The sequence below is a fragment of the Eumetopias jubatus genome, unplaced genomic scaffold, assembly GCF_037043125.1.
Source record: "Eumetopias jubatus isolate StellerSeaLion01/CBP00866 unplaced genomic scaffold, mEumJub1_p1.0 scaffold_13, whole genome shotgun sequence".
Classification (NCBI taxonomy): domain Eukaryota; kingdom Metazoa; phylum Chordata; class Mammalia; order Carnivora; family Otariidae; genus Eumetopias; species Eumetopias jubatus.
In genome coordinates this window covers 43,501,568-43,573,656 of record NW_028274819.1, presented here as the reverse complement: position 1 = coordinate 43,573,656, position 72,089 = coordinate 43,501,568, and the positions used below count along the sequence as shown (strand labels likewise).

The window sequence follows — 72,089 nt, the reverse complement described above, 5'->3', positions numbered from 1 at the left end:
TATTCTGTTCTATTCAGTTGTTTAGGTATTCTTCTTTAGGAATTTATACTCATCAACATACACACCATTTTGCTGATGTTCTGTATCACATTCTCTTAAATCTTTTTTAATTTTTCATATTTTTTAAATTAAAATTTTTCTCCTTTCCTTTTCCGTTTCTTTTTATGTCCTAACCATGGTATTTACTAACATATTACTTCTAGTTTAGTCTTCATTTCCAAAATATTGTTTCTTTTATTTCTAATATATTTCTTAGTTTTGTAAGCTCCATTTTCAAATCTTCCTGTTCTTTTTGTTTCTCCAATAATATTTCTGAATTATTTTGATTCTAATTTAAGTTGTTTTTTAAAATAACTTCTTATTATTTTTAAAATTTCTTTTGGCTTATTTCTTTAAAATATTAGAATATAGTTTTCCGTTATTTTGTGGGCATGTCTTTCTGGCTTGTTTTCATTGCTTGAAAGAATGTTATTCTGCTCCTAATTTCCTTTTTTTCTGATAATAATTTTGAATGGATTTGATGCTTTTCTTCCCTATTGCTTATATTTCAGTGAGATGAATTTGCCTGTAGTAGAAGGGAGGACAGCCAGCATAGTTGTTATAGCTTCAGAGTTCAAATGCTCAGTTTTCTGTCATTTATTTGAAATGTAAAAAAGAAAACGACAACAAAAAACAAAAAACAAAACTGGGATTTATGAGATGTGCTGTCTCCTTTACCCTTTTCTTTCCTTTGATTCTGTTGTTCCTGCTCAATATGGGGACTCTGTCCTAGAAGTGAGACTTGGGTCCAGATCACCCCAGTACTCTCATGACTTAATGAGGGGCCCCTTGCACTCACCTGCAGACTGTAGTCTACAAAGCTCCTCCCAGTCTGAACTGACGTTCTGTGGGAGACTATTTCTGCAATGCATATAAAGACAAAAGATTTCTAGTCATATCCAAATCATACATAATGAATAATGAAAAGAAATTTACCCAATAGAAAATGTGCAAAGGTTACAAATAGGCAATCTATAGAGGAGGAAACCTGAATGTCAACTAAACCTATGAAAAGGTGCTTCGTCTCACCAGTAATTGGGAATGCTAATTAAAACATGAAAATGAAGTTTCATCTGATTCAGCACCAAGGACAAGACAATAAGCTACTATGATGATTACTGAAAAAAAAAAAAAGAATCAAATCTTGGTTTCTGCTAAAGAACAACCATCACCTCATAAGTATTCTGGGGGGAAGAAAAGCCAGAAAAAAGATCTGGTGAGAAGAGATCTTAGTGCTCTCTCTCTGGCCTTTGCTTACACTATTTCCACATTCCAGAATATTCTCTATCCAATTCTTTATCTAGGTAATTACTATTCATCCTCCAGGTCTTATATTAATTGTCATCTTTTTCAGGAAATACCAGACTCCTCTTAGACTAAGATAGATGCCTCTAAGATGTAAGTCCTTGGCACTTTATACTTTCACTATTATAGCATTTTCCAAACGTTACTGTGATGGTCAGTTTTATGTGTCACCTCGGCTAGGCTATAGTACCAAGTTATTCAATCAAAGAGTAATCTAGGTGTTATTTATGAAGATATTTTGTAGATCTGATCAACATCTACAATCTAAGCCAACTCCTTGTACTAAATCTCTTTGTGTATATGTGTAAATATATATATCTACTGGTTTTGTTTCTCTGGTGGAATTTTTCCTGATAAAATTTCTTTGCCAAATTATATAATTATCTATATCTTTTCATATTAAAGACACAATGGTGCCTATCTTTTGTTTACCTTTGTATTTTCTAGTGCCTGGAATATAGTATATGCTGAAAAGAAAGCTGTTGAAGAAACTAAAGAATTCTTATCAAGATTGAAGAATGTAAAAGACCCAATATGGAAATCTTCAATACAGCTGTAGGGAACCCAGGTTAGTGTACTATGAGGTTGGAAAAGGAAGAGGCTAAAAGCCTTGTAGATGCTTATATGAAGTTATTTATTTATTCATTCATTCATTCATTTATTTATTCATTTATTCATTTATTTATTGCTTGCTTGCTTGCTTATGTGAAGTTCTGACAAACACCAAAAAGTAACCTTTCACTCCTTGGAGAAATTATCCTTTTGGTAAGTCACTGGAGTGTCCCTCCAGTTTTCAAAGTTGTTAGCAAACACTGAAAGAAAGAAAGCTGACCTAGGAGGCAGTCATTTCTGTACTAAAAGGAAAGAGTTTACCAAATACTACTGATCTAGTTAAGTGGAAAAACTGATTTTTGTTTAAATGTAAATATTAATATATCAAGTAGCCCATAATCACATACTCTAGGAATCTTACCCATTTTCATTCCAGTGAAAACGTGAAAATAGAGCTTCATCTGATTCAGCACAAAAGATATTTCAATAACCTAGTATGATAATTGCAAAAGGATGAACAAGAATCTTGGCTTCTAATACAGAACAGACAATTACCTTGTAGGCGTTTCAAAATAAAAAATGAAAAGAAGCCAGGAAAATATCAGATGACAAAGAAAGACATCATTACTTTTAAAAAATGCTAAAGATTGAAATTAGAAACAAACAAAAAACCTCCCGTGTCCTAAACTTATGCTTTCCCAAACAAGTCTGAAGGCTTACTATATTGCAAAAATTTGGGTTTTGATAAATACATGTAATCCCAGGCCCCACCCTATCCCAACTGCGCCTGAATCTCCAGGGGTCTGGTCTGAGTATTGAATAGTTACTCTTCTCCTCGGGTGATTCTGATGCACACCTAAGTCTAGACTGTCAGTCTTCACAACATATCTTTGTTTTCCTTCATCTCACTGGTCAAGGTCATCTTCCTTCAGGAAGCCTTCTGTGATTTCTTTTATCTACAAGCAAGATTTCTGTGCTTCCTTTTATCTACTAACTCCTTATCTTAATATGGTATTAATCAGGGTGTGTCATTTTATACAACCATGAAGTTGAATTGGTAGAAGAATGGAGAAGAAAATGACACAATGTTTTAGTTCTCTCCATATTTGATCTTTAGCTCCTGCTTTGTTTTATTAGTTCAAGTATTCTCTCACAGAAAAACAGACACAGTAATACTCAAAAGCAAATCTATATGTAACCTGCATCCCTGGCAAGAAAAGTCCTGGGATACAGTTTCTGGGAGGGTATCACAGCTCAAATTGGAATGAGCCATTACTAAAGATTTTTTTTTACTGATAAGCTTTGCATAACAAAACCCTTGACCCAAAATTTTAGAGAGTTAATTAATAACAAGAATTTAGGCTTAGAACAAAGCCCTAGGTTCTAATCGAGCTGCAGCCCTAAAGTGATTTTTGAAAAGTTGCTTTACCTTTCCACTCTTGATTTCATCATCAGTAAGTGAAAATACAATATCTTGTGTGGAATAATAACAACAATTATAATTATTATAGTTGTTATTGTGATCATTAGGTGCTATGCTTGCAACTACCACAGCTTTTAGTCATAGTAAGGACCAGCATGAATATTACATCTCCAGAAAGAAGACAAACTTGTGGTTCTAGCAAAATATTTTTTCAGAATCAGATCAAAGAAAAATGATAAAAGTTTGGTGTCCTGTTTCAAAAATCAACATACCATAATATTTTGAACTATTTATCTGTCTAGAGTTGAAGAAGGTATATTTTGACTGTGTAGATTATATTTTCCAGTAGTGGCTGCAATATTTTCCATCCCACCTGCTTTTTTTTAAAACCTGCTGCCATTTCCATCAAAGAGATGAGTTTATGTCCCTTCCTTTTAGATCTGGAAGGAACTTTGTGACTAGCTCAATGAATACACTACAGCAGATGGCACATGATGAGACTACTGAGACTAGGTCATAATAAGCAGTACAGCTTCCAACTTGCTCTGTCCCTTGCACTTAGAATCCAAGTATTGTATCACAAGGAAGCCCAGGCCACAAAGAGTAATCCGTGTAGGCAAAATTAAGGATTCCCAACCATCATGCTGAGCTGAGCTTTCAACTGAAAGCCAGCGCCAACCAGTTGAGTGATCCATCTTGGAAATGGGTCCTTGAGCCCTCAGTCAAGCCATGGCCATATGATGCTGTGTGAAGCAGACATAAGCTTTCTTTGCCTAACCCTGAACTAATTTCAGATTTCTGAGCTAAATTAATGACTTTGTTTGTTTTAAACCATTTAAGTTTTGGAGTATTTTGTTCTGTAGCAATAGATTACTGGAACAATACCTAATTCTAAAGAACATGTTATGTCAGTAGCACATGTCATCATTTCTTAAGTTACCCTGTGTGGTGTTAGGATGAAGTATTTGAGCATTTAATTCAGCTGAAGGATGTTATTCAAAGAAATGTAGGGTTTTCACTTGGAATTTATATAATGGGTATATTTGCTTAAGTTTGAAAAGAATGTGTGTTGGAAGATGTACATTACCATGCTATTTCTTTTTTTAAAATTTTTTTATTGTTACGTTAATCACCATACATTACATCATTAGTTTTGGATGTAGTGTTCCATGATTCATTGTTTGTGCATAACACCCAGTGCTCCACACAGAACGTGCCCTCTTTAATACCCATCACCAGGCTAACCCATCCCCCCACCTCCCTCCCCTCTAGAACCCTCAGTTTGTTTTTCAGAGTCCATCATCTCTCATGGTTGGTCTCCCCCTCCGATTTCCCCCCCTTTATTCTTCCCCTCCTGCTATCTTCTTCTTCTTTTTTTTCTTAACATATATTGCATTATTTGTTTCAGAGGTACAGAACTGTGATTCAACAGTCTTGCACAATTCACAGCACTCGCCATAGCACATACCCTCCCCAATGTCTATCACCCAGCCACCCCATCCCTCCCACCCCCCACCACTCCAGCAACCCTCAGTTTGTTTCCTGAGATTAAGAATTCCTCATATCAGTGAGATCATATGATACATGTCTTTCTCTGATTGACTTATTTCACTCAGCATAACACCCTCCAGTTCCATCCATGTCGTTGCAAATGGCAAGATCTCATTCCTTTTGATGGCTGTATAATATTCCATTGTGTATATATACCACATCTTCTTTATCCATTCATCTGTCAATGGACATCTTGGCTCTTTCCACAGTTTGGCTATTGTGGACATTGCTGCTTTAAACATTGGTACCATGCTATTTCTAATAGCAAGAAAAAGGAAACAATGTGATAATTATTAATAGGTAAAATATGGTACATCAACACATGTAATGGGAACTAAAAACAAGATACGGATCTAAATTATAAGTGAAAAAATGATCCTATTTGTATTAAAATGTGTAAATATTTACCTAGTTGTGCAAAGAGAAGCATTTCTGAAAGGAGACTAAAAATCCCTCTGAGGTATGGGACTGTGGAAATGAATCGGGAAATAACTTCTATTTCCTTTTCTACATTCTCCGTACTTTTAAATTCTTACTTTGAATTTGGGTTTTATAATAAAAATACTTTCAATTGCATAAAAATAGTACAGTTTTACTATAGAGTATTAGAATTACTTTTCAAGTTTTCTTTAAAACAGAATTTCTTAACTGAAGGACATCGATAGGGATTCAAAATACATTTGTCTTACTTGGGTGATCATATTGGTACACAACAGCTGTCGCACATGGAGCCGCTGACTCCAGTGTGCTGAGGACAGGCAGCCAGGGCTTTCCTCTGGAATAGTAAAACTCTCTGAGAAAAACCAAGCAATTTGACCAAGTTCAATTCCATCATAGGAATCTGAAGAACCATAAACAGAACTAAAACAGCTTTTGCCTTTAACTTTCCCACAATAATCCTTATTCCCACAGCCAACATGATTTACTTATATCAGAAATAAAAAACTCTAACCATATATGCATAGCATGAAGAACTACACATGTTAATAGAGGGAACAGTGTTAGTTATGACCCCACCATCACTTAAACATTAAGAATTTTCTTACCAGTTCCCTGATGTATTGCTCAGGCTAAGGATAACATTACTCTGATTTTCTAGACACACATCAGCTAGGAGTTAGGGTAGGTAGCCAGGGTGCAGGTATGTGGGGGGAAAGGCAACAATAGAGAATGAAATTGACCTCATATCATCTGTGATTCAGATGGAAATACCATAGATAATTAAGAATTTAATATTGTCAAACTAAATAATATTTCAGATAGTATAAGTTCTATGAATAAGAATAAAGCTGAATAAAGTGGACAGAGAATGAACAAAGAAGGGATACCATTTTGTATATAGTGGTCAAGGAAGCCTTCACCAAGAAAGTGACATTTCAGCACAGTTCTGAAGGAAAGGAGGGAGATAGTCATACAGTCATTGAGAGGACAGGATTCTAGGCAAAATAAAAAATAAAAAAATTAGTAAGTGCTAAGACCCCAAGAAAGCCCATAGTGGAACCAGCAGTGGATTAATTAGCAGAAAGGGAGATGAGAGGAATGATGTGCGGTCAGATCATGTAGTACCTCTTAGGCTACCATAAAGACTTTAACTTTTATTCTGAGTGGATGGGAAGCCTGTGAAAGGTTTTGAGCAGAGGCTAGATAAGACTTATGTTTTACAAGGATCGCTCCAGAATTGTCTATATAGCGAAAAAGGTTGAAACAGGGAGATCAGGCGGGAGATTGTAATAATCCAGGGAAAGCACGGTGGAGACTTGGATCAGGATGGAATCAGTGGAGATGGGAGAGAAGTGGTTAAACACAAGTAATCAAGAAAAAGGGAATATAAGTTATTTGATTTAATAATTAAACTCAGGGGTACCTGGGTGGCTCAGTTGGTTAAGCATCTATGCCTTCAGCTCAGGTCATGATCCCAGGGTCCTGGAATCAAGCCCCACGTCAGGCTCCCTGCTCAGGGGGGAGCCTGCTTTTCCCTCTCCCTCTGCCCGCACCCCCAACTTGTGCACTCTCTCTCACTCTCTCTCAAATAAATAAAGGTAAAAAAATAATTCAACTCAAATCAAAAGACACCAGCTAACCAAACTTTTCAATCATCTGAGTAAAGGGGGATTAAGTAGGCAGGAAAGAAATGAGTAAATTAGAAACCAAAAAGATATATAGTGAAAGATATACATAGAAATAAAAAATAAATACTAAATCATGTTCTTTGAAAAGTCCAATCAAAGAAATTTTTGGTAAAGTGAGTAAGGAAAAGGAATAGGGAAAATACAGATGCATAAATTCAGAATGGAAAAGAAGATATAAACAAATATGAATACCTTAATTTATACTGAAATGTATAATTTGTTAATCATGCAAAAAATTAAAACTAACAAGTTTCATGAAAATATATGTGACTCAAGAATAGAACATTTTTGTATTCTTCAAGTAAATACCTAGCAGTGCAATTGCTGGATCATAGGGTAGTCACCCTGATGTTTATAGCAGCATTATCTAAATAGCCAAATTATGGAAACAACCCAAATGTCCCTCAACTGATGAATGGGTAAAGAAGAGGTGGTATATATACAGTGGAATGTTACTCAGCCATCAGAAAGAATGAAATCTTGCCATTTGCAATGACATAGATGGAGCTAGAGAACATTATATTAAGGAAAATAAGTCAGAGAAAGACAAATACCGTATGATTTCACTCATATCTGGAATTTAAGAAACAAAACAAATAGCAAAGAGGGAAAAAAGAGAAGCAAAATGAGAAATAGACTCTTAACTATAGAGAACAAACTGATGGCTACCAGAGGAGAGGTGGGTGGGGGGATGGGGATGAAGGAGTGCACTTGTGATGAGCACCAGGTGCTGTATGGAAGTATTGAATCACTGTATTATACACCTGAAACTAATATTACACTATATGTTAATGAGAATTTGAATAAAAACTTAAAATAGATAGAATAACAACAGAGTAGAATAACCATAGCAGAAATTGAAAACCATGTTAAGAGCTATGTTATAAAAGGAACTCTGTGAGAATGTTTTAGAAGTGTATTATATAAAGGCACAGATAGTTCCCATGCTATTTACATTGACCTCAAACAGAAAAAGTTCAAAATTTGCCAAATTAGGGGCACCTGGTGGCTCAGTTGGTTAGGTGTCTGCCTTCGGCTCAGGTCATGATTCCAGGGTCGTGGAATCGAGCCCCGTGGCATGCTCCCTGCTCAGCAGGGAGCCTGCTTCTCCCTCGCCCTCTGTTCCCCTGCTCCTGCTCTCTCGCTCACTCTCTCTCTATCTCAAATAAATAAATAAAATCTTTTAAAAAGTTTGCCAAATTATTTGATAACTTTGGCATAACCCCAATACTAACCTTAACAATAGTAGTACAAAATCCTAAATAAATCATGAACGAATTGAATTTGGAAGTGTATTTTAATACACATGCTCTGGCCAACTAGAGTTTATCAAGAAGCAGTGTAGTGATTTAAAAGACCAGACTCTGGAGCCAGATAGCCTAGGAACAGGTTAGCATCTTGAGATGGATCTCCTAGTTGTATGGCTTTGGTCAACCTCTTTAATCTCTCTGCATCTTGGTTTCCTCATCCATAAAATGGGGCTTATGAGTGTATCTGTGCAGTCATTGTAAAATTTAAAAGTAAATTCTGTGGAGCACTTACTATAATAACTAGCATGTAGTAGGCACTCAAAAATATTAATTACTATTAATTTCTATGTTTGGAGATGTATTGTTTCTATTAGTAAGTTAAAGAAGAAAAACTATAAGATAATGTTAGATACCAAAAGATATTTTGGTAAAATTAATATTTATTTTAAAAAATTTCTAGTACACACTAAGAAGAAAGATACTTTCTTAACATGATACAGAAACTCCATTTGAAATCTGTAGCCTTCATCATCAGGGATGCCTTTTTTTTATTTTATTTTATTTATTTATTTGACAGAGAGAGACACAGCGAGAGAGGGAACACAAGCAGGGGGAGTGGGAGAGGGAGAAGCAGGCTTCCTGCCGAGCAGGGAGCCCAATGTGGGGCTTGATCCCACGACCCTGGGATCATGACCTGAGCTGAAGGCAGACGCTTAACAACTGAGCCACCCAGGCGCCCCATCAGGGATGCCTCTTATCATCAACATTGTCAAGAAGTTCTACATAATACAAAAAGAACAAAAATATGAAATAAGATTTATTATTATTTACAGATGATCCATTTGTCTACCTGGAAAACCCATTGTGAGCCAAAATCCAAACAGGATTTTTTAAAAATTGAGAATTATTCTAACAATTAATAATTATTGTAATTATTCTGGAAGAAAAAAAGGTGTAAAAATTGCCAAGAGCATGTTGAGAAAGCAAAGTATGAGGTGCTTTTGCCCTACTAAACTGTTACTGGTGCATAGACACTAATACAAGACACAACAAAGGCCAGAAGAAGATAGCATAGGATAAGGGTGATGTTTCAAATCAATGTGGGAATTATTGGTTAATTAATAAATGGTTTTGTGAAAAGTAAACATAATCTTATCATTAATAAAGTCTATTGCCCTTTTGTGAGTACAAATACTATGTTTTCTGAAATCCATCATATTGTCAGGTCGTATTCACAGAGCCAACTTTGAACCATGCATTTTGGAAGTGATTCCAAAAGCCAATGGCTTGTTGAGAAGCGTACATTAATCCTATAACAAGAATTCTTGATATATATATTTCACCAGCAGTTCCGTCAGTTTTTGTTTCACATAATTTGAGGCCACATTGTTGGGTGCACGTGTGCCTATTATCAATATATCTTCTTGCCACTTGGTTTCTTTTCCCACTAGATGATACCTTTCCTTTTCCAAAAAGGTTTTTTCCCCTGAACTCTATTTTGATCATATATTATGAAGCTCGATTTATTTTTCTTCATATTTGTCTTATTTATCTTTTCCTACCCATTTATTTAAAAAATTTTTTTGAATCTTTCTATTCTAAGTATTTTTTTTTTTTTTTTGTAGAAAACATCATTGCTAGATCCTTAAAAGAAAATGCAACTTGATAGTCTTGGTCTTTTATTTGGTGACTTTAATTTTTATAATTATATTAAAGCTATGTGAATATTTATCACTGCCATCTTTTCTCAAATTGTGCATTTACTTTATTTCAAGGGTCTTTTTCATGCTTTCCATTGAATAGAACAGATTCTGTTTCTCTACTTAAAATTTATGCATTCTTTTTAAGTTTTATGGTAGTTGCCTTAACATAAAAGACTCATACTCATGACATTTATTTTTCCTAAACATCAGTATCATGACCATCCATATATGCCACTACCCGATTTAGAAAATGATGCCTAAGGAAACAAAACCATAGCAGGTGCTGCCTTTATAACCCTTCCTCATGACATCTTCTTCCCACCCCCTCAAAGTTAATAACTTTTTAAAATATTATGTTTATTCTCCCTACATATGACTATATTTTTACTACACATGTCTGTATACATAAATTATGTATAGTGATGTTATGCATGTTTTGAATTCAATACAAATGGTACCATCTGTATGTATCCTTTGCAAATTATTTTGCACTCAACATTGTATGTGAGATTTATCCAGGTTGATACATATATTTATATTCACTGTTCTATAGTGTATTGTACATATCCATTATTTGGATAAACCACAATTAATTTATCTAAGGTATAGATTATCAGCAGATAGATATGTAGATACATAGATGAGGTATATAAGTTTCAGAAGCAGGAGACTGGAATCAAAACAAAATGAAGATTCTTTAAGATGATTTTAAGGAGACAAAATGCAAATGAACTCATAAAAAGAAACAAGTACAGTTGCTAGACATTGAGCAAACTGACATAAAGCCCAAAATCTCAATAAAAGGAAAAACAAGATGTGGTACTAAAAATAGTTCCACCAACTAATGACCCCTGTATTAGTCTGCTCTAACAATCATTACAGAAAGGACAGGCTGGATGGCTTAACAACAGAAAGGTACTTCTCTCAGTTCTGGTTGCTGGAATTGCGAGATCAAAAGTCCCATCAGCATTGCTGTGTGGTGAAGTCTCACTTTCAGTCTTACACATGGCCGTCTACTCACTGTGTCCCCACCAGGCCCCTTCTCTGTGTGTGCGTGGAGAGGGAAAGAGACACATCTCTGATATCTCTCTCTATTTTTATAAGGACACCAGTCCTGCCAGATCAGGACCCTATCCTTAGGACCTCACTTAATCTTAACTGCTCCCTAAGGCCCTATCTCCAAACACATTCACATTGGGGGTTAGAGCGTCAACATTTGGTTTGTGGGGGTACACAGTCACTTTATAACACTTCCAATCGCCACAGATATATCACATATAAACAACCTCAAAATCCTCGTGGCTTTCAAAAGCAAGTACTTATTTTTCTTGGTCATGGGTATGTAGTAGGGCTGAGGATGATCTCAGCTGGTGTTGGCTGCATGTGGATCTAGACTGCAGGTCAGGTGTAGAACCACAGGCCTCGTTTTGGAGTCTAGGCTGAAAGGGTAAAGGATACCTAAGCATGTACTTTTCAAGGTGATGGCAGTATCACAAGAGCACAAAACCCAAACACATAAACACATTTTAAGCCTCAGCTTTACCATGTCTACCAACATCGCATCAGCCTAATCAAGCTACTTGGCTAAGCCCAACATCAAGGGGCAGGATGTCCATTTCACCTACCATGTGGCCATGGCAAGACTAAGCATATATAATACTACCGTGCATAGTGAAGACTTGGGAGCAATAATTCAATCAGCCACAGCATATATTCTCAAGCTCTGAGTGTTTGCCATGAGTCTTAATGATACTAAAGGACATTCTTCTGCTACAATGGCCCAGTGGTTTTGAGTTGTCAGGACTGATGCTGTGGCCCAGCAGAAGTCTTCTGTCTGTCCATGTTGTGCTTTGATTCCTTACTACTCCTTACATAGCTTCTTAGGGTTCTGAGCCAGTGCACCATATGTCATGGTTTGAAGGTTCATTCGTCACTCTTACTCTGTGAGTCTGAGTTCTGGTGGGAATTCAATGCAGTATTAGCTTAGGTATTGGTGAAGTTGCTTTGGATCCCAGACTAAATGGTTTCTCAGCTATTTCCCCTTCTGATTTGAACTTACTTGCTTAGTCTCAGGTATCACTCCTAGAGAGCACCCTGCCTGTCCGCCTTGTTTGCAGCGTGGGAGGAAGAAAAGCTGGTCAGATGAATCTGGAGGAGGAGAATTGTAGGGCGAGAAGAGTGCTCAAAGCAAAGAGCAGGCCTTGTGGAGGTCTTGAGGCAGGAGGTAGAGTCACTGGTGGCCATTGCAGAAGCATCCAGGCATTTGAAGGGTTCATGGTCCAGGTGTCTGAATTGCTGAAGATGAAGGACCCTGGACAGTTTGTCCTGAAGAAAATCAAGCTGAGAAGGGACTTGAGAGTTGACCATAACATAAGAAAGAAGACATAACTCCATTCATTCATTCATTCATTCATTCATTTAATAAATAAATATTTGAGTGCTACCTTGTGCCAGGCATCCTGTTCTGTGTATTGAGAATTAAGCAATTAACAAAATAGTCATATCCCTGTTCATGTGGGACTTACACTATTTATGGAATGGGGTACAAACATCACACTAATTAAATAAAAATATATAATATACTTGAATAGAAGGTAGTAAGTGGTAAAGAGAAAAAAAAATAAGGTAGAGAAGAGGGTTAGGGTGCGTTGGCAAGGTGAGGTACAATTTCAGAAAGGATGGCCAGGTTAGATGACATTTGAGTAAAGATCTGGAGGAAATGGAGTATGGGGTGGGGGGCATTTTGCAACAGGTACGTCAAGGGCAAACACTTGAGGGGGTTGGTGCCCAGAGGTGCCGGTTGAAGCCTAGCAAGAAGGCCAGTGCGTGAGAGGGAAGTCCAAGATGAGGCCACGCAGGTCATGGGGTTGGTGATGAGGGGAGGGGAGGGAAGATCAGTGTGGAACTTGGAAGCTGCTGCAATGCCCCAGGTGTTTTGCATCAGACTCTTAAACATCATTAAAGCAAGAATGGTGTGTATCTTGTTCACCCTTGTATTTCTTCTGCCTAGAATGGAGTATATGCTCAAAAAACTTTTGAATCAAGTGAAGAATTTCTACTGAGACTCAAGGATATTAGAAGCCCTTATGAAAATTCTCAATACATTTTGGGTAAACCTGCTTAGTTCACTATGGGATTGGATTAGGAAGGGGCTAAAAGCTTTCTAGATGTTTCTAAGAAGTTCTAACAAATGCTAAATAGTAACAGTGAAGCCTTTGGGGAACTCATCCTTATGGTAAGTGATTGGAGTATCCATCCTGTTTTCAAAGTTGTAGTAAACACTTAAACAAAATTTATTCTAGGAGTCAGTCATTTCTGGTACTAAAATGAAAGGTTCAACCAAATACTACTGCTGCAGTTCAGTGGCAATAAACTTTGATATTTAAAGGAAGTGCAAATATTAATACATCAAGTACCCATAATTCTATTTTTAAATCTAATAAAAATATAGAAATGGTGTTTCATCTGATTCACTGCAAAAGATATTACAATAATCTAATATGATAATTGCAAAAGAATGAATCAGAATCTTGGCTTCTAATAATGAACAGAATTGCTTTGTAGGTATTCCAAAAAAAGAAGAAGAAAAAAAAGAAAGCCAGGAAAAAAATGATGGCACAGAGAATGACATCAAAAGTTTAAATATATGGTAAAAATTGAAATAAAAAAAAATCTCCTGAGTTTTGCCCTAAAGCTATGTTTTCCAAAATACTTATTACATTAACATTATGTAGGTATTGATAAAAACACATTCCCAGGCCCCACCCCATGCCAAATGAATCTGAATTTCCGGAAATCAGGTCTGAGCATTGAATAGTATACTCTCCAGGTGATTTTGAAGCACAGCCAGTTTGGGGTTGAACTCTAGACTGTCATCTGCACAATATATCTTTCTTTCTTTCTTTCTTTCTTTTTTTATTTCACTGATCAAGATCAGCTTCCTTCTGGAAGCATCCTGTAATTTGTTTTATATTAGCAAAATTTCTGTGCTCCCTTTTATCACCTAACTCCTTATCTTATTATGGCATTTAATCAATGGGTTATAGAATCATGAAATTGAATTGGTGGAATGGAGAAAAAGCAACACAATATTTTAGTTCTCTCCACATTGGATCTTTAGATTTTGCTTTTTTAGTTCAAGTATTCTGTCACATAGAACAATAGACATTGTTATATTCAAATGTAAATTTATATAAACTCACATCCCTGTCATGAAAGATCCTAGGATACAGTTTTTGGGGGAGGCTATCTCAGCTCACTTAGATTGAACCTGAGGATTTTTCTACTTATAAGCTTGACATGTAAATCATGACCCAAGCTTCTGACAGGTTTTAATTAATGGTGAGAACCTAGGTTTAGAATATGATTTAGGTTCAAGTCCCAGCTGTGACACTAATGTGATTTTTTAGAAAAAAATTGCTTAATTTTAAATTTAATTTAATTATTTAGAAAAGTTGCCTTCACCTTTCCACATCTAGATTTCATCATCAAGTGAAGATAAAATGTCTGATATGGAATAATAATAATAGCTAATAATCACTAGGTGCTCTATTAAATGGAAGGTGAATAGGAAAACAAAATAAATTGTTTCTCATCCATTAAAGAAAATTGGTGATCATGTAACTGCCCCAGCTTTTAGCCTCAATAGGAAGTTAAATTGAGTGTTCCAGAAAGAAAGACAAACTAATGGTTCTAGTAAAATACCTTTTCAGAATCAGATCAAAGGAAAGATAACAAAACTTGGATATCCTTGTTTCAAAAATCGACAACACCATTTTATTATGAATTATCTATCTGGAGTTGAAGAAGTTATCTCTTGACTGGCAGATTGTATTTTCCAGCAGTGCCTGTGCCTGCAATATTATTTCCCATCCTACCTGCTTTAAAAAAACAACAACAACAACCCTTGCCATATTCCCATTAAGAGATAAGAGTTTCTCTTCCTCTTAGACTGGATAGACCTTTGTGACTAGCTCAATGAATACAGTTCAGCAGGTGGCACATGATGAGACTTCTGAGGCTATGTCATAAAAGGCAGTCCAGCTTTGTCCTTGCTCTGACTCCTATGATTTCTGCCTTTGGAATTTCTCATGGCATGAGAAAGCCCAGGCCATGCAGAGAGACCCATGCAGAGAGAAACACAGGGTCCCCAGCCTTCAGCCCCAGCTATGCTCCCAAATGACAGCCAACAATAACCAGTTGATTAAGTCAACTTGGAAATGGGTCCTCTTGCTTTCAGTCAAAGCACCCCAGCAGATGCCAAGCCCTGCCCAAACTGCACATCTCTGAGCTAACAGAATGATTGTTTTTGTTTTAATTCACTAACTTTTGGAGTGGTTTTTTTTTATGAATCAAAAGATTTTCAGAAGAGTACATTGCTTAATTCTTTAGAACTCTTTTATCAGTACTACATGTCAGCATTTATGGAATAACGTTGTGGGTTGTTAGGAACTAATAATCAGGCATCCAATGAAACTAAAGGATGTTATTCAAAGCAGAGCTAGGATTCCCGCTCAGAATTGTATATTTATATATCTGTGTATTGTCAGAATACTTTTCCTTCCTCTCTTTTTGTTAGATGTTGAATAAATAAATGAATGAATGTATGAATATTGAAGATAGTCTAGTGTATGATTCAATTCAGGAGAAAGAGTAAGAATAGTGAAGGGATTAGGGAATTAATTACAAAACTATGATAATAGATGAGTTGTTTGAGATTTAACCCAATGTAGTACATCTAGCGCCCAGATCTTGGTTTCTTCTCTTCATCAGTTCCTGCTCTTCCTTCAATCCTCATCATTAGGACGACTTTCTTGGACCCCGAAAGTGGTTAAATCCCCTTGCTATGGGCACCTGGGTGGCTCAGTTGGTTAAGCGACTGCCTTCGGCTCAGGTCATGATCCTGGAGTCCCGGGATCGAGTCCCGCATCGGGCTCCCCGCTCAGTGGGGAGTCTGCTTCTCCCTCTGACCCCCTTCCCTCTCGTGCTCTCTATCTCTCATTCTCTCTCTCTCTCTCTCAAATAAATAAATAAAATCTTTAAAAAAAAAATAAATCCCCTTGCTATATGTCCTGTAGCTCCATGCAAATTCCCTTCTATAATGCTCATCACCCCTGGCTGGAGGTGCTTGAGTGTGAGGCATGTCTTTCTTGGTTGCTTCTCCATCCCCAGCACACAGCAGTGTAACCACCACACAGGGGCTGCTCTCTCTCTTCACTGATTTGAATTGCAGGCAGTTGCTCTAGGACACATAGTTGGTTTGTGTTTCTCACTGGTTTTAGCGTTTTGGTTTTTTGGCCGTTAATTTCTTTCATGTAGCATTATCGGATGGTTAGAGATTTTATAAATTCCCTTTCTACTCCTCCAGAGTGAATACAATGTGTGGGAGAATGGAGCTACTCACAAATATAAAATTGTATTATCTGATTAAATAATACAATCAGAAAATGACGACTAACCTGATTCTCTTAAGTGTCCCTGTGGGCACATGCTTGGAAAACACATGTGTTTATTATCCATTTTTTTTCTTACCCCACAACCCTTCTCTCTTTGACTAATTCCTGTCTGTTTTTTACAACATGGCAGGGCTATCACTTCAGACAATTTGCACCTAGGCTGTCTAAATGACAACTTCATTCCCAGTGTCAAGTATAATGGTATCTAATACATGGTAGGAGCTCAATAAATGTTGTTGAATGGATGAGTGAGTGAATGAATGAATGAATGAAGGGATGTTGGGGAGATCTGATGTAGGATCTTGTTCAGGGGAAAGCTCAGGAATAAAGAGATGATGGAATCAATCCCAAAGCTGTATTGCGTTCTTTGACATTTAACCTGACTGAAAGATGCAGCACACCTAGCACTCAGAAACTGGTTTCTAAATACCATTCTCCAATAAAATGAAGCAGGAATTTTTGCAGAAATGGTTGATTCTAAGACTGAGGCAGGGAAAATACAGATGAGCCTGGAGCATCATAGAGTGCCAGAAAGTAAGGAACTACTCATGTGGCCATAAGTGTGGGCAGAACTTAGTGACTGTCATGTAACAGACAGAATATGGAAAGGGAACTTAAGTAACTTTACTAACAGGCAAAACCTGGCAGGCACTACCTTAACCAAGACATCAAGGTTAATATCATTAGGAATACATATTGACATCATGGACTCTCTGATACAATCAGTGAGAAAGATACCTTTCCTTCTGGGATATTCTTCCCCCAAGATCCCTAACCTCTATCAAATTACACACACAAAAATTAGATAACAAGTGCCTGACCAGTGTATTCAAAAGTATCAAGATCATGGTGGTGCCTGGGTGGCTCAGATGGTTAAGCATCTGCCTTCGGCTCCGGTCATGATCGCAGGGTCCTGTGTTCGGGCCCCGCATTGGGCTCCCTGCTCAGCGGGGAGTCTGCCTCTCCCTCTCCCTCTGCGTTCAGCTACCCCTGCTTGTGCTCTCTCTCTGTCAAATAAATAAATAAAATCTTAAAAAAAAGAATAAAAAAAAGTATCAAGATCATGAAAAACAAGGAAATATTGAGAAGCTGTTAAAGAATCAGAGAAGACTAAGGAGACATGACAACTAAACCCAGTGTGGTATCCTGGAACAGAAAAGATATTAGTGGAAAGGCTGATGAAGTCTAAATGAAGTCTATGGTTTAGTTATTATTTCTGTACCAATGTTAATTTCTTAGTTTGAGAAGTGGGCCATGTTTATGTCAAATGGTAACACCATGAGAAACTGGTGAAGGGAAGGGTATATGGGAAATCTGTGTTATCTTGCACTTCATCTGAAAATCTAAATTTATTAAAAAAAAAAGATTCACACAAGACTTGGCTGCAGTGTCCACTTACAGGGAGTATAGGAGGGGGGGAAGGAGGCCAGTCTGATTTGGGGTCCATGAAATCTTGCCCCTCTAGCAGTGCATATATAATGCTACCCTTATCTGCATAGTGCTTTGAATTTTATGGAAGGACTTCACACCCTTAAACTCACTTGACCCTTTCCATCAAGAGGAATGATAGCCAAGGAAGATGCTTAAGTTCATAGGGGACTAAAGTGAGCCTCTCTGCAAGACCTTATGTTAAAACGAGTATCTCACATTTAATGCTTGGGATTTGGCATCTGTAGAGACCAAGGTGCGGACTCTGAAAGAAACTGATCTGGAAGAAGACTGTCACATCTTTAATTGACACAAACTAAGGGAAGAATCCGACAGGGGTGGCATCCCAAACACTATGAATTGTTAGCATGTTTGCAGGAAGGACCAGGGGGATGTAGGCCCAAGCCGCGTCTTATAAACTCAGATAATGGGATCTTCTCTTTGGTAAAGATCAATGCCTTAGGCTGCTTTGTTTTTTTCTGATTCTGTTCTGTCTGATCAAGTAATTAAGGCTTAAAGAAAGAACATTGATTACCCTTGTATTTAGCATTGAGCTAGAAAATTTAAAAGCTTTATGTTTTTTAATTTTCTCAAAACACGATGAAGTAAGCATTATTGCCCAAGGTTACATGGGGAAATGAGAGACCTATACAGAGGTTAAGCAGCAAACCTGGTTCCCTAGTAAGTAGCAGAGCTGGGAATCAAATCCAGGTGTATCTGATGCTCTGGCCCAGTTTCATTCCAGCCCCGGATGGTAAGTACACAGGGAAATGCCCCTCAGCCCCACTGTGCTCTTTAACCATCCAGCCTGATGGTAAGATGTTGGGAACTCCTGGCAAAAACTGGCTGACTGGGGCACCTGGGTGGCTCAGTCAGTTGGGCATCTGCCTTCGGCTTGGGTCATGATCTCGGGGTCCTGGGATTGAGCCCCAAGTCAGGCTCCCTGCTCAGTGGAGAGCCTGCCTCTCCCTCTCCCTCTGCCCCTTCTCCCTGCTCTTACTCTATCTCAAACAAACAAACAAACAAATAAATCTTAAAAAAAACCCCAAAAAACTGGCTGACCACTCTCTGGGACTGCATGATGGAGCACCCATTGTTTTGTGGCAGAAACCCCATTTACCTTTTGAAGACAACAAGCTCTGTACTGAATGGACAAGCGGTGACTTCCCAATATCCATTTCCCCTTCTTTTGTCAGTTCTCCTGATAATTTGTTTAACCCTACCTACCCTACCCAACCCAAGCCCTTTTGATTAAAGCTAACTCCACACCGGGCTTTTTTTTTTTTATGTTATGTTAATCACTATACATTACATCATTAGTTTTTGATGTAGTGTTCCATGATTCATTGTTTGTGTATAACACCCAGTGCTCCATTCAATACGTGCCCTCTTTAATACCCTGGCTTTTAAGGCAGGACATGGGATCCAGATTAGTGTGACCCCACTCTCTGGCCTCAGGGTCTGGTGGAGGGATGGGCATGCTATCAAAAATTGGGTCAAAGAGCCTAAGAATTCGTTTGCTGGGAGCCTCTGGGAAATATGCCTCTTCGTTCCTCTGAGGGGCTATTAGAGACATTCTTTCCTTTTTTTCTGTGATAGAAATGAGGAAGCATTGCAGCTAATCAGTTTGCTAAAGTGAAGTGGAGTCAGTCTTTGGGGAAAGTTGCACATGGAACAGACAAGTTACAATAAACCACACTTTTTGCTGTTCCCACCTTCCTCATGAGCTAATCAATTTCTTGTATGACTTAATCCACTTTGAGTTATTTTTTACCTTATTTTTTTTAAGATTTTATTTATTTGTCAGAGAGAGAGAGAGAGAGAGACCACAGCAGGGGGGGCAGCAGGCAGAGGGAGAAGCAGGCTCCCCGCTGAGCAAGGAGCCCGATGTGGGGCTCAGTCCTAGGACCCTGGGATCATGACCTGAGCCGAAGGCAGATGCTTAACGACTGAGCCACCCAGGCACCCCTTTTTACCTTATTTTTAAAATCTTATTTAGAATCTAAATCATCTTCACTGACAACTTCCAAACTAAATTTTATGAACATTAGCCAGTAAGTAGGGTAACCATATAATTTATTGTAAAATCAGAACTTTTTTCAGGGACTATGGGAGCTATTAATAATTGCCGAGGAACAACAGGTGTGAGTTGGGACCATCCTGGACAGACTGATACATGTTGTGGTCACTCTACCACTGAGGCATATGCTGGTTGCAATTCTGTCAGTGAATAAGTTGTAAGACTTTGGGCAATTGATGCTAGATCTCTGGATATCAGTTTTTTAATATGTGGAATGAAATACGACATTCTGTGAGTCTAGGAGGTTTGTCTTTAGTCTGTACTATCCTGAGCTCACTGCTGGACTGGGACTCTGAAGCTGCAATGTTCCTTACAGCAGAAATAGTGATGTAATAGTAATAATAATAATAGTCACTTTATTAGTCAGCTATTACTGCAATAATGCCGCATAACTAACAATCATAGAAATCTCAGTGGCTTACATCAACATTAATCTTTTTTGCTGATGACTCTGCAGAGAAATTTTCATTTGTCTGATCTCACTTGAGCTTGCTTGTACCCAGGCTGAAGAATCAATGACTTCTTGAAACATGCTTTTCTCATGGCACAGGGTGAAAGCCCCAAGAAGCCTGAAAAAAAAAAAATTCAAGCACGTTTAAAGCCTTAGGTCTGACATATGTTATATCCGCTCACATTTCATTGGCCAAAGCAAGTTAGATGGTCAAACTCAATGTTACCAGGGCTAGCCAATACAATTCACTTCAAGAAGGAGACATTGAAAAGTCACATGGTGAAGGGTTTACATATATAAATCCACTGTAGGGTGGAAGTGAAGATTTGGTTACAATAATTGGATCTAAATTCTACCATGCATTGGACACTCAGTTACCAGGCACTCAAAATACATTGTATCATTAATCTTCACAACACTTACATGGGATACATGTTAATATTTGCTTGTTGGATGAGTGTTTCCTTATTGGGCTGTGCACAGTGGTTCCTTTGTAAAAGAGTTCTGATATTCAGGCTCCTGGAGAGCAGGTAAAGTAGCTGGAGGACTCTGTTAAGCATGAAGAAGGAGCTGGAGTTATTTCTTAAACTCATATAAGCAAGAGGCACATCTGATCCCAGAGCAGCCAATGAACAGGAGAGCCTTGGTTTAGGTTGGAGGAGAAATTCCACTGTGGATGCTCGCCCTCCTTCTCCATCCCCCATTCATCCACTGTGGACCTCCCTCTCAGGTTCACTTCCTGTATGTCAGTATTAAACTTGTCCCTTCCCCTCCCCCCAGCACAGGCACAAGACCTGTGGCAGCTACACAGGTTAACATACTGCATGTTTCCTCATTGGGATTTTGCTATTCCACCAACCCTTATGTGGATATTAGAGAAGAATTAATGAACAAAAATTAGAAACCACAAAAGACGATAATAAAAATTATAAAACGGTACACTTGATATCTAAGCATTCAAATGATGGGATTGCTAGCCTCAAGGAAAAAGTGAAAGGGGGAGAATCTAGGACAAGGGTGATTTTCAGTCAATGTTCAAATCCTTCCGCCTCCCACACATTTCCAAAACCATTTCCATGTCATAGTCTGGAGCCTCAAATCTTGAGTAGTTTACCAAGTCATTATTCTTTAAAGGATGGGTGAGAAAACCTAATTTTCTATTTAATAAATAATGCCCTCTAACAATTAGTACAAGATGTTAGGCCATATAATCTTATTTTATCTCACATTACTGAATATCTATTATATGCCAGGCACTACACTAGGTCAAAGTGACAATACACAGTCCATAACATATATATATATACACAGATTTAATCTTTGAGGTGTTGACAGTGCTCTGAGTTATGAATAAGTACTAAGAGACACAATAGAGAAATTATTTCTTATGGAGGGAGGAGCAAGGCCAGAATAGGCACCTTGAAATCTAAGAGAGAAGAGGAAGATGGACAGTTTGAGATTTTGAGAAGAATGTAAAATGGCACAGAGTATAAAAACACAGTGTCTCCCTCAGAGCCGTGGGTAGTTCCTGCAAGGCTGCCTCAGGGACTGCTGTGGCTGGGGAGTGTTACGGATTGAATTGGGTCTCCCCAAAGAGGATGTGTTGAAGTCTTAACCAGAATTGACTATATTTGGGAATAAGATCTTAGCAGAAGTAATCAAGTAGAACCGAGGTCAATAGTGTGGCGTCCTTATCGAAGGGGCAAACTTGGACACAGGCAGACGTGCTCATGGGGAAGACGATGGGAAGGGTCTCAGGGAGAACACCCTGGGAAGATGGACGGTTGGAGTGATGCATCTGTAACACAAAGAACACCAAAGATGCCAGCAAACCAGAAGTTAGAGGCAGGGAAGGATTCCCCCACAGCTTTCAGAGGGAGCACGGCACTGCTGACACATAGATTTCTGACTTCTAGCCCCCAGAACTGCGAGACAACACATTTCTGTTGGTGTAAGATGCCCAGTTTGTGATACTTCTTACAGCAGCCCTAGGAGACTCACACAAGGAGTTAAGTTGCTGTTGCTTAGGGTTCTGGACTGCCCCCTCCCCGACCCCCGTTTCAAACACACTGTCTTTCATTTTATGCTTCTGCTTCAGGGTTCGTTTGAGAAGTGGGGTTTCATTTATTTTTATTTTTTTTAAATTTTTTGGGGGGTTTCATTTATAAAGTGGACATGAAAACCACAGGTATAGAGCTTTGGGAGTGTGTTAGGTGGATATTTCCAGTTGCAAGTCACCAAAGCCTAGGTCCAATGCCTTAAACAGTCAAGAGGATGTATGATGGGTGTAATTCTACAAGTCTGCAGGTGATGTGAGGTCCAGGGCAGTGTGACAGAGACATTGATCAAGGCTCTGACTCCCTTTGTGTGCAGTCTTCTGTAGGCTTTTCACGTCATGGTTTCCTCCTCAAGTGGGCTCCTTTTAAAGGAGTCAAACAGCTGCCGGAGTCCCAGCTTTGCCCCAGAGCACACTCGGCAGAGTAGGGAAGAATAGCTTTGACTGGGTGCTCCCAGCCAAGGCCTGGAGGTTCTTGCTGATTCCTTGAGCCTGCACTGATGACAGGCCTGTGTTCTGCACCCTCTGTGACAGGAGGGAAGGATTTGCCCTGATTGCCTTAGTCCACGGTTTCCATTACCTTTCGCTCCATAACAGAACACCCCAAAATTTAGTGGCGCAAAACCACAACATGGTATTGGTTCATTATTCTATGGGTCAGGAATTTGGGTAGGACTATCTTGCGAGTGCTGTTGGCTGGGCTCAGTCACATGCTTGGAGTCACTTGGCAAGTCAACTCAGGGCTGGCTGGTCCTGGAGGGTGTCGGTCACAGGTCTGCTGCTTGTCTGGGCTGCCTGGGTCCTCTTCTTTTCAGTATGTCCTCTCCAGCAAGCCAGCTTGGGCTTACTCTCATGTGCCCAGCATTCTGGGAGGGTGAACACAGAAGCTGTAAGGCTTCTTGACATCTACACTTGAGAACAGTGTGATGTAATTTCTGTTGCATTATAATGGACAAACCAAGTCCCGACCTCTTGATGGGAACTTCTTTAAGAACTTAGGATGTTAAAAAAAAAAAAAAAAGAATTTATGATGTTTAAAATCTATCACACCACCTTTACAACTGGGGGAGGGGGGCTCAAATCACCCAAACCACATAACTCCTGAACAGAATGGACATTAGGGAGAAGATTGGCTAGAAGCTGGAGAGGAGGCTAAAAGGTAGATTGAAATTAGGTTGTGAGGGGCTCTGTTTGCCTTGCTAAGTATTGCAGGAGTGCTGAAATGCTGACCTCCATCTTTGGCCCTTCATCCTGTGCATGTCGCCTCAATGACCTCTCTCAGGGCTCTGTGTTTCAGGCTCCTTGGAGGTTAATGTATCCGCTGACCGGCCACAGGGAGGCTTGTTCTGATCTTCCCAAAATGGCACTCAGAGGGCACCACTTTAGATACCTAGTAGTGAGAGAACTGGTGTACAGGTGGCACCACCTTAGATAAATACCTTTTGACTTTGCCATAATGCCCCTTGCTCTTTAAAAGCTGTGGATTGAGGTCCAGAGTGAGCAGAGAATAGCTGCGTAGTGCCTGTATTGTTCATCTGCCATATCTACCTTGTCAGTAAGTTACCCTGAATAAATCTCTGTGTAAAAGGTACAGAGTGACCTGCGTCATGCTTTGGTTTCAAAGTGCCTTCTCAGTTTGGAGGTTACTTTCCTGTCCCTCCTCCACCCTTCTAACACGTGGAGTTTACCTTTTGGCTTGTGCATTTTACCATGTTTTCTGTGACAACATAATTAGTGATTCTGATGCATTCCAATTAGTAAACACGATTTAGAAGTGAGTCATCGTGGTTGTTTTTCTCAACCTGCAGATTAAGCATGAGTAATGTTTCCGGGGGGTTGGGGGGGGGCAATGGTCTTTCCTCTTAGGGAGTGGGCTTGGTTGTAACTCACAGTCCCAGGCAATGGGGAGCCACTAATGTCCTGTTCCTAATTGCAGGGCAGACTTTCTATTCTGAGATTCAGTCTTAAGGTGCTCACAGGAGCTCTGAAATGTACTCACACCCTCCTTTATTTCCCCCAGTGTGGCACATATGTTGCTAGTTTGCAATTGTCCAGTTTCCAGCAGCACATTATGCCCAGAAACAATTTTTCTTCCTGTTGGCCTAGTCTGTGGGGCCAAGACCAGCCCTGGTGCTCACACACCATTCTCGCTGTCATGTTTTTTTTTTCTTGCTTTCTGGCCTTGACCAGGACAGCCCAGTCCATCCAATATATTTGTATATCAACCAGGGGGATGGCCACAATTCAATCCTTTTTCCTTTGAAAACTCCTCCAAGCATATTGCAACTGATATAATCTCCAATGACTAAATGAAAACAAACATGAACATATTGACAGGGGAGGGTAATGTATCGGTGGCATCTGAACTGCAGTTATGTGGAAATCTCACTAAATGCCACTGGGCTTTATGTAACTTGTCCAAGAAACATGGGATTCACCTTGTTTCTGTTGAAAAGAAGTGAATTAATATTGTATAAATGAACAAGATAACCCTGTGCAGCATACCTGAGGATAGAAAAGTTTAGGGACATGGATAATCTTCCCTGGTGGATAATCTCCATTCTTCACTCAAAGAGTCCTGGATCCCAGGAAGGTGCCAGTGAGAGTTGATAATCGGTGCCTTAAACTAGGATCCTGCCATACCCTGGGGGGGAAGATACCTGAGCCCACAGGAAGAGTTTCAAAGACTGATAACTTCTCTCTTAAACTCAGCAGGACTAAGATTATGAGGAATACTCTGGGGGACTAGAACAGAGCCAGGGATGAAGGTCGGGGAGAGGGGATGGAGGAAGTTAACAGGAAGAGGGAAACCCTCTATTACTTCCTATTGGGGCCTTTCCCAATTGAAAATCCCACCCTGGAGCCTGCAATATTTCCTGCAGGGTTCCTGGCTGGGCCTCCCCAACCAGGAGTGGTTAGTCTACAAGGAAGACCTGGAGCCTTGTGTCTCTCACTGGAGCCAATGGCTGCTGTCACTGCTGCAACCACTGGTCCATATGGGCAACTCATTTCTGCTCCTGCAATCCCACTGGAGACCACCCTTGCTCACTTCCATGTGGCTAATGGAACCTGGGCTCTGGAGGAAAGGGAGGCTATTTACAGTGAATTATTTAATTAGAACCAGGAGCAAGGGCCACTTCTGCCATTGTCTGGCAGGCTAATCCCAGGACAGCTCCAGATGACTGGGATTATTTAATCTGCAGAATCCATTAGGCCTGTCAAGGTGGAGAGTAGGGGGTGGACAGCAAATAATGTGGAAAGCGGTTAAGGGGTGTGACCTGCTTGCAGTTTCAACAGCAGCCCTAGGACAGGGAGCAGGCGCCTGGGGGACAGGTGATAGGAGAAGGAGGGAGGTACAGGGTGAGATAGATCTGGGTGGCCCTCATGCCCCCCCTCAGGGACTTCTCACTGTTGCTTTTCAACATTGAATGCCCATTGGAATCTCCTGGGACTTCACAAAATGCTGGTACCTGGGTTTTACCACCTCCTCCAGATTCTGTTTAAATTGGTCCAGCTTGTGGCCTGGGCATCAGGGTTAGGATGCTCCAGGTGAGGAGGCTGAAAAGGAATGGAGAGATTTTATCACTTCAGAGTGGAGAGCTGGAAGGACCCCTATAGAGCACAGCTTCTCAGGTGAGTAACAGGCCAAGAGGGAAATTACCTGTATGGCAAAGAAAGGGCCAAAACTTCTATCCCTTGAGTTCCCAGGACAATTAATATTCCCATTTACCACTCTTTTTTCCCTTACCAGTCATGTGGCCTTGGTTAAGTGTCATTTTCCTTACCTGTAAAATGGGTATCATCACCTAATCTACTTCTTTCCTATTATTGCCATGAGGATCAGGGTTCATGAAGATGCTGTGTAAGTAGTCTAGGGAGGAGAGAAGAAACAGCAGAGTTGTGTCCCCACTCCATGCCTTCCCATTGCACCTAGAATAAACTTCAGACTCTACTCAGACCCACAGACCCCACGTGGTGGGGCTCCTGCCTATACCTCCAGGTGAAACTCATGCCATTCCCATCTGTGTTCACCATGTTCTAGACACAGTGGCTTGTCTCTGCTCTGGAACACTGTGTTCATCCTTCTTTCTGCAATTTCTTTCTCCTCCACCTGGATTGCAAGAGCCCTCCATCTTTTCCTGTGGTTTTAATGATCACAACTAGCTTGACTGGCAGTGGGCTAAGCAGTGACAGCTCCATGTGGAATTAGAAACAAGTATGGATTGTGACTAAAAAGGAAGGAGAGTTTATAGAAAAGATGACGAGAGGGGAGTGTGGAGGTGAAACCTTGATTTTTACCTTAGGGGGAGGAGCTAACATGAGGGAAACTTGTCCTGTGGGGGAAAGTGGGGTAACTAAGGCAGCAAATTCCCAAAGCACCTTCTAAATGCAAAATGCCATTGAAGAGGTAAGACATGTGACTCCTAAGGATTCTGGTTCTCACTTAGCTTCCTTTTTATCCTATCACTTCATGGATATCTATAAATATTTCCTCATCCATCTGTGTGTACACTGTGAGCTCAGTGAGCAGAGGAGATCAGTCTTCACCTTCATTGTATCCCAGGGCTGAATACAAAACATGCTGAGTGACATGGGTGCCCTGGAGCAGCATGAATCCACTCAGTGAATGGGTGAGAAGGAGCAAGGGAAAAGAGAGGAAACAATGCAGGTAGAGGATTGTGTCCATGCTGAAAGGAACCTCACCAGCTTCATGATTCGAAGAGAAGGAACAGGAACAAACACAATCTCTTTTTCTCTGCTCCCCCGCAGTCCTTGTCTGTGCACTGGTATATTTTACAGAGCTATCATCAAACATCTCCATAATTGGACATTTTGTTTTAGCAAAACAGTGTTTTGAACAACACCTTACACTGTCTCATATTCTTCATAATTACTGTGAGAGCTGCAGAATATTTTATCCAGTTAACGTACTGCAATTTACGTCACTGCCTTCACTGTCCCTGTTGTTGGATGTTTAGGTTGTTTTCAATCTCTGCTGTTATAGAGGATGCTACAGTGAAGAACAGCACTCTCCTTGTGAACTATCTCCTCATCTAAATTACAATGAATGAGATTACTGGGTCAAAGGGCATGAAGCTTTTTATGGTTTTCAGTACATACTACCATGTTCCTGGTTTATAGCCACTGTCTGAAAGTTTCATCAGTTTCCCTGTAAACAATGGTGCCAGTGTTATTACTACATCTTCCCTGCCAAGGTAAAGATATAAAAACATTGTTGTTTAATTTGACTTTCGCTACAGGCTGAACCCTTTCCCCTGTTCACTTACTATGTATACTTTGTACTGTTTATGTTATTTGCCATTAAGGGGGCATTTATGATATTTACATATATTAGAATGAAAATTTTTATATATTATAACTAATAATCCATTTCTCTAACATTTGAGATAAATACTTTTCCTGCTGTTTTCTTTTTCACTATGATTAGCTGATTCCTGTACTGAGGTCATATATTGGTCTTTTCCTTTCAGAATTCTTTCTAAGATCAGAAACTATTATCTAAGTAAACAAATAAAAACTCTCAATTCTCTTATGTGCAATTTTTGACCATTAAATTATTTAATAAATTTGTAATTTTAGATATACACTTTAGATATAATTTGATGTTTCCCTAACCTGTAAGCCAGTGGAAGTTTAGTCTATATGTGAGACTCTTAAGGAAAAATCTTGTTCAAAGGAGGGGCAGGCTCCTTATCTTGAAGTTGTATTTCTTCAGCAAGCTCACTGTTCTCAGTGACACTGCATGTTGTTTAGTAGCTTTATGGTAGTGGGTGACTATAATGGAGATTATGAATAGAGAAAGGCTAATGCTTTCCAGACCAGGACCCCACTGTGATTATTTTGGGCTCAAGGCACTTTTGCATTCATGTTCTTCTCCTCCATAAAAAAATATTAGAAATTGTATTTTATATATTTTTTATAAAAGTGAATATAATTTTGGCTGGATTCATTATTATAGGATTCTCTTTTTCTTATTTTAAAACACCTTAATTAAAATATTTTTTTATGGGCCACTAATCTGTCCCTATTGTGTCTAATGCATTAGTCAGTCCTGTCTCAAAGTCACCCCTTAACACTACTTAACATTATCTATCTATCTATCCATCTATCTATCTATCTATCTACCTATTTATCTAAACAATTAGGTCTACTTCTTGTTTTTTCATTCAGTTCCTCAGATATACATTTCTATCTATATCAGACTCACAGTATTTTAATAATTATTGCTTTTAAAAATATGTTCTAATAGCTGTTAGAGTTGATTTATACCCCAGAGTTCATTTTAAATCTCTTAACCACTTATTTCCAAAATGAACTTTAGAACCCCTATGTTTATTATAACAGCAACAACAAAAAGCTCTGTTGAAGTTGCATTGTGTTTGTAGGTTATTGCAAAGAGATATGACATCTTTATAAAATTACAACAGTTTGATATTCTATTGCAGAATCAGTATACCATGACCATGCTACAGAGAGGGTTCAAAGGGAATCAAGAGAGAGGCAGGAAATAGGGTAAAGAACCTGTAGTTTGCTAGGGTGAGCTCCCAACTAGGGGTGCTCAGTGAGGCTGGGACACAAACTCCTATAAGTCCACATAGTCCCAGAAGAAGGTTGTAAACCAGTACTGTAGGACAAATGTAAATTTATTTTTCTGATTAGGGAAATAGGAATGCCCTTGGGCAGAGGTTGAAGACCATCCTTTGGCCAAATCTTTTCCTAATCTGGCATCCTAAAGTGGCTATGGTAGCCCTCAGTATCATATTACTTATTAATGAGTTTAAACAACAACAACAAACTTTTTTTATGCCATTATCCGAAGACCAATAGGAATAGGAAAATAGGAATAGGAAAAAGAGATCAGGGGCAGAGGCTGACCGATATGGAACCACTTTGGATCATCACTCATGATCAGTTAACTTTTCTCCTTCCTCTCTTATGTTTCCTTATAATTTTCTAAGTTTATAGTTTTCTAATATGAAAAACAGCCATTTTAGGATAGATTTGCAAAATTCAGAGGTCTTCTGTCTAAGTCCAAGTCTTTAATGATGAAAATAAACAAGCACTATAATTCAAGCTAATGACTTACAGCTGTTGTCTGTTATGAATAGACATAACTCTAATATAAGAGCCATTAGAGTAAACTGAATAACTTTAATGTAGAGAAAATTTGAATGTATACCATATTTGATAAATTAAATACAGAAGTTACACTTGGCAGTCTGTTTCCCTTTATGAATCATGAAAAAGACCTAGGCTGGGAAGATTGCAGTGCCTCCAAGAAAAAGATGAAAGATATGTGATCTGAAACCACAAACTGAAAATTTCAAGGACAATGTTTTACTTCAGCTTTCATGTTATGAGGCACATTGGGGCACCTTGTTGGAACATCTACCTGTGGCTTTATGCCCACCTACTCTTCATACCCGGAATTACACAGTTATATCTTTATTTACTCAGAGAAGCCTTCCTCATTCAAATAAATCAAATAATGATCTATATACTTACTGGGGGATACCACATGAGTTCCCAACACTGACTAATGTTGATTAGTATATGTATATCAACAACAACAAAATCATCCAGTATTTATGGAAGCTCAACAGATTCAAAAAGAGTGGCCAAGCTGAATAAACAAAGAAAATTTCCCTTAATGAAGTAGGAAATTCAGTTTAAATTTATCATGAACTGGTCATGGTCCCAGACATCAAACAGAAGTAAATGTAAACTGTTTCTTGGAAATTTAAAAACCCAGGCCAATAAAAATTCCTGTTGGTTAAATATCAAGGAATACAAACTAAAAATTTTAAAAATCACAAAATACACATGAAAGAAGTCATCATAAGTAAGAGTCTTCAGAAATAAGAAACCAAAGGATCAGACCCACAAAGAATGCAGATACAGAAATTATTGTTTCAAAACAAATTTGTCCAATATTTTCAAACAAATTTAGAAAATGATGTTAAGAGTTTTATTAGTCAACTTGGGATACCATAACAAAATGCCACAGGCTGGTTGGTTTAAACAACAGAAATTTATTTTCTCAAAGTTCTGGTTGCTGGGAACTTAAAGATCAAAGTGTCAGCTAATTTGGCTCCTGGTGAGAGCTCTCTTCCTGGTTTGCAGATAGCCACCTTCTTGCTGTGTCCTCACATGGCAGAGAGAGTGAGCTCTGGTGTTTCTGGTGTTTAGGCAGCAACTCTATCAGATTAGGGATTCTACATCATGACCTCAATTCAATCTTTATTACCTTCTCACAGGCCCTCTCTCCAAATAAAGTCCTACTGGTGGTTACAGGTTCAGCATGTGAATTTGCAGCACCAAAAAAACCCTACAATATTTAAAACTAAAAAAAAAAGAAATCAATAGATGGGTAAAATAGAGTACTAAAGGTGAAGATAGAATTGGTTATCAGGAAGATAAATTTAAAGAAATTCCCTAGACACAGTAGGGTAACAAAGAAATAGAAAATACTGTAAAAGTTAAGAAGCTTGGGAGATGGAGTGAAGTTTAATAGGTAACTAATCAAGTACCAAGAGGAGAGGATAGAGAAGATGGATGAGGAGCACTACTGAGATGCTAATGGATATGAATTTTCCAGAACTCATAAAAGTTCATGTATCTTTAAATTCAAGAAGTCCTAGGAATCCCAAAGAGAATCAATAAAAAGAAGTTAACCTAGACACACAACAAAACTGTGAAAGACCAAAGATAAAGAAAAGATCTTGAAAGCAACCAGAGAGAAAATACAGATGACTTGCAAACAAATACCACTTAAACAGATAACTGATTTTGTAACAGTAACAGTGAAGGCCAGAAAGAAAAAGAAAGAGCAAATTCTCTGGTGACTCTTCTTATAATGGCAATAATCCCATTATGAGGGTCCTACTCTTAAGACCTCATGACACTATGTTAAGTATTACGACGGAGAGCAAAATGGATGCAGCTACTATATTAATGGAACTTTAGTCTAAGGGGGATAGACATTAATTAAATAATCATGCTAATAAATGTGTAAACTACAAGTGAAAGAGTGAGGTGAAAGAAACATATATGTAGTCTTTGAAATGAAATAAAGAATGATAACCTAGACTCAGGGGGTGGTCATCTGGGAAGACTTCCTTGAGGAAGCAATACTTAGCTGAACTGAAAGAAGAGTTAGAGTTAATTGAGAATAAGGAAGATATGGGGACTCTGGAACATGGAAACAGTATGTGGAAAAGCCCTGTGCTAGGAAGAACATGCAGATTCTGACAAATTGAAACAATGCCAATGTAACTAGAACTCAGAATAAGAGGGATAGCATAGTGAGAAATGAGGCTGGAACGATAATTAAGTGCCACATCATATATAGCTTTGTGGACTATATTCAGAGTTTTGTTGACTATCTTTATGAAGGCACAAAACGATACCTACAATCTTCCTAGATCTACAGATAAAGCAAGCTCTTCAGGAAGTCTAAAAGTTCCCTCTTTATGGAAACAATTAATCTTATCATTGTCCTGGCAAGTCTGAGTAGGGAGAGATGAAGCCCAGATTTATAGTGCTTGGCCCAGGGCCCTGCCAGAGACAAAGGCAAGATGTTTATTAGCTCTACCTATCACTTACATGCAGCAGCTGCTACAGAAATATCCAGACAAGTTTCACCAAGAACAGAAATATCTGAGGATCCAAATAATTGAAGAGCCTTACTCCCTACCCCAGAGACATTCTTGAGAATGAATAGTTAATTGTCTAGGATGGATCCAGGTAACGAGATGGCTCTTAGAAAGTCAGGTCAAGTCATACTAGGAACTTTGTAGTAAAGAAAATATAATTTGCTTTAAATCCCAAGAATTACTAGCCAGTCCTTGCTTGAGATGTGTGTTCTCAGTCACAGCCAATGCTCCCTGGAGAATCTGCCCAAGTTGAATCTCTTGAGAACCAAGTGAAGCAGTAGACCAGAGCAAGTGAATTCTGCTCTCTATTGGAGGCATTTTCTAAGAGTCAGAGTGATCCAAAGATAGAATGAGCTACCTCAGAAAATAGTGATATCAAAATTTAAAAAATAAGCTAGGAGACCACTTGGGGTGTTATAGAGGAGGTTCAAGAATGTGGGTTGGTCTACGTGGACTTAATGGTTTCTACCCACCATGAAAATCTTAGAGGTAGAAAGAATAATGTGAATGAGTAGCTATAGGTTGGAGAACATTGAGAACTCAGAGAGAGATAAGCAATGTTGATAAAAAGCATCAATAACAAAAAAGAACAGAGGACTTAATTTTGTTTGGGGTAGAAGCAGCTTATGCCATTGTACCTAATCTAATTGGGGCTTGGAAACCACGGAAAACAATTCTGACAGTGTGTCCTTTCTGGGAACTGTGGCTTCCAAATTGAACTCAGGTCTGCACATCTAACCAAACCACTGAATAGGCTTTCCCGAAATTGGGATTAAGTAGAATTGTCATGGTTTGGATGGATATTAGTTATCCATAGCTGTGTAGCAAATTACCTAAAAACTTAGCAGCTCAGAAGTACAAATATTATCTCACACAAATTCTGAGGGTATGCTACCTGGGAGAGGCTCAGCTGGTAGTTTTGGCTCAGGATCTTGCCTGAGGTTGCAGTCCAGCTCTCAGCTGGCTCTATAGAGTCAGATCTAGGCTCAAATGGGGCTGCAGAAACCACCTCGAAGCTCTCTCATTTGGTCGTTGACAGGCCTCCATCTCCACTGCCTCCTGGCTAGAGACCTCTTTTCCTTGACACGTGGACCCCTCCATATAGCCTGCTTGAGTGGCCGCATTTCATGGCATCTGGCTTCTCACAGAAGAAGAGATTCAAGAGGGAGAGAAGTGTGAGCAGGTGAGTGAAACAGTGCCCCAAAAGGGAGCAGGACTTGTATCTAGAGTACATTAAGATCTCTTACAACTCAAGAAGATAATGTGCTCAATTAAAAATGGGCAAAGTAGTGGAACTGGAACTTCACAAAAGAAGGTAAACCAATGACTAATAAGGACCTGAGAAGATCCTCAATTACCACCAATCATTAGGGGAATAAAAATTAAAATCTGTAATGAGGTACTGCTACAGTATTATAAGAATGGCTAAAATTGAAAATATCAAGCCTTGTCAAGGATGTGGGGAGCCGGGCAAATGAGCATAAATTTCTGCTGGGAGAGTATAAAACGGCATAGCCATTTGTAAACCGGCACAGTCAATTTAGTTAAAACAGGCATTCACCGTGTGATTTCTAGCTACTTATCCAAGAGAAATGGCTTCAACCTGTCATAGAAACACTTGTACACGAATGTTCATAAGAGTGTCATACATAACAACCCAAACTGGAAATAATACATATGTCCACACAACAAATTTTGGTATATAACGGAATGATACTTAACACTTTTTCCCCAGTGCCTTGTAATCAATGTCCAACCAATATACCCAATTAACCCCGCCAAATAGTTACATCTGATATATGCAACAATGTAAATAAATGCCCCAAACATTATGCTGAGTGAAAGAAGATAGATGCAAGAGAGTACATATCATCTGTCTATGGAAAAATGAATCCACGACGATAGAAATCACATCAGTGATTGTATGAAGTAGAGAGATTTCGGGGATATTGACTTCAAAATGGCATGAGAAACATTCTGGGATGATGGAAATATTCTATATCTTTCATTGTGGTGATAATTATATAGGTTTTATGGAACACTTTTGCTAAAACGGAAATAAAATTCATGTGTATAATTTTATGTTATATAATTTTTACCTCATGAACAGTGATTTTAAACACAAGAAAAAATTATAATATGTAAACTAAACATTTTTAGGAATACAAGGGATAATTCACAGAAATTAAATAATACTTAAAAAATTTATTGCCTTCTCTTTGTCTTTACAAGATCAACTACCCAGGCAAAAATAGTGTATGAGAATATTATAATTATTTGCTTTAATTACATATCCATAGCTAGCTACTTAGATATTGATATAAAAGTTTTTACCTCAGGAAAAGTACTCTATTTTCTGTTATCATTAACACATTTATGGGAAAGGATCACATAATAAGCCTGGTAGACAATCTCAGTAAATTTCCCAAGCAAAAAATTATAAATATCACTCTCTATCAAACCTCAGTGCAAAAAACATGGAACTAAATAACTGAAGGGTCATTTTAAAAGCTATTTTAAATTTGAAATTTCTCTACTAAGTTACTTTTGAGCTAAAGAAGATTCAAAAGAAAAATTAAAGACAATTTTTAAAATGGCAACTTCACATCTCAGAACATGATGCATGGTTAAAGATAAAGTCAGAAATGGGGTGCCTGAGTGGCTGAGTCGGTTAAACGTCTGCCTTCAGCGCAGGTCATGATCCCAGAGACCTGGGATCCAGTCCCACATTGGGCTCCTTGCTCAGCATGGAGCCTGCTTCTCCCTCTGCCATTGCCCCTGCTTCTGCTCTCTCTCTCTCTGACAAATAAATAAAATCTTAAAAAAAAAAGAGGGAAAACCTTAACAGAGTTTCCTAATTTATTTATTCATTCAACAAATATTTACTGAAGGGTTATACTGTTCTAGAATTTTTTTCTGTGCTCCAGGGATATAGATTGAAAAAAATCTAACTTTCTTCATAGAGTTACATGCCGGTGGAAGTACACTGAACAAAAACCCCCTATAAGTATATAATATCTCATACAGTGATAAATTCTTTGGGTAAAATAAGGCTGAATAAGGTGGATGGAGAATGTTCAGAGAGGGATGTCATTTTGTATATAGTACTCAGGGAAGCCTTCTCTGAGAAGCCAATGTTTCACCAGAATTCTGAAGGAAGGGAGGGAGTCAGTCATGCAGACACTGGGGGCATAGCATTGTAGGCAGAGAAAACAGTTCAAGGGCCCTCAGGAAGCTGAGAGTGGAGTAAGCAGTGGGTTAATTGTCAGGAAGGGAGATCAGAGAAATAATATGGGGTCAGATTATGCAGTACCTCTTAAGCTACCATAGGACTTTGACCTTGACTCCAAGTGAGATGGGGAATCTGCGGAAGGTTTTGAGCAGAGGATAGACACAATCTGACTTATATTTTAAAAGGATCGCTCCAGAATTGTCTACATAAAAAGGGTAGAAACAGGGAGATCAGTTGGGAGGTTGTTATAGTTCATGTAAAACATGATGGAGACTTGGATCAGGAAGAGTCAGTGCGGGGTGGGAAGAAGTGGTTAAATACAAGTAATCAGTACAAAGAGAATTAGTGCAATTTAATTTAATAATTCAACTCAGAAATCTAGGAAAAGACCAGCTCAACAAACTTTTCTTTTTTTAACAAACTTTTCAACAGTTATCTGGGAGAAGGAATTAAGTGGTCAGCAAAGAAATTAGTGAATTAAAAAGAAAAAAGATAGCAGAATTGAAAAATATTAAAGCTCTTTCTTGAAAAGTTCAATTAAACAGAAATTTCTGGTAAAGTAAGTGAGGGAAAGAAATAGGGAAAAATACAGATATACCACATCCAGAATGAAAAGAAACATAATGTCAAATATGAAGATTTTAAATTATAATAAAAAAGTACAATTTGCTAATGCATGCAAAAAATTTAAAATAGCAAATTTCACAGAAATATATGTAAATCAAGAATAGATAGAATAACAATAGAGTAAATAACCATAGCAGAAATTGAAAACCTTAAGAACTCGGTGAGAAAAGGTAAAACTTAAAGGAACTCTGTAAAGATGTTACAGGTGAATTATACAAAACTTAAAGCTCAGATAGTTTTCAGTGCTTTTTACATTGACCTGAAGCATATTAAAATTTCAAAAGTGTGCTAACTCATTTGATGACATTAGCATAGCCCCAATATTAAACTTAACAATGGTAGTACAAAATCCTTAATAAATCACAAGCACACTGAATTTGGAAGTATATTTTAATACATATCTTCTGACCCAGTAGAGTTTATCAAGAAGCAGTATAGTGATTTAAGACACCAGACTTTGGAGCCTGATAGCCTAGGAAGAGTTTTACATCTTGATACGGATTTGATAGCTGTATGGCTTTGGTTAACCTGTTTAATGTCTCAGTATCTCAGTTTCTTCATCCATAAAATGGAAGTATGATACTATCTATGCAGTCATTAAAAGATTAAGAGTTTATTCTGTGAAGCATTTACTATGGCCTAGCATGTAGTAAGCATTCAAAAATATTAATTTTGATCATGAGTTTCTATGCCTGGAAATGTATTATCATAATAGCAAGTCAGAGGAGAAAAGCCCTAAGATTACTGTTAGTACCAAAAGACATTTTGATAAAATTTAATATTCATTTATGATTTCTAAAAACTCTCTTAGTACACAATAAGAAGAAAGATACTTTCTTAGGATGATAAAGAAGCTCTGTTTGAAATCAATAGCCTTCATCATCAGGGATAACTGTAATCATTTTTGCCTCAACATTGTCAAGAAGTTCTACATGATACAAAAAGAACAAAAATATGAACAAAGATTTACTGTTATTTACAGATGATACAGTTGTCTACCTGGAAAACCCAATGCCAACCAAAATCCAAACAGGATTTTTTAAAAATTGACAATTATTTTAACTTTCTTCTAGAAAAATAAATGTGTAAAAATTGCCAAGAGCATTTTGAAAAAGACAAGCTGAAGTACCTTTGTCCTACAAGTAATGAAACCGTATTACTAGTACATAGACAATTATCAATGGAGGAGAAAAGAATGACCAGAAGGAGATTAGTGTAGAAGGATAGTGTTACAAATAAATGTGAGACATTTATTTCATAAATGGTTTTGGGAAAAGTAGACATAATATTATTAATCAACTCTATCACACCTTTGTGGTTCTAAACACTATGTTTGCTCAAACCTATCATATTGTCAGGGGGTTTTTGCAGAGCCAACTTTGAACCATGTATTTGGAGGTAATTCCAAAATCTAATGGCTTATTGAGTGGGATACATTAATTCCATAACAAGAATTTTTGATACACATAATTCACCTGCAGGTCTGTTGGTTTTGTTTCACATAATTTGAGGCCATGTTGCTGGGTGCATGTATGTGTATTATCAATATATCTTCTTGCCATTTGGTTCCTTTTCCCACCATATGACACTTTTCCATTTCTAATGAGTTTTTTTGCCTTGAATTCTATTTTGATCGTACATTATGAACTTATTTCAACCTGTTTTTGTTCATATTTGTCACATATCTTTTACGACCCATTTATTTTAATCAATTCTGAGTCCTTTGTTCTAAATGTTTCTTTTGTGGAAAAACATTGTTGTATTGTTTTAAAAGATGCAGCCTGATAGTCTTGGCTCTTAATTGGTGGCTTTAATATACCACTATTCTAAAGCTGTATGAGCATTTGTTATTGCCATCTTTTCTCAAATGTTCATTCACTGTATATTTTGGGCGTCTTTTTCATGCTTTCCATTGAACAGAACAGATCCTCTTCGTGTGTTTAAAACTTATACATTTAAAAATCGATGACAGTTGCCTTAATATAAAAGACCCATACTTATGAAATTTCTTCCTACTAAACACAAATATTGTGACCATTCTTATATGCCAACTACCCAGCTTACACAATAAAACAAAACTTTCGTGGGTGCTGACTAAATACCCCTCTTATTGACATTTCATCCCCACCCTGTAAAGTTACTTTTTTTAGAATGTGATGTTTATTCTCCCTGTGAATGACTGTATATATCCTTAGGTTTTGTATAGTAATGATATACATGTTTTAAATTCAGTAGAAATAGTATCCTCTGGTATGTATCCTTTGAAACTTGCTTTATTTTGTACTCTATATTATATGTGAGATTGATCCAGGTTGGTACATATATCTGTATTCACTGTTCTATAGTGTGTTATATTCATCCATTATATGAGTAAACCACTTCATTATCTGTACTCACTGGTACAGATTATCCAGTTTCAGCAGAGGGAGATTGGAACCAAAACAAAATGAACATTCTTTAAGTTGATTTTAGGGAGACAAAATGCAAATGAACTCATAAAAAGAAACGAGTAAAATTGCTAATTTGGACATTGAGCAAATTGACATAAAGCCCAAAATCTCAATAAGAGGAAAAACAAGCTGTGGTACCAGCAATAATTTCACCAGCTAATGACCCCTGTATTAGTCTGCTCCGGCAATCATTACATAATAGCACAGGCTGGATGGCTTAACAACAGAAAGGTACTGCTCTCAGTCCTGGATGCTGGAATTGCAACATCAAAGTCCCATCAGCGTTGCTGTGTGGTGAAGTCTCACTTTCAGTCTTACACATGGCCGTCTACTCACTGTGTCTCCACCAGGCCCCTTCTCTGTGTGTGCATGGAGAGGGAAAGAGACACATCTCTGATATCTCTCCCTGTTTTTATAAGGGCAACAGTCCTACCAGATCAGGACCCTATCCTTAGTATCGCACTTAATCTTTTTTTTTATTATTATGTTATGTTAATCACCATACATTACATCAAGGACCTCACTTAATCTTAACTGCTCCCTAAGGCCCTATCTCCAAACACAGTCACATTGGGGGTTAGAGCGTCAACATATGGTTTGTGGGGATACACAGTCACTTTGTAACACTTCCAAATCATATATACCAGTTAGCTTTTGCCACAGATATATAAACAACCTCGAATTCCTTGTGGCTTTCAAAAGCAAGTACTTATTTTTCTTCGTCATGGGCATGTAGTAGGGATGAGGATGGTCTCAGCTGGTGTTGGCTGCATGTGGATCTAGACTGCAGGTCAGGTGTAGGACCACAGGCCTCGTTTTGGACTCCAGGCTGAAAGGGTAAAGGATACCTAAGCATGTACTTTTCAAGGTGATGGCAGTATCACAAGAGCACAAAACCCAAACACATAAACACATTTCAAGCCTCAGTTTTCCATGTCTACCAACATCGCATCAGCCTAATCAGGCTACTTGGCTAAGCCCGACATCAAGGGGCAGGATGTCCATTTCACCTACCATGTGGCCATGGCAAGACTAAGCATATATAATACTACCGTGCATAGTGAAGACTTGGGAGCAATAATTCAATCAGCCACAGCATATATTCTCAAGCTCTGAGTGTTTGCCATGAGTCTTAATGATACTAAAGGACATTCTTCTGCTACAATGGCCCAGTGGTTTTGAGTTGTCAGGACTGATGCTGCGGCCCAGCAGAAGTCTTCTGTCTGTCCACGTTGTACTTTGATTCCTTATCCACTCCTTACGTAGCTTCCTAGGGTTCTGAGCCAGTGCACCATATGTCATGGTTTGAAGGTTCATTAGTCACTCTTACTCTGTGAGTCTGAGTCAATGGAGAAGTTTCCAGAGTTCTGGTGGGAATTCAATGCAGTATTAGCTTAGGTATTGGCGAAGTTGCTTTGGATCCCAGACTAAAATGGTTTCTCAGCTATTTCCCCTTCTGATTTGAACTTGCTTGCCTAGTCTCAGGTATCACAGACAGAGCACCCTGCCTGTCTGCCTTGTTTACAGCGTGGGAGGAAGAAAAGCTGGTCAGATGAATCTGGAGGAGGGGAATTGTAGGGTGAGAAGGGTGCTCAAACCAAAGAGCAGGCCTTGTGGAGGTCTTGAGGCAGGAGGTAGAGTCACTGGTGGCCATTGCAGAAGCATCCAGGCATTTGAAGGGTTCATGGTCCAGGTGTCTGAATTGCTGAAGATGAAGGACCCTGGACAGTTTGTCCTGAAGAAAATCAAGCCGAGAGTGGACTTGAGAGTTGACCATGAACATAAAGAGAGAAGACATAACTCCATTCATTCTCTCATTCATTCAATAAATAAATATTTGAGTGCTACCTTGTGCCAGGCATCCTGTTCTGTGTATTGAGAATTAAGCAATTAACAGAATAGTCATATCGCGGGCGCCTGGGTGGCTCAGTTGGTTAAGCCACTGCCTTCGGTTCAGGTCATGATCCTGGAGTCCCGGGATTGAGTCCCGCATCGGGCTCCCTGCTCGACGGGGAGTCTGCTTCTCCCTCTGACCTTCTCCCCTCTCATGTGCTCTCTCTCTCTCTCATTCTTTCTCTCAAATAAATAAAATCTTTAAAAAAAAAGAATAGTCATATCGCTGTTCATGTGGGACTTATACTCTTTATGGAATAGGGTACAAACACCACACTAATTAAATAAAAAATATATAATGTACTTGAATAGAAGGTAGTAAGTGGTAAAGAGAGAAAAATAAGGCAGACAAGAGGGTTAGGGTGTGTTGGCAGGGTGAGGTACAATTTCAGAAAGGATGGCCAGGGTAGATGACATTTGAGTAAAGATCTGGCAGAAATGGGGTTATGGGGCAGGGGACATTTTGCAACAGGTACAGTGAGGGGAAACACTTGAGGGGGTTGGTGTCTGGGGGTGCGGTTTGAAGCCTAGCAAGAAGGCCAGTGCGTGAGAGGGAAGTCCAAGATGAGGCCACGCAGGTCATGGGGTTGGTGGTGAGGGGAGGGGAGGGAAGATCAGTGTGGACCTTGGAAGTTGCTGCAATGCCCCAGGTGTTTACGCCATGCATGTGGAGTATGGAGTATTTTCTGCATAAAGGAGACATCTGGGTGATTTCCAGCAAAAATGGGTGACAGTGTGGAGTATAGAGTGAATGGGAATGAGGGTCATAATTCTAGGGGCTCCTGAAGAAATAACTAGAGTCAGTGCATAGAAGGGGTGACTTTTCCAACTACAAGACTTCACCTAACTGAGCATCCACCAGTGAAACTGGCTGCACAGTCCCCCTGGGAGCCAGTCAGCAGCATGTCACTGACAGTCCCAGCAGGAGCCAGGGATGCTGACGCTGGGAAATTCCTACAGCAGGTAAGGTGTTCAACTCGGATATCCCAGACTCCTTCCAATACTGAGCATCTCTGATGCCACAGCATATATCACCCTAATCTCCCCCAGTTAGAGTGCAGGGCTTCTGTCCCTTCTGTTCATCGCCGTATTCCTGTGGTCTGGAATAGTGTCTGGCAAATAGCAGCCACTCAATGAGTACTTGTTAAAGTATGAATGTCTTTGTTAAACATATTGCAGGCTTTTGAGCAGCATACTTTTCTTCTCAGCACCCCAGAGAATAAGAAAAGTTGAATCGGATGGCACCTCAAACTCTGAGCCATTGTGTCTAAAGGGCTTGCAGGCTCTGGGGTGTATGAGGGCTGCTGATGGGGAGGAAAGGCAGGGCTGGGTAACGGCAAACCTGAGTCAAGGGGAAGTGCACAGATAACCTCTGTTATCTGTGGGGACCAGGAAACTCTGACAATAAAAGGGAATTGTCTTTGAGATGTATAGAGTAGAGTTCTCATCCCGCTAAGGGATGCTGAGGACCCATCCCATCCCAGGCATGTTGCATTTGCTTCATGGGTCAGCCTGCTCAACAAAGCCCTCACAGGTCTCTAGGCTTTCCTGGGAGAAACACCATACATAGCAGTAAGCACTCCTCTTAAGTGTATCGAAAACCCTTTCTTATCTTGACGAAGTTCACCAGTGATAACATTTCTTCAAAGAGTTCCGTGCAGGCATAGTATCTATTATGTGCCCCCAGACACCCATCAGGTAGCTACTCCCCGTCCCCCTGAGCTTTTGCAGGATTGCCAACATCAACAGGTTGGCTGACAGGGCCCATCTTTGCTACCAGAGAAGCCAGTGAGACATGCTGTTATATTTATTGAACAATCAAATACAAAAAGATGCACACTAGGTAATTGCAATGATTTTATTCTATATTTATTTAGCTTTAGTTTATTTCAGACAAGAGTGTTTTTAATATTAAGCATGCAGATGTATGTGTTCCATGCTCCTTATCCTATGAGTTGCATTCATTATAAATTAAAAGAAGAGTCCGCTTCATGGTGACCTAGAAAAAAAAATAACAGCCAAAATTTAGTAACTTATTAATTGTGAAAATACAGACATCTATTATCTCATTCAGTCTTTATATTAATACTAGCAAGTAGATACTATTGTTGCCCTTGATTCACAGATGGGGAAACGGGCTCAGAAAATGTGTCTGGCCTGTGGTCATACAGCTAGGAGAAGGCAAACTCAGTTTGTGATCCCAGGAGTAGGCTCTGAATTCAGATGTACATGACATTATAGTGTTTACACCCAAAGCATGTCATTACCTTTCAAAGTCAAAAGATAGAATAATCACAGTTGTAAGTGCAGGGGATGGCCATTTAAATGAACAAATCTATCTTTTCTGGCAAATGATCTCAGTTTTATGGGAGATACTGGTCAAATGGAGGGGAATGAACCTAAATTCTAGGAGTTTCAGCTACTGGGACTCCCTGTTCTCCCTGCAGACACTGGAGTGGGCACATTGCCCTGTGGATTTTTTCTACTATGTGGATTCTCAGAGGGTTAAAGTTGTGGACTACACCCCCGCAATACCCGGTTTTCCATCCTCCCATCTGACACTAGAATGGCAGTCACCTTCTTCCTGGAGTCCTTTCACTGCTCAGGCCCCAAGTTCCTTGTGGTGACGGCCAAAGTCTTCGGGGCCCAAGTTGGTGGGCATGAAGGTGTTTTTCACCATGCGCTCAGCTCTGGCCAGCAAGCTTTCCAGAGGATTGGTCACACAGGGGGCATTGTTGCAGGGGCTCTTCTGGGCAGTGATGCTGATTTGCAGGATGGAGGAAAAGGGGCCCGTCAGTGAGAGGCTGTCAGAGAGAGAGAGAGATCCTATCTGCCCCATGGGATATTCATGGGAAAATGAGAGGCACCTGTTAACGGTACATCTTTCCCCTAATCACAGTGATCGCTATAGAACTACAGGCTTCTGGGGAAAATGCCATGATCACTTCCACAGACATTCCCAGGGGTGTCCGAAAGCCCAAAGTGGCTCTAGGTAGTAGCCATGGAACACAGAGCTGTAACAGCCTATCTTTCCTGTATAAATAAACTAAAAATCAAGCAAGGCTTAGGAGACAGAATTATAGCCCCACAGTGACCCAACTCAAGGATTGTCTAGAAGCTACATTCCACTCAAAGGCACCCAGTATCCCTTCTTAGAAATAGAAAAATTCCTCAGACTTACCTGGAAGAGGAAGAGACTTTCCAGCATTGAGTCCCAGAGGTGCTTACCTGCTCCGTACTGCTCCTGTCCGGCTACTTGAGGCTGGTCACAGGACTACTCACTATGCCCTGGATCCAGCTACCATGGGGCTAAGGCTACTTCTAAGCACAGGTCCCTGAGACTGTGAAGCCTGTGGTGTGGGCCAGAGCAATAACCACCACCGCTCAGGTCTTCTTACAAATATACTTTTATTCCCCAATGACAAACACATTCACAAGCAGGACTGAGAATCTGGGCTATGATTCCTCAGGGGAGTCACAGGGCTGCCCCCCCATCTCTTCCTCGGGGGTTCTCATCTGGCCTAAACATCTTGCTCTCCTCCCATCTGAGGTTCCAGACATCCACTGCCACAAAGAAAACCACTGATACCAGCAACCAGAGAGGACCACACGTACCACAATATAGGAAGGAAGGGAGAAAGGAAATTAAAAAGCTGAGGGAGGGGATTGGTAGGCATCCTGGGTCATGCCAATGTGAGGGCTGTGGTCTCTCTCCAAGCTGCTGGCCATGACCCTTTTCTTGCCAGGGGCTCCGACCCCAATTGCAGTCTGAGGGAACGTGTGAAACTTGTTGAGGTCCTGTGTGTATGTGCCCAGCACACAGGTACTCAGATTACTGCACCGCTTAGCTCGGAAGCTGTCCAGGCTGCAGGGAAAAGACATGCCAGGTGGTACCACGTCCTGGGTCTGCCCCTGTGGCTATCACACAGAAGGTGAGACCAGGGAGGGGGCACTTCGAGCAGAGGCGGGAGGGGCAGGCAGCAGGGCAGCTCACACATCCTCCATCAGGAAAACCTAGAGGTTTGCTGAGCCAGGGCAAGGTGGGGAAGGGCTGCAGTGGGGAAGGGGTAGCCTTTTCTAGCATTCCTCATGCTGCATTATGTCAGTCCTCATGCTCTGCACTGAGATTCTTGGGGTAGCTGCATGTGCATCACATGCCTCTGACCCACGGGGCCATAGCCAGGCCCAGGGCTGGTGTGTGCTCCAAGCTCAGGGGACACAGGGAGGTGAGGCTGGGGAAGGGTGTCTGGCCCCATGACAACATGCGCATCTCCACAGATCCTACACAATAAAGACCCAGACCTACTTCAGACGCTGCTCTACCCAAGCCCACCCTCAGCGAAGCCTTTGGCTTCACCTTGCAAATGTGTGAACAAATGCCACATGCAGGTGTACAAGAAGCCTAATTTCTAAAATTTCCTGAGATACATGTGGTCTGTCTGCTGGCTTCACACTTACCAGTCCTAACTCCTCCAATGCAGGGAAGTCCCCTCAGTACTACCAGCCCAATTTCCATAGTGGGGGATTTCATACCTTTCCCAACTGCTTTCAGAAAGGGATCTTTTTCCACGTGCTCTAACCGTAGACTCTGTGTGACCTCTGTTGTCAGTGGAGCCTGAGAATAGCTGGGCCCCAGGCCCAGGTGAACAATGGCAGTGTGCTGGCCTCCTGCAGCTGTGTTCTCTCTTACCTCCTCGGATATGCCTTCCTGGGCATGACAGGAGGGAGGGGCTGCCCTGAGCTGAGCTGGGTGGGGAGCCTCACCTGGAACCCTCAGTCTCCTGCTCCTGCTGCAGCTCACGGGCCTTCATTTGCACATAGTCCTTCAGCACTGCAGTCAGTAGGAGGCATATTTCATCCTCAGTGAGTGTAGCAGGTTCCAGTGGGTTCTCCAAGGCAGACCTACAGAGGGGAAGCAAGCACAATAGAGGCTCTGAGCCCCTGTCTACCACTTCCCCTGGATCAGTAGCCAGGCTTCCTGTTCTCTGTGTTTTCCCTAAGGATATGGCCACCCCAAATCCTAGTGGACAGAGCACGAGTCCAATGTCCTTCCAGAAAACACTGATTCACCAGTAGTCAGGCACTAGGGTGACCTTGACGTGGACTGCTGGAACTAGAATATATAGGTTGGTGAAAGTGATGGTTAGATTTTTCAGGAATATTATAAGCTTAGTGTTAAATTTAGCTATTATTAAGGATTAACTGATAAAACAATTAGTTTGAATCTGAAAATATTTGTGTAAGGGTGAGAAATTAGATTAAGAGGTCTCATATTAGATCTAATAAGAACAAATTCAGTAGAAAATTAGATTAGTATGCAATTCATTTCTCAAATTGTGCTTTAATTAAATAGGTTTGCTATAGATACAAATGTTTGGTAAATAGCAATGGCTGTCCTGTAAGTCTCAATAAACTATATGAGATTTACAATAAAGTGTAGTATATACTATTTGCTTTTAAGTTGTATATAATATCTTTATAGTATAAAATGTGTATAATAAACCCTTATGCAGATTACATGCATACCTTCCCCCCCCCTCCGCCCCGAGAGCTGGTTGTTAACCTTTTAGCACACCAGAGAACGGAATGGTTTGATGCTAGGAGCAGTGGGAAGGGAGTATGCTCCTGGCAGGGCTGTCTTACCTGAATGGTGCTGCCTGGAGGATGCCCACTTGGTACAGGACCAGGATGCCAATAGCCAGGAACGGGGAGAACTTCCAGAAGCCCATGGTACCTCTCTGCAAGGGAAGAATGATGTCCTCACAGCAGTTTATAGTTCCATGAGCCCATTTATAAGACTGAATCCTGATGTTCTTGTACATATTGATAAATATTTTATTATTTTTATAAAATAAGTTTGGAACTCTTGTGATTTCTGTGAGTTTTTGTATATTTCACCAATAACGAATTGATTAGAATCTTTAAAAAATTTTTTTTTTCCTGAGCCCAAGGACCTGGGTTCTGGTCCTGCCTCTGCCTGGAACTCCCTTGCATCATGGCTTCCAGTGACCATTTATCTTCCCATTGTTTTTTTTTTTTTTTTTTTTTTTTTTATCAGTGAAGTGACTACTGGAGGGTCTGGTGAAAATACAGCATGCATTTGTTTAGCAATGCTAAAGAGGTGTTCCAAGTGCCAAAGTAGGGAGGGGAGAATGAATAAACATCTATACTCCCCACCCCAGACCCAATCTCCAGCTGGCCAGGTCTCCAATGAGGACAGTCTCTGAATGCTGTCACAATAGCTTTTCCTATAATCAACACAGAGCTGTCTTCCCTGTGTGGGGCTTTTGTTCACACCTTGTGCTGTTGGGGATGGGGAGGATGTACGTAGCTAAAAGGGAATATCTCTACCAATGGAATCTTAGAGAAACTAAAGAAACAAATTCTATTGCTCACCTGCTCTGCACTCTGGCAAAGAACCTGCAAGAACCAAGCTTAGCAGAGTCTTAAATTGGGGCTAGGACTTAAAGCAGAGGGGAAAATCTCCCAGAACTCACTAATGGGGCTTGCTGTTCAAGGCTGCCTGCCTCTAGGGTTTTGACCTATTTGCCCACCCCCCCGCCCCCACTGAGGCTGGCCAAATTTCTGAAATGATTTCCAGGGACCACTAGGCACAAACAGGATCCGTGAGCACCCTTGCATCCCACTGTGTGCGCGGTGTCTGTGGAGCTCCAGGGTCCTGAGTGCAAGTGCAGCAAGAACAGCGAGACTGAAGCCTGTCTCAGTGCAGAGTGAAGCAGGGAGTCCCAGAACCGAGACTGTCCAGTGTTACCTGAGTCAGGAGCCTGTGATGAATCGTAGAGTAACAGAGATTTTGTGATGAAGAGACCCAGACAGAAGGGCACAGAGACCCTAAGACACGCAGGGAGAGCAGCTACAAGAAAAACGAATGCAGAAGAGGGAGGGAAGAAGAAAGAGAGAATCACACAGCTAAGGAGGAATCTTGGGGCTCACCTGGCAGCAGGCAGCAGGTGGCTTTGAGCTCAGGCGGTGGCAGCTGCGGCAGCGTTGGTGTCAGGCGATGGCGCTGTGGAAGCGGCAGGGACACTTGAGCGGAGCGGTAGCTCTGCTGCCTCCCAGCACCAGCAGCTGCTCTTATTCCCGCCGCTCTGGGTCCGGGGTGGTCCAGGAGCTCTGAGCAACCAATGAGAGGACAGATCTCATACCCCGATAGATTGTGTCACCCACTTACGTCCAGAACCTAGAACATTCCGCGGGACCATCCCACTTGTATTTGCATTGAGGTCATTGATGGGAGTGCAGGGAGGGAGAGGGATGGTGGGGACCGAGGAGAAATACCCTTAAAATGAGCAGGAAGTTGAGGGCAGTTTGACGTCATGGTAAATTTCACCTGTTCAGTTCCGCTGGGTTTTGAACGTGCGCACCTCTCCATCCCCAGTGGTGCAGTCGTATAGGGCAAGATCCAGGAAGCAGGGCATCCTAGTTCCCCAAGTTTGACCCTAGATGCCCCGTCCAAGTGAGGCTTGGACGGTTAACAACATGCAGCAGCATTGATTCTGGACACAAGCAGGGTGTCTGATTCGGATAGCTGGAATCACAGAGGGGCAAAACTCATGGGAAGCAAGAGATGGGAGTGATAGCAAGAACTTTGTCAGTAGAACTCAATTCCAGGCAGTAAGGTCAAGGACAATTAAGTTCTCAGCACCTCAATGTACTCATCTTTGAAATGGGGACCATATTCCCAGCTTGAGAACATGTTGTCATTAGTAGCCAGGTGCCTGTCCCCCAGCAGGGGAGGGATTTACAAGAGCCCTCAGGCCCAAAGAGGGATTTTGTGAAATCACAATCTCAATTTTCCAGATTCCCACCTTGTGTGGCTTCCTGGATTCGTGCTAGGTCGTCTGTCATGTGGGTTAGGAGGACCTGGAAGCCCTGCTGGGCCTGAGCCTGAAGGTGTTAGGCACCGATGCTTCCCAAGCCTCCAAACGGACTTCTAGCCCTTCCTTTTCCTATCCTGTTATCCATCACCTCTGGCTCCTCACCCTGCTGGAGCCATTTGCCCAGCTGCCCCTTGCTTCCGGCTGCTGTTTGCCAAGTTGTCCCAGTGGTGTGCAATTCCAGCCTTGTGCCCGCCGCTGCCATACTTCAGTCCTCCACTAGAGAGCAGAGCACGCTCGAAGGTACTGAAGAGTCCCTGCGGATACTAAAGCTCACGCGCAAAGCTTTCCCACAAACGCATTTCTGTCTCCAAACATGTGTGCACTCCCCAGGGCACAGGCCGGCGCAGGGGGTCTGACCCCCGGGGCATCCACATGGGTTCACTGTGAATCGCAGCCCGAGCCTGCCTCCGAGTCTCTCTCTCACGGGTTCGCATGCACACTTGGCATGGTGATGATCTGCTGAAATCATACCTGCACTCACTCAATTGTAAGCGTGCTCTCTCATGTACCACCTATACTCTCTCCAGGACACACCAAATGGAGGGTTTTAGGACCCCTCCAACCCGATCTTTCCACTCCCAGCTCGCCTGGAGGTCCTAGGTCCTGACTTGCCGCCCTCAACACCGAGAGTGCTGAGAAAGAAGCTCCCCACTGTTCCCAGGATCTCTGAGTCTGAGCGCAGCGTAGGAGCCTCAGCCTCTACATACTCTCCCCGGGCAGCTAGCGTGGCCGTGGCGGCAAGTGTGGCAGAAGCGGCAAGCGTGGTCCCCGCGGCAGCCATGGTCCCCGCGGCAGCCGTGGTCCCCGTGGCAAGCGTGGTGTTGCGGGCACAGTGGGTGGGAGACTACTTCACGGGGCTGTGCAGCGCAGGCAGAGACCCCAGTGAGGTGGTTCTCCCAGGCACAGCGGATATAATGCCCGGGTACGTCGTATGTGATCCGGGCAACGGTGCACCCCTCTCCTCAGGCCCCAGAAGCCTTTGCATTTCATAGCACACACCTGCCTTGTACCACATCTCCTTCCCTTCTAATCTGGTGGCCACTGTGTGGGGGACACCGACTTTCCAAGATGCCTCTGCGCAGCTTTCTTCCATCTTACCTCCTGGTGCTGCCCCACCATGAGGGAAGAAGTTCGGGACTGGGGATCGGGTGTGTAAAACTCTCTCCCCACGGTGGGCTGGCAGGGCGGCGGGTTCTTTCTCCTAGTGTGAACTACAAAACCATTCCCCTCTGAGTCCATCCCTGATTTACCGAGTAGATTCAAGGAAGTTTAGACGTTCACACGTGTGGGCTGCTTAGATTATGTCCAGCTATCCCTGGAACCTCTCTAAATTGAGGCTACACAGAACACGATCTAATATATAAGTTGCCAAGGAAAATACTGATTTTAAAAGAGTCGCTTGAGTATTTTGCTCTTGGTTTTATAATCTTCTTTTATAACTTGGTGTGAGGAGGCTCACGGTGTTGGACTCCATCCCCATCGGGACTCAGCGCCACCTCCCTGCCAACCCCCCTCCCCGCGCCCCGTGCTGGTCTTCTGCCGCGTAGCTGCGACCACCACAACTGGGGAATGGCAGCAATGTCTCCTGCCTGCTGTGGGTGCCTGAGCCCACAGGTTCAGGGCTAGATGCAGAGCCCAGCACCAGTTGGTCCTACAAGATTATCTTCCACAAAGCCCTGTAACACTGCTGCCTGGAGGGCAAGGCAAACAAACCATAGAAGTTCATTCTCAAGGAAATTTAGAAGATCAATGTCCAACAACTTCCTGATCATCTTCCCGAGGAGCCCTTTCCAGCTCCTTACACGCTGTCAGGGGAACCCTACAGTCATGCGCGCCATGGTGGAAGGCATGTGTAAGTATAACTGGGGCTCCGCATACCTCACCCAGATCCCTGACAAGACCATGTTCCTGAGTGTGGTGGATGCCTTCACCACAGGGGTACCTCTGGCAGACTAAGACCCCCACCACTCCCAAGGAGGACCATGGACTCCCTAACAGTCCTATTCGAGGTGATCTGAGGGCTGTGCCCCAAACGTTCTGGCCATTGCCCACAGAGGACAAACTGAAGGACGGTCAGTTGGTATTCTTGGGTCCTGTCTCTAGCTTTGTGGGGGGGGGGCTGGAGTCCCCTCTTACTTTTTTCCTGTCCTCCTGCGGGAGGAGAACTGGGAGTTTCAGCGAGTCAGGGATCTTCTCAGTCCCCTGACTATCCTCTCAACCTTCTTGAATAAAATAAAGAGAAAAAATGAATCAAAACCATTTTCCACTGAGCTCATGCCTGATTATCAAGTGAAACCAGGTTTAGATCTTTCTGTGTGCCGATCGTTCTGAAACAGGCAATCCTTGAAACTTCTCTGGGCTTCTCATGGGATCCCATGCACAAACAGCATGATCACGATCTGCCCTCATCATACCTGCAGCGACTGTCAATTTTAAGTGCATACCCTAAAACGCAATTATGCAGCACCTGGACCCCTCCAACTGGAGGGTTTTAGGACCCCTCCACCTGATCTTTTCATTCCCAAGCTCCCCTGGAAAGTCTGAGGTCCTGATTTGTTGCCTTCAGCACATAGAGTGCCTAGAAAGAAGCTTCTCACTGTTGCCGGGCTCTCCGAGTCTGAGCGCGCAGTGCACAATCCTCAGCCTCTACACACTCTCCGCATGCGACTGCAAGTGCAGCCTTTGCTGGTGTGTTGGCAGCCCCCAGCTGCAAATCCCCCTGCCCACAGGGCAGGCTGTGAATGCAGTTGGTGAGGCTGCATCACGGGGCTGTGGGGGCAGGCAGAGACCCCAGCCAGGCAGAGACTAGCCCCGAGTGTGCCGTCAGTGACACGAACCATGGGGCACCCCTCTCCTCGGTCCCCAAAAGCTTCAGCACTTTAGGACACACCTGCCTTATGCCACATCACTTCCCCTTGCCGGTTGGTGGCCTCTGCTTGGGGACACCCTGCTTCCAAGATGTCCTTATCCAGCGTTCCTCCTTTTTAACCCTTGGCGCAGCACTGCCACGAGGGAATAAAAGCTCCCAGCTGGAGAACTCTGTAGAGCGTCCGTATACTGGCAAGGCTGGAGGGGAATCAGCAATGGAAGACTTGGTTTGTAGGATGCGAATGCACTTAGGCACAGAGCAAAGGAAAGTGAGCTGAGCAAGGGACAGGGCTCAGGATGGTGGATCCCAGGCTCAGTGCATCCTAGAGACTACACAGAGACCGAGTCTGGGACTTTGGGGCTCAGCAGTTTAGGCCCTGAGTTTGGCCATAGGCTTTCCTCCTGGAGGCGCAGGGCCAAACTGGTGAAGGCGGCACAGCAGAGACTGAGTAGCATGGAGGTTGGGCTCTGCCACTTGGGACTCTTGTAAGTGATTGCTCTCAGGTGCCACATCCTTTCACAGAATGATTTCCACTCTAAGACTCAAGTTTTCAAACTTAAGAACCCTGTGAAATCATTTGTAAATATATGTGTTCTTGGACTGCACTTTTCTGATGAGAGAATGAACCATACCTTTCACCAGTGCAGTGGTGACTGCAGAATGGATAAGAAATGACTGCTCTAGTAGCCAATTTCGTGGCCACCTCACTTTGTAGGCTCATGACTTTCCTTCTGGCTGCATGTGTGCCTTAAGCCTTCAGAGCCAACATTCATTCCTCACTCTGAGATCTTTGGTGGCGACAAAACCCGGGCTGGTGATGTGTGACAGGAATCAGGGTGTGTACCCAGAGGGTGCTAGGGTGACTTCCAGCAATTTCAAGCTTTACTTTAAAGGCCAGTCTCTCCAGATGTGGAAGGACTGAGATGAACTTATCCCTCAGGCATTCTTTGAACTTGGAAGAAGTACCTGGTGGTGAGGTGGGGGCCAAGGTTAAAAAAAAATGTTCTTCTTTTTGGGCACTTAGCACCATGTCTTGCATACTCATAGGTACTCAGCTAATATTTGTGGAATGAGTGGAAATGAATCCATTCTGGCAAATTCAGCAGTCAGTCTCACAACTACTACCACAATTCGAATTCCAGCCTATGGAAAATCCAGACTCAGGTAGGGCAGAATTCTGTGTAGCTTTGGAAATGTTGAGTGCAGAAATTTCAGATAGATTCCTCCCAGAGTCAGTTTCCTGATAGAACTTTCCAGGAATGAGACAGGGAAATAAGGGTTACCCCATGGGTTCTTTGTAAAATCTAGGTTCTCCTAGTGTGAAATACAAAAACATTCTCCTCTGAGTCCATCCCTGATTTACTGACTGAAGAAGTTAGAACTGAGTGTGCCCATTGCTTAGATTTTGTCCAGCTGTCCCTGAAACTTCTCCAAACTTAAGACTACATAGTACATGAGCTAATAGAATTTACCAAGGAACATACTGTTTTAAAAATATCCATCTGACTATTTGGCCCTTGACTTTATGATCTTATTTTACAACTTTAAAGCTGGAATCAGTGTCCCTTGGAAATAATCTAGTTTAAATAAACAATTTTACAACAAGCTGATAGACTCTAACTGTAATGTTTATTTCCATTCTTTTAAATAAGTTTTCCGTGCTTTCTGATTTAAAATTTTTAAAATTATGACTTATCAGAGTGTGCCAGTGTCTTGTGTCCAGTTGAAAATTGTTATATGAACTTCTGTGCATTTACAAGGGTCACACTTAGAGTTGCTCCTTTAATTCTACACAATTGGAGTATGAATGAGACTCAACACCACCACCAAAGCTCAACAATAACAACTGCAGCAGAGTAACAACATCACCACAAATTCATTCTCCACCGCCTGGGGAGATTCTAAGCTGTCAAACTACCTGGAGAATCTCAGCTGGAAATTGACTGGACTTGCATTCCACCTGTAAATTGTTCAGAAGACATAATAACAAGTAAAAGACTGAAGAGACTAAAAAAAATGAACAACTCTTCCACAATCCCTAAGAGAGGTGAAGACTTAAGGGCAAATTGCTGTCACCAAGAATGGAGAGACATACAGGTGATTACAGGGAAAGACACTTACACTGTCAGACCTCAACCTGGCACCACTGCTGCGGAGGAAAACCGGAACTGTCACTGATGAATTGCTGGAGGCTCAGCGTAGACAGCTCTGAACATTAAAAACTTCCAGGGCACTCAGTCAACCCCACTTGCCCCCAGTTGTGAGTTTTTCTTCCAGGAGCGGGACCAGATTCTCACAGTAAAATATGGGAGAAAAATCCCCTGGTGCTTCCTGCAGTAGGAGGAGAAAAGGCACCATTTTGAAATACATCAGAGCTTTCTGTTTTTCTTAATAAGGCTTGCCTCAGGAGAAACTAGTTAAGCAGAACCTGATTTGCTGGGGGCATATTCAGAGCCTAACTGACCTGGGAGAAGGGAAGTTCAGCTCTAGCCTCCCCAAATGGGAGAAGGGAAATAAATACCCAACTTCAACCCACTCTAGCCACCTCTACCACCTAAGGGGAGAGAAGAAAATAGAAACACTGGTGAGGTTCACAGTCTGGAGGCATAGGCTCACTAAAAGCCTGAGACTATAGACTGCTTCCCCTCCCACCACACCTCACCACCACATTACTAAAGGCTTATTTACAGCAGTTCCTTTCATCTGGTACATCATGTCTGCCTATCAAGAAGGCATACTAAGTGGTAAAAAACACATATACAGAGTAAGCATAAGAAGCAGACATGGCGGAGATGTTGGAGTTATCAGACAGGGAACTGAAAACAACAATGATTAAAATGCTAAGGGTTCTGACAGATGAAGTAGACAGTATACAAGAACAGATGGACACTGTGAACAGAGAGATGGAGATCCTAAGAAAGAACCAAAAAAAAAAAAAGCTAAATATCGAAAACACCATAACAGAAATGAAGAATGTTTTTGATGGGCGTATTAGTAGGCTGGACATAGCTGAGGAAAGAATCTATGAGCTTGAGGATTTCTCAATGGAATCCTCCAAAACTAAAAAGTGAAGAGAACACAGACTGAAAAAACAGAATAGCCAAGCACTGTGGGACAACACAAGAGGTCTAACAATGGGAATATCAGAAAGAGAAAAAAGGAACAGAAAAAATATTTGAAACGATGATTAAGAATTTCTCCAAATTAATAAAAGGCACTATATGATACTCTAGTGATGGATACATGTCATTACACATTTGTCCAACCCTATAGCACATACAATAGCAAGAGTGAACCTTAAAGTAAAATATGAACTTTGGGTGAATGTCAATGTAGGTTCATCAATTGTACCAAACTTACCATCCTGGTAGGAGATGTTGATACTGGGGTATGTCCTTCAATGAATGTGTGAGTGCAAGGGGAATATGGGAAAATTCTGCACCTATCAATTTTGCTGTGAATTTAAAATTTCTCCAAAAAATTAAACTCTTAAAAAAGTTGATTGTATTATGAAAAGAAGGGTAGAAACCAAAGCTTTCCATCAGTGATTTTATTGCTAAACATGGGAAGAGATACAAGACTTTTGAATTATTTTTCTAAAACATGGTTAGAGTTCGATGATGCCCTTACGGGGGGAAGGAGGGAAGAATTGGCTGCCAAAGAGGCAGGAAGTGAACCCTAGTGGGGATTTTTTTTTTTTAAGATTTTATTTATTTATTTGAAAGAGGGAGAGAAACAGAGGGAGAGACAGAGAGAGAAAGAGACAGAGAGGGGAACAAGAAGGGGGAGGGGCAGATGGAGAGGGAGAAGCAGACTCCTCGATGAGCAGGGAGTCTGGCCTGGGCTCAATTCCAGGACTCTGGGATCATGACCTGAGCAAAAAGCAGACACCTGACAGACTGAACTACCCAGGCACCCCCTGGTGGGGAATTTGCTGAGACCTTTAAATGGGTAGATCTCTGTAAACATTGGAGGAAGGGGACAAAATGTTTTGTTAATAATCTAGATATAAAATTATCTGGAAGAGGTTGCATGTGCAGTTAATATGAAAAATTATATATATAACAAAGCAAAACAATATATAAATACAACTACCATCAGTTGAGTTCCAGCTGTGTACCAGGCACTCTGTACTCAATATCTCATAGTCTCAAAAGTCTAATAAAATGGATATTATCTCTGTTATATGGGCAAGATGATAATAAGAGTATTTGGCTAGACTTAATTATATTTTCCAATTGCTACTGAGACTCTGAGATACCTGAACATGGCTTATCTCTCTGGCCATATCCGGTGAGGGGTCTGGTCCCTGGCACTGACTCAGAGGAAGACATGGGCATGTCTGTCTGCTTCAGGGCTGATGTGATTTGTAATGAGTGGCTCAATGACAAGGCATAAATCATTTAAAATTCCTGGAAGAATATTTGGGAGATTGACAGTTTTGCAGCAGGAAAATAAATGTCAGTCCTGCCATTTAAGATAGGTAAATTGCTAAAGAATAAAACCAAAATCAATTCATAACAAGATTCATAAAATAAAAATTTAAGATGCTTCAGTGTTCTAACACAACTTTAAATGATTAAACTTTTTCTATTCTGCATTATTCATTGTTTAATCTTTTCTGAAATTATGGTTAATTTTATAGAGTGTTTCACTTTGCCTGGGAACACAGTCAGGGAAGGGGTAGTGGAAAGAATGCAGAGAGTAAGGAGATAGGGTTCTAATTCTTACCTTAACATGAAGGGTGTGACTGAGAAAATCACTGAGGCCCTTATTTCCACATTTGTCACATAAATATACTGTATCGAGAGATTCAGAAATTCTAATTCTGATATTCTACAAATGTGCTTTAAACTTTATGCCATCTTCAAAAGATGTTTCATAATACCAGGTCACTCACTATTTGACTTCCTCTACATAGTATCCAGGACAATCTTTCCATCTCAAGGTCCTTAATGAAATCACATCTTCAGAGTCCCTTCTGCTATGTAAGTGACATATTCAGAGTTTCTAGAGATGAGGGTGAGGACATCTCTGGGTGTGAGGGGGTGGGTCATTATTCTACCTACCACAGTAAGAAAATGCTGGGCTGATAGGCAAGGACTATTAGTGCTAGAAGTTTGGAGAAAGAGGTTGCCGTGGGCTGGAGCAGAAAGTAGCTAAATAGAGAAGTTACAGAGTCCCTGATAAGGGTATGGAGCAGGGAGTGAGGAGGCAAGACCTCTTTATATCAGGTGCTGTCCTCTTCTATTGGAAAGGGAGCCCTCATGAATATGACCTGTATGGCTGTCTGCATTCACTCCCCAGGGAGGTTGTGTCTAGAAATCAGGAAATCTCAGCTGAAGAGTCCAAGATGGCGGAGGAGTAGGAGGCCTGGATTTTGTCTGGTCTCAGGAATTCAGCTAGATAGCTATCAAACCATTCTGAACACCTGTGAACTCAACAGGAGGTCGAAGAAAAGAATAGCAGCAACTCTCTGAACAGAAAAGCATCCACTTTCTGGAAGGTAGGACGTGCGGAGAAGTGAATCTGAGGCGATATTCCGGAAGATAGACAGTGGGGGAGGGGGCCTCCGTCGGTCGCTTCTGGCAAGTGATAGAGCCACGGAGCACAAAATCGGAACTTTTAGAAGTTGGCTCCGCTGAGGGACGTCGCTCCAGTGGCTAAGCTGGGGGTGGAAACCTCTCTGGGGCAGGGTGGTCTCAGGACCCTCAGGGTCACAGAAAGACCAGGGGTGCCTGAATGCGGCAGAGCTCCCAGGTATCAGAGCTGGGAAGCCAGCTGCAGAGACGGAGCCATGGCGTGGGCTCTCAGCTCGGGGTTGCCATAAACCATGATCCACGGCACAGTCGGGCCACTGTGTTTCCAGCAGGGACCCAACAAGCGGCAGATCCAGGGAGACTCCCCTTCCTCCCCAGGGAGGAGTGGCGTGGGAGTGCCGCTGAGTTTGGAGACTCCACACCGAGTCGGGTGCCAGACATAGAAATGCTCGGTCACAGGCCGGGTGAGCACGGAGTGCGGGCGGAGACTGGGGACACAGGAGTGACTGACTGCTTTTCTCTGGGGGTGCACTGAGGAGAGGGGCCCCGCGTTCTCGGCTCTTCCGGGGCAGAGATTGGGAGGCCGCCATTTTCACTCTCGTCCTCCAAAGCTGTACAGAAAGCTTGCAGGGAACAAAAGCTTCCGAGAGCAAACCCGAGCAGATTATTTAGCCCGGACCGACAAGGGCGGGGCAATTCCACCTCCGGCAAAGACATTTGGGAACCATGGCAGTAGGCCCCTCCTCCAGAAGATCAGCAAGAACAACCAGCCAAGACCACGTTTACTGAACAATGAGAACAGCAGAACTCCAGTGCTAGGGGAATACAGTACATAGAATTCATGGCTTTTTTTCCATGATTCTTTAGTCTTTCAACTTTAGTTTTTAAATTTTCTTTACTTTTTTTTAAATTTTAATTAAAATTTTTTTTCTTTCCCTTTTCCACCAACTTATCAATTCCTTTTTTAAAATCTTTTTTAATTTTCATTTTTACAGTCATATTCTATCCCTTCATTGTATTTAACCTTATTTTTGTATATATATGTTTTTCTTTCTTTAAAATTTTGGGATGCCGTTTCTTCTAACAGACCAAAATACACCCAAAATCTAGTGTATGGCTCTGTTCCTTTCACCCTCCTGATCATATTCTCTCTCTCTCTCTTTTTTCCTTTTCTTCCTTTTTAATTTTTTTGTTTCCTTAAGTCTTATTTAATTATCATCTTTACATTTACATTCTATCCTCTTAATGTATTTAATTTTATTTTTGTATATATAAGTTTTTCTTTCTTTACAATTTTGAGATGTGGTTTCCTCTAACAAACTGACCAAAATACACTCAGGAGATAGTGTATTGCACTATTCTGTTCACCTGTGTGGTTATATCCATTCCTTTTGTTTTTGTTGTTGTTTTCTCTTTTGTTTTTTCTTGTTTTTTTAATTTCCATTTTTACAGTTACATTCTATCCTTTCATTGTATTTAATTTTATTTTTGTATATATACAAGTTTTTCTTTCTTTACAATTTTGGGATCTCAGAAGAAGAAGAAAGAGAGAGGGGGCAGAGGTATATTTGAGCAAATTATAGCTGAGAAGTTCCCTAATCTGGGGAAGGAAACAAGCATCAAAATCCAGGATGCACAGAGAACCCCCTCAAAATCAATAAAAATAGGTCAACACCTCGACACACAAGCAAAGCTTGCAAATTTCAGAGACAAAGAGAAAATCCTGAAAGCAGCTCAGGACAAGAGGTCCTTAACCTACAAAGGTAGAAACATAAGGCTGGCAGCAGACCTATGCACGGAGACCTGGCAGGCCAGAAAGGACTGGCATGATATATTCAGAGTGCTAAATGAGAAAAATACATAGCCTAGAATACTTTATCCAGCAAGGCTGTCACATTCAGAATACAAGGAGACGTTAAAGAACATTTAAAGAAGAAGTAATACCTTGTTCTGAAGCTGTTTCAGAAAGTTGAAATGGAAGGAAAACTTCCAAACTCTTTTTATGAGGCCAGCATTACCTCGATCCCAAAACCAGACAAAGACCCCGCCAAAAAGGAGACTTATAGACCAATATCCCAGATGAACATGGATGCAAAAATTCTCACCAAAATATTAGCCGATAGGATCCAACAGTACATTAAAAGGATTATTCAGCACGACCAAGTGGGATTTATTTCTGGGCTGCAAGGGTGGTTCAACACCCACAAATCAATCAATGTGATATACTACATTAATAAAAGAAAGGACAAGAACCATATGATCCTCTCAATAGATGCAGAAAAAAAAGCATTTGACAAAGTACAGCATCCTTTCTTGATTTAAACTCTTCACAGTGTAGGGATACAAGGTATATACCTCAATATCATAAAAGCAATCTATGAAAAACCCACAGCAAATATCATTCTAAATGGGAAAAAACTGAGAGGTTTTCCTCTAAGGTCAGGAACATGGGAGGGATGTCCACTCTTACCACTGCTGTTCAACATAGTACTAGAAGTCCTAGCCTCAACAATCAGACAAGAAAAAGGAATAAAATGCATCCAAATTGGCAAAGAAGAAGTCAAACTCTCACTCTTTGCAGATGACATGATACTCTATGTGGAAAACCCAAAAGACTCCACTCCAAAATTGCTAGAACTCATACAAGAATTCAGTACAGTGGCAGGATATAAAATCAATGCACAGAAATCAGTTGCCTTTCTATACACCAACAATGAGACAGAAGAAAGAGAAATTAAGAAGTTGATCCCATTTACAATTGCACCCAAAACCATAAGATACCTTGGAATAAATTTAACCAAAGAGGCAAAGAATCTGTACTCTGAAAACTATAGAACACCTATGAAAGAAATTGAGGAAGACACAAAGAAATGGAAAGGCAGGGATGCCTGGTGGCTCAGCTGGTTAAACGTCTGCCTTCAGCTCAGGTCATGATCCCAGGGTCCCGGGATCGAGTTCTGCATCAGGCTCCCTGCTCAGCAGGAGCCTGCTTCTCCCTCTGTCTGCCACTCCCCTTGCTTGTGCTCTCTCTCTCTCACAGAAATAAATAAATAAAACCTTTGGAAAAAAAAAAGAAATGGAAAAGTGTTCCATGCTCATGGATTGGAAGAACAAATATTGTTAAAATATCTATGCTCCCTAGAACAATCTACACATTCAGTGCAGTCCTTACCAAAATACCATCATCTTTTTTCACAGAGCTGGAACAAATAATCCTAAAATTTGTATGGACAAGAAAAGACCCCAAATAGTCAAAGGAATGTTGAAAAAGAAAACCAAAGCTGGTGGCATCACAATTCCGGACTTCAAGCTCTATTACAAAGCTGTAATCATCAAGGCAGTATGGTACTGGCACAGAAACAGACACATAGGTCAATGGAAGAGAATAGAGAGCCCAGAAATAGACCCTCAACTCTCTGGTCAACTAAACTTTGACAAAGCAGGAAAGAACATCCAATGGAAAAAAGACAATCTCTTTAACAAATGGGGTTGGGACAATTGGACAGCCATGTGCAGAAGAATGAAACTGGACCATTTTGTTATACCATACACAAAAATAGACTCAAAATGGATGAAAGACCTAAATGTGAGACAGGAATCCATCAAAATCCTAGAGGAGAACACAGCAATCTCTGTGACCTTGGCCACTGTAACTTCTTGCTGGACACATCTCCAAAGGCAAGGGAAACAAAGGCAAAAATGAACTATTGGGACTTCATCAAGATAAAAAGCTTTTACACAGCAAAGGAAACAGTCAACAAAACCAAAGACAACCGACAGAATGCGAGAAGATATTTGCAAATGATATATCAGATAAAGGGGTAGTATCCAATATCTATAAAGAACTTATCATATTCAACACCCAAACAACAAATAATCCAATCAAGAAATGGGCAGAAGACATGAACAGACATTTCTGCAAAAAAGACATGCAAATGGCCAACAGACACATTAAAAAGTGCTCAACATCACTCAGCATCAAGGAAGCACAAATCAATACCAGAATGAGATACCACCTCACACCAGTCAGAATGGCTAAAATTAACAAGTCAGAAAATGACAGATGTTGGCAAAGATGCAGAGAAAGGGGAACCCTCCTACACTGTTGGTGGGAATGCAAGCTGGTGCAACCACTCTGGAAAACAATACGGAGGTTCCTCAAAAAGTTGAAAATAGAGCTACCCTATGACCCAGCAATTGCACTACTGAGTATTTACCCCAAAGATACAAATGCAGTGATCCAAAGAGGCACCTGCACCCCAATGTTTATAGGAGCAATGTCCACAATAGCCAAACCATGGAAAAAGCCCAGATGTCCATCAACAAACGAATGGATAACGAAGAGGTGGAATATTATACAGCCATCAAAAAATGAAATCTTGCCATTTGCAATGATGTGGATGGAACTAGAGGGTATTATGCTAAGTGAAATACATCAGTCAGAGAAAGACAATTATCATATGATCTCGCTGATATGTGGAATTTAAGAAACAAGGCAAAGGATTATAAGGGAGGAGAGGAAAAAATGAAACAGGATGAAACCAGAGAGGGAGACAAACCATAAGAGACTCTTAATCTTAGGAAACAAACTGAGGGTTGCTGGAGTGGAGGGGGGAGGAGGGATGGGTGATGGACACTGAGGAGGGTATGTGTTGTGGTGAGTGCTGGGTGTTGTGTAAGACTGATGAATCACAGACCTGTACCCCTGAAACAAATAATACATTATCAGTTAATTAAAAAAATAAAAAATTATGAAGTCTCAAGTATAAGATGTTCTTTCTTTAGCGACTTCCAATGTATTATGTATCCTTCAATATTCCTATTCATATGTGCTACAGAAAAAGGGAAACTATGGAGCAAATTGGTGCCAATTGGGTACAACTCCAATAGAGGCGGGAAAGGGAAAGCTTTGCCATTATACCACTCCAGGCCTTGATAGGTACTTATGATGCTATTAAATAAACCCTAAACCTGGGACATAGACTGTGAGCCCCATGCTGTAGATGCCTCTGCTAGACTTTTTTGACAATAAACAAACAAGACTGTTAAATGAGCACTGGATTAAAACTCACCTGAAATAAACCACTTTTAAAAAACCTGTATGCAGTGTTTAGAGACTTTACTGAGATAGGGCAGGCAATAGAGAAGTGTTAAAATGTGTGGGTGCACATGAACCTCAATACTTTCCACCGCCCATGGTTGGGAAAGCTCTCTGATGTATCCCTGCTTCCAGAGAGAATGTGATTATTATTCACACTCAGGCATCAGGGCTTGGAGAGCTTTGGTGTAGGATTCCCTGTCCCCTCAGTGGGATATATCAACAGCCATTAAGAGTTAGAATCTAGGAGGTGATGTCGGTGGATTTTAGGCTAGACAAGGCATGAGAAAGACATTCATGGCAGAAGGAAGGAATGGGATTTTGTGTTCATGGGTTCTTCCCGGACTCTCATAGTAGGAAAATAGGAGAACCCAGCTGACTTTCCTACAGAGTGGAGTCAACTTGCCCTGGAGGCTCCTCTCCTAACACCATGGGGACCTTCTTTGCTGTAGGTACCAGGAGAGGTTCCTTCCAAGGTCAAGAGACAAATTATTTAGGGTGCCTCCATCTTCCAGGGCAAGAACTGAGTGTGGTGGGGGAAGCCAGGTCACTCTGAGAGGTGGATGGACTCAGGGGGTGATGTCAAGGAATTACTCTGGCTGGGTTCCTCTTAGATGATTAAAATTCTCCCTTGGCTCAGATTTACAGGCTGCAGAATGGCTCTCCCCTCCCTGGCTGAGGGCACTGCTCCATGGAGAAGAGGGATAGAAATAAGAACCTTCCCACTATACCAGAAACCTCCTTGCAGAGGTGAGTCCCTTCAGGCAGTGTTCAGGAACATAAATTGCAGTTAAGGGGATTTCCTCTCTAACTGGAGTGATCTGGGATTGGGAAGAGTCTGGCTTTAGGTTCTTACGCAAGTGGAGTTGAGTCTTGGCTCTATCACTCACCTACTGTCCTTGAGCAGATGATACTCCCCTGGAGCCAGTGTTTCTCACCATGTAAAATGCAGATAGTAATAACTACCAGGCTGGAGTAAGGATATTTTATGTTAAAGGTCAGACATATTGCATGGCATGAAGTAGATCGTTAAGAGTGTTGAATTTTATTATCATCATTAGTAGTAGCAGTATTATGAACGCTTATTCCTTCAAGTTCCAAATTATATCAGCTTAGTATGGTAAATTAAATGAAATAATTATACATTCTTCTTCTTTTTTAAGAAAGAAAGAAAGAAAATCTATAAGTCTTTAATTTGCAAAGTAAAATCAATTGCCAAGGCTGGAACAGAATGAATCTACCTTTCCAAACCGTTAAGATCCATGCCTGGCCATGTGGTAGCATCATTGACTAGCAGGATTTATTAAACACCTGGCACATTGCCTGGCATGAAGGAGGCACTGAAGGGTGGTGGCTATTATTATCATTACAACAAAAGCTTACCCCTTCAAGTGCCAAATTATATCAATTTGTATGGAAAATTGGATAAAATGCATTGTATATTCCCATACCTTTAACAGAATAAACTGAACATTATATAAAAACTTTCTTGAGGCTATATTGACACCATTATAAAAATATCACTTAATGTATTGGGCACTAAACTGTCTGCTCTCAGCACCTATAAGATGTGTGGGGTCAGTCACCTCAAACTAGATGTATCATGCTATCTTTCTTTTTGAGGTCTAACATCTGTATAATTTTATGGTTCTGTTTAATCTTTTCACATTAAGTTGTCAACAGTCACTTCTTGCTCATGTCAATGTAAGTCTTTTGCAAAACCCACCCACTCATATGTTAATTTGGTATGCAGTGAAATAAACAACAAAACAACAACAAAACCCAAGCTTTGCCAAATGCTATAGGAACAAAGGGTCTATAGGCACTGAATGCAAACCTGTAAATACTGGTCAATAACTATAAAAAGGCTTTTTGGACATCTACACAATTAATCCGTACTGATGAGAACAGAAACAGGGCTTGCCAGAATTATGTGTAAACACAGAGCAAATAGATAACAAGTGAGCATTTACAGATAATGGTCAGGAACTTCATGGTCTTCTGCAATAACAGCTTCAGTGAACTTGTGTTCAGGGCACCAGTGGAAAGCAGCCAAGCAGCCTGAAATTTATTGAAATTGAGAGCTGTGTGTGAGTGCAGAGCCTACAGACACGGAGTGAGAACTCAATCGTGGTCACGGTGGCAGCAATGAATTGTTGTGACACCTATGCCACTTATCCAGAGGCGAGTTTCTTGGCTTCTTCTCCTCAGCTTTGCCTGATTTACGGGAGGTCCGCAGGCAAGGGGACACCTGATGAGTGGGTGTTCTTGCAATTTCTTTGATGAGGCACAGGCATGGTGAAGACCCAAGTCCACTGTGTGGGACAAGCCCAGCAATCCAGGCTGCCATCTTATGAGGAGTGTGTCCTTGGATAATTGGGCTCCAAGGATACAAGTAGAAATTTTTTCATTTCCAGGCAGGTATGTAATCAGTCCCTGAAGATGGTGAGAGATCAATCAGCTGTCAAATGTTTAGATCAAAGACAAAAATCCCAGAGGACCTTCAAGGCCCTTGGAACCCCTCAGCCCTGGGCCGGTTGTCTTCAGCACACCTTTAAGCTGCAGTCAAACACACTTAAGTCATCAGTGCCTAACTTCTCTTCATCCCCAATAGGTGCCATCCACAGGGAAACCTCCAGTTAAAATGATAATATATGGATACATTCCTCAGGGAGCCCAAAGACTGAGCAGAAACCACTGGTTAGAGATGGTTTGTTTCTCCTTGTCACTGCTTTGCCTTGTGGTAAAGATGGGAAGGGCTTGTTTCTTTTGCCTCATAAGGTCAGGCATCTTCATTTGCCAAAATGCTATTAAGAAATCCTTTCTCCTGTCTCTGTAGGAAGATAGAGATTTTAGGTTCCTTCAGGTGATGAGGCAGGACAGGGAGAGGTTATTGAGAAGCTTTATTCCTACTTTGTCATGCATGTTGACCATTAAATGTCCAGAATTGCCTTGTCATATTTATTTTTTTCCTCTGCAGTCCTACTAGGTGTGGGGTAAAGTTAGATCATGTGTAGTCATTAGGTCATGTATAGATCATATTAAATGATCAATATGATTAAGTCAATCATACTGACTTGACCTCTATGTATGTCTAGAAAATAGCAACATTAAACTAGAATAGCTGTAAGATGCCTTCTATTCTTATTATTTCATTAAAATGGTGAGGGTTGAAGGAGGTGATATAAAGGAACAAAGAATAGATGAAAGACATTTTGTGGTGGCAATACAATTTACTTGGAGATTAGTTGGAAGACGATGATGATTTTATATTGTATTTTTGTGAAAAAGGCCAGCCTCACCTGCTGATAAACTTTGTTGTTGTTGTTGAAATTTATTGAAATTTTTCTGTATCTATGACATCATCATATGATTGTTCTCATTCACCTTGCTAATATGGTTAAATACAACTGATTAATTTTTTATAATGTAGAACCAACCTCTCCTAGAATAAATTCAACTTGGTCAATATATGTGTTTATATATACTAACACGTATATATTTATAATGTATATGTTTTATACCCTCAAATTTAGAGTGATACATTTTGTTTAGGATCTTTACATTTATGTTCATCTGTGAGACTGGCTTTTCCCTCCTGTGAAAGAGTTTATGGTTGTGACCATCTATCCTTGGCTGTTTTTTATTATTATTATTATTAACATATAATGTATTATTTGTTTCAGGGGTACGGGTCTGTGATTCATCAGTCTTACATAATACACAGCGCTCACCACAACACATGCCCTCCCCAAAGTCCATCACCCAGCCCCCCATCCCCCCCTACCCCCCTCCACTCGAGCAACCCTCAGTTTGTTTCCTGAGATTAAGAGTCTCTTATGGTTTGTCTCCATCTCTGGTTTCATCTTGTTTCATTTTTCCCTCCCTTCCCCTATGATCCTCTGTCTTGTTTCTCAAATTCCTCATGTCAGTGAGATTGTATGATAATTATCTTTCTCTGACTGACTATTTCAAATAAGCAATTTTCAGGGAAGCCATTTTTCAGTCACATATGAAATGGGACTGGTTTTCTTGTGACCCTTGTTTTCTCCCCATGTTTTATTTATTTATTTATTTATTAAAGGTTTTATTTATTTGACAGAGGGAGACAGAGCGAGAGAGGGAACACAAGCAGCGGGAGTGGGAGAGGGAGAAGCAGGCTTCCCGCTGAGCAGGGAGCCCGAGGTGGGGCTTGATCCCAGGACCCTGCGATCATGACCTGAGCTGAAGACAGACGCTTAATGACTGAGCCACCCAGGCACCCCGTCTCCCCATGTTTTAGAGCTCATGCTTTCATGAGGAATTTTATTCCCTCCCTTGCTTCATTCCCTCTCCCCTGTAGGCATGCTTATTCACATCTATTCGGTTTCTGTAGGCATGCTTATTCACACCTATTCAAATAGTCCCTATTCGGTTTTAGAAACCGAAGCTACTCCAGGTATTTTAAGCAGAAAGGACTTTCATACAGGAATTAGATGTTAAAAAATAACGTTTGAAGTTCTGGAAGAGGCTAGATTTACCACGACAAAGTCTCTACCAGAAAGGTGGAGACTAAGAAGATCACACACTTGAATTGTAGACAGAAAACAAATTCCATGGAGGCTCCAATGCTGCCTGGGGCTGCCACAACTGCCTGTCAACACCCACATAATGCTGGGTTCTGAAATGTTGCTGTGGAACCCGTGGTTTTTATATTGTGCCCTCCCACAGGAAACAGCAGAGCACAAAAATGGAACTGTCTCACTCTGCCTTTCAATTCCACATAAAGCATCTAATTGGACAAAATTTGCATTTAGACCCTAGCATTTTAGACCCTTTAAGGAAGTGTCAGGAAAATCAATGTAATCCATCATATCAACAGACTAAAGAACAAAAATCACATGACCATATCAATAGCTGGAGAAAAAGCATTTGACAAAATCCAACACTCATTTATGATATAAATTCTCAGTAAAGTAAGAATAGAGGGTAACTTCCTTAACTTGATAAAGACTATCTACAAAAAACTTAGAGTAACACCACACTTAATGCTGAGAAACTTAAAGCCTTCCCACTAAGATCAGGCACAAGGTAACATCCTTTCATCACTCCTTTTCAACATCAAACTGGAAGTCCTTGCTCATGCAATATGGTAAGAAAAGGAAATAAAAGGTATACAGATTGGAAGGAAGAAAAAACACCCCTGAAACTAATAAATGATTATAGCAAGCTTATAGGATGTTAGGTTAATATAAAAAGCCAATTGTCTTCCTCTAAACCAACAATGAACGAGTGGATTTTGAAATTCAAATATAATACTGTTTACATTTACACCCCTCAAAATGAAATATGCATAAATCTAACAAAATATGTACAAGGTCTATATGAGCAAAACTACAGAACTCTGATGAATGAAATCAAAGAACTAAGTAAAAGGAGAGATATTCCATATTCAGGGATAGGAAAACTCAATATCAAGATGTCTGTTCTTCCCAAATTGATCTTTTGACTCAGTGCAATCCTAACCAAAATGTCAGCAAATTATTTTATCAATATTGATGAACTCGTTCTAACATTCAAATCGAGAGGCAGAAGACCCAAAATGGCCAATGTAATTTGAAGGAGAAGAACACAGTTGGAGGATTGATGCTATCTGACTTCGAGTTTTATTATTAAGCTACAGTAATCAAGACAGTATGGTATTGGTGAAAGAATAGACAGATTAATGGAACAGAATAGGGAGCCCAGAAACAGATCCCCATAAATATTCTCAACTGATCTTTGATAGAGGAGGAGAGGCAAAACAAACAAAGTGTGGAAACAGTGATTTTTTGTTTGTTTTCTAGCTCACTGGGAGAGTTAAAGGGATCCTTATTAGCTGACACCATTCCCATCCTTTGAATATTCCTAACCTGCCATGAATAAGGCTCAAAGGAATGGAATAGTGGAATTTCATCCATCACTGAAAGAAAGTATTTTTTTCTCTTGGTGCTAGGAAGGCTCTTCAAATCTTAACGTGTAAATGATCTTTTACCAATTTTTTTTTTTAAGCTTTGTGGTTTTGAATATCCAATAGAGGTAAAAACCCTTACTTTTCAATTTATTACTGCTCAGGAATGTCATATATTCTCATGTAATTTTATAATTGAGGTTATCAACCAGTTGTCCCATTTTAGGTCCTTACTTTCCTCCGTTGTGATGAACACAGCTGTGAGTGCACATAATGGAATGTGCAAAGGAGGTATATTTGTGCTGGTTGCATCACTCTGCTCAGGAGAAGCTCTGTGGGGTGAGCACCCATGGCCCAGGCCGGGGCTGCTGCCATCCAAGAACTAGAAGAGAGCCCATCAGACACTCTCATCTGATGCTGCTCTTAAGGATGAGTCCTGGAGGAGCAGTTCCCAAAGGGCAAGAAATAAGCTTTCGCTTGAGCACTGCAGCCCTATTCTCCATTGAAAATGCTGCTATTCTGCATACAGAAATGTCAAAGCCCTCTACTGGGGATTCACATTTCTCCAGGCACCCATTCCATACTGCCTACTGGGATCCCTTACATGAAAGAGTAAAATTCTTCACTTCCTGTTCTACTAAACATCTCTATTGTGATCAAATCCATAGACAAGCATTACTCTCCTTTTTTTTTTTTTTTAATCACTTTAAGAACAAATGCAGGGAGCTCTTTCTCTTTGCTGAGCACTGAGAGGATATGATAAATGGTTACAGGGAAGCTCTGTGTTCTGAGAGAATTTTTTTTTTTTTCTCTGAGAGACTTTTAGTGATTCCTGAGAACCACCTCCTCCTCACTATCCCTTAAGGGAAGGTGGGGGTCGGGGAGGAGACATCGTATCAATGCTCTTAGGCTGGCTGAGTCATGGATTGAGCTCTCCTTTGCTAATGTAGCCAGGGGAAAAATGCCAAAGAAGGAATGCCCTTTAATTTAAATGAACTGGAGGATATTTACAGAATGGAAATCAATCTTTTTTGAAAGTAAAGAATGATCTGACCAAGGATCCTCTCCTGATCAATGACTGGCTAGACTAGAGTCTAGTGACGTGGCTTTCAGGCAGGGATGACCTCAGGATCATCCTTTTTGGATCAACTTCCTCCTCCTGCTTCCTCCTTTTTACCTAAGGTTCAATCCGACTTATGTTCTCATGGGAACTTACTAATGGCCTTGCTCAAGGCTGTTATTTGTCATTTTAACGAAGTCCTGACCAAAGGCCTTATCTTAGGATATCAGGCAGCTTGACAGACAATGAGAAATCCTCATTTGGCACTATTGTATAGACCTCTATGACACAAGCCTCTGTAATTAATTGCTGCCAAAACAATAATGAAACATGGCCTATATTAATCAATGAACATAAATAATATGAGCTCAACGAGCATGATGAATATTCACAAATCTGGCTGTATGTGTAGAAACGTGTTGTTGAAGATGTCTAAAACTCATTGAACCCATGGTCCAAAAACCCAGGAAAGGTTAACATTTCCTAGTGGTTAAAAGATTAAAGACAAAGGCAGGCATATATCTTAGTCTGGTTTAGGCTGCTATAACAGTACCATAGACTGGGAGCCTTATAAACAGTAGAAATTTATTTCTCACTGTTCTGGAGGCCGGGAAATCCAAGATCTCGGCACGGGCAGATTTGGTGTCCAGTGAAAGCCCACTTGCTCGTTCACAGATGGCTGTTTTCACATGGCAGAAGTGGGGAGGGAGCTCTCTTTCACGTGGTCAGTAATCCCATTCATGAGAGCTCAACCCTCATAATCTAATCCCCTCCAAATCTCTGAAAACTAACACATTGGGGATTAGGTTTCAACATATGAATTTTTTTTTAAAGATTTTATTTATTTATTTGACAGAGAGAGAGAGCACAAGCAGGGGAGCAGCAGAGAGAGGGAGGGGGAAAAGCAGATTCTCTGCTGAGCAGGGAGCCTTATGTGGGGCTTGATCCCAGAAGCCTGGGATCATGACCTGAGCCGAAGGCAGATGCTTAACCAACTGAGCCACCCAGGTGCCCCCAACATATGAATTTTTGAGTACACAAACATTTTGTCTACAGCAGCATAAATCTACTGAAAGATAAGAACAAAACCAGTTGGATGGCCTTAGGTTTTGTCTAGTGTCCCAGTTTAACTATTAGTACTACCCCTTTTACTCTCAGAAGGATACCAGTATGGAAAATGTCTTAGTTCATTTGGGCTGGTATCACAAATTATACAGACCGGGTAGCTTTTATTTTTTAAATTTTTAAATTTTTTATTTTTTTTAAAGATTTTATTTATTTGTCAGAGAGAGAGAACACAAGCAGGGGGAGCTGCAGGCAGAGGGAGAAGCAGGCTTCTGCTGAGCAAGGAGCCTGATGTGGGACTTGATCCCAGGACCCTGGTGGGATCATGACCTGAACTGAAGGCAGACGCTTAACCGGCTGAGCCACCCAGGCATCCTGATTGGGTAGCTTTTAATCAGTAGAAATCTATTTCTCACATTTTTGGAGTCTGGAAGTCTAAGATCAAGGTGCCACATATGGCCAAGTGGGGACTCATTTCCTGGGTAATGAATGGCTGTCTTCTTGCTGTGTCCTTATACAGTGGAAGGGGTCAGGGAACTTTTTGGAGCCTCTATTATAAGGCACTAATCCCATTCATGCGGGCTCCACTCTCATGACTTAAGCATCATCTTCCAAAGACCCCACTTACTAATATCATCATATTGGAATAGGATTTCAACATATGAATTGGGGGGACAAATATTTCGGACCATAGCTGATAATAAATTCTATTGTTGCCTAGTACATTCATCATCAGTCTAGGGCATTTGATCAATCATCATAAACTCTGAAGGTGCCATCATTAGATGAGATCTAGTACTACAGAAGATAGGAAAGATTGACTACACTAGAGCTGGAAGGAGGAAGGCAGAACTTATAAGAAGAGAAAGCTACTGATAGGTAACCCCTTTCTTTAGCCTTATGCAGTGGAATCTACTACACCTCTGACAGCTGAACTAAATGTGTCATATAAGAGGTATATGAGACATTTGAATATGAATGTATACTTTGTTAGGATACATACATATTCAACATTATTGAGCATTTACTAAGTGCAATTTCTTGGCTGTTAGGAAGAGAGATATGAACAAAGAAAAGGATTCTGCTCTCAGAGAATACTAGGTCTCCTTCAGCATGTATTAACAGGCCCTCCTCAATGTCGTAGAAATTTTCACAAGCCCTAATCACAGGAAAACCCAACTCCCCAAATCATTTCCCGTAAGGGACTCTACCATATATTTAGAAAAGGTCTCGGGACACCTGGATGGCTCAGTCGATTAAGCATCTGCTTTCGACTCAGGTCATGATCCCATGCTTCTCCCTCTCCTCCCTGCTGGTGTGCTGTCATTATCTCTGTCTCTCTCGCTCGAATGAATAAATAAAACCCTAAAAAAAAAAAAAAAAAAGAAAAGGTCTTGAACCTCTGATATATTTATAAAAGGAAAAGAACAGCCAGATGAAATGGAAAAGTTTCAATCATCTAGAACTTTCAGTGCCACAGAACTTTGCATTTTCTATATTGATGTAAACATTTTGTATTGACCTGGCTGATGCCATAGCCCCTAGGCACATGTAGTTATTGAACACTTGACATTGGCTAGGACAACTGAGAAACTAATTTTAAATGTTATTAAATTTAAATATAAATTGCCACATGGCTTGTGGGTACTGCTTTGGACAGACAGTACGTATTCTAGAACTTTTTTGTTGTTCAACCAAAATAGTCAAAGTTTGGGGCTGATTTTTTGTTCATTTTGTTTGGTTGTTTTTGCACTGTGGGCATATACCATATGTCCTAAATGAAAGTGAGTAACTCACAGGGAATGACAATTCCGTAATGCCCATATTCAAAGGAAGAAATTTATTTATTCACTCAATCAAGAAATTTATTGAGCCTGGCATAGTGATAGGATGTGATGTGTCTGGACTTATCCCTGAGAGATCATGGGGCCTTAAGATTCATCAGTACTGGAAATGAGTATCATTTAGTGCCGGTACTGGGATATTTTTTTCTACTCTCTTTCTTCCCTTTCACAGACACCAAATCTGATGTATCAGAAGTTTCTGACTGCTTATATCTTAAAGTAAACGGAGGTCAGGCAATATCTCTGGATTGTAAAAAGGGGACTCTGATGTCCTGATGTGACTGAGAATATAGAGTGTTTAATTTCCTGCCCGCTAAAGAAAAATATTGAAAAGTCCACATGGGAGAGATTAAGAGGTATTTCTCATGTGGATGAACTTGCTGGTGAGGTATAATTTACAGAAATAAGTAAAAAAAAAAAAAATTCAAGAAAATGACAGGGCTTCCATCTTTTTCTTTTCTAATATCTGTACTTGGGAAGAA

At 40.9% G+C, this 72,089-nt stretch overlaps 1 protein-coding gene across 1 annotated transcript; it reads right to left on the bottom strand.

Annotated features, from left to right (window-relative positions):
• Positions 1–42,903: 42,903 nt before the first annotated feature.
• On the bottom strand, positions 42,904–46,030 carry LOC114219364 (calcitonin receptor-stimulating peptide 2-like). Its single transcript, XM_028116907.2, has 3 exons — positions 45,945–46,030; positions 45,066–45,203; positions 42,904–43,063 (listed from the first exon to the last, which is right to left on the bottom strand). The coding sequence occupies exons 1-3, from the start codon at positions 46,028–46,030 to the stop codon at positions 42,904–42,906; spliced, it is 384 nt and encodes a 127-aa protein (XP_027972708.1).
• Between the last annotated feature and the right edge of the window lie 26,059 nt (positions 46,031–72,089).

Bases quoted from the DNA above. Each gene is read 5' to 3' on its own strand.
- LOC114219364 (XM_028116907.2), bottom strand. From the start codon at position 46,030: ATGGGCTTCTGGAAGTTCTCCCCGTTCCTGGCTATTGGCATCCTGGTC. The intron at 45,204-45,944 runs GTAAGACAGCCC...TCCCCTCTGTAG, and splicing joins CTCCAGGCAGCACCATTCAG to GTCTGCCTTGGAGAACCCAC. The intron at 43,064-45,065 runs GTGAGGCTCCCC...CCTGCAAATCAG, and splicing joins CAGGAGACTGAGGGTTCCAG to CATCACTGCCCAGAAGAGCC.